Source organism: Pteropus vampyrus, unplaced genomic scaffold (assembly GCF_000151845.1).
Source record: "Pteropus vampyrus isolate Shadow unplaced genomic scaffold, Pvam_2.0 Scaffold221, whole genome shotgun sequence".
Classification (NCBI taxonomy): Eukaryota; Metazoa; Chordata; class Mammalia; order Chiroptera; family Pteropodidae; genus Pteropus; species Pteropus vampyrus.
In genome coordinates this window covers 1,685,187-1,743,651 of record NW_011889002.1, presented here as the reverse complement: position 1 = coordinate 1,743,651, position 58,465 = coordinate 1,685,187, and the positions used below count along the sequence as shown (strand labels likewise).

Here is a 58,465-nt window from a genome sequence, read left to right as displayed (position 1 = left end):
GAACCCTGAACCACAAATGTGTCAGTGGGGTATGAGCAAGATTGTGTGAGGAAATGAGTTCCATTTCCAATTTCTAGGTTTTTAGGGTTATAGCTTTGTTTAAAGAGAGATATCATCCATTCAATAAACATTTCTCTAAGAAATTAGTGAGATTATGAAAAAAATGCCATTTTTTTCTAACTATACTATATGCCACATATTCTAGGACCTCATGTGTTAGAGCCATAGTAATATTAGCAAAAACACCGTGTGCTTATTATATGCCAGACACTGTTTGAAATGCTTTACATAGATGAACTCATTTAATCTTCATACCAACCCTATCAGCAAAGACTATTATCTCTTGCTTTTAAATGTGGAAAAAATTAAGGGAGAAAGAGGTTATCTAACTGGTATAAGGTCACAAAGTTAGTACATAGCAGAGATGACCTAACTCCTTTAGTGTCTTCTCAATATGGTGACCAGAAGAACTCCTGTTACAAGTCCGATTGTGTTATTCCTCAGTTCAAAACCCTCCAATGGCTCCCTTATCTCCTGCAATGGCCTGCAAAGACCTATACACCTACCTCACAGCCCTTGTTCTGTATTCCTTTCTCCCTTTGCTCCAGTCTCCTTGCTCCTACCTCTAAGCACTCACATGTGCAGCTTCATCTGCCAGGAACCCTCTCCCTAGATACTACCCCCCGCTCATCACCTTTAAGACTTTATTCAAATATCAACTCAGCCAGACCTTTCTGGATTATCTCATTTAAAACTGCACTCATCTACATTTCCCTCTATAGCTTATTTTTCTCCATGCCACTTACCTCCTAACATGCCATGTAACTTCCTAGTGGTATAGTCACCTCTCACTCTAGCATGCAATTTCTATGAGAGTTAGGATTTTAGAACATTTGTTAGAACAATGCCTGGCACATAATGGGTGCTCAATAAGCATGCTAAATGGATGAGTAGATGCAGAGTGAGAAATGAGAGGCTGGTCTGCAGAAAGAATGAAGAAAACATGCAGAGTCAGAAGCAAGAGTGAGAGATTGCCATGGCTGCACCCTACCCCTTTCTGGGTTCTGGTTATCTGCCTGCCCTGACTTCTGTCAGACACCTGTGTCCTTCTCATAAATCTACCCGCTCTAGATACCCAGAGTTGCTTTTTGTTTCTTGCAGCTGAGTCTTTTTAAACTGATAACAAGATAACACCCTATTTCTTCTGCCAGAAATGCCTTTTTATCCTTTGTTCCAAAACTCAAATCTTTTACAAAAGTCATCAGTAAATGTGCCCCAGGCCATTGCATGCAATAAATTACTTACCAGGCCATTGCATGCAATAAATTACTTACCAGAACTTTTGTCCTTTAGGCAAGAATCGTGTTTTTCCTTCCAGCTTCCAGAATCTGAAATAATTCCTGGCATACAGTGAACACTCAATATATGGCTACTATATCAACAAATGGAGGGGGAATATATACGTGGCATATGGGGCATTCTAAATATTGAGGAGTGAATTTGTGATGAGAATCTGTTCATACATAAGTATCAAAGTAGATAATTCAACACCCAAGATGATTGAGGCCGTATGCAAACTACACATTCCTAAGAGGAAAAAGGAAACAAAATCAAAATCCTGGGTATCGCAGACCTTCTGTTCCTTTCGATCCTTGTTTAACACATGCTCTATTTTCTACTTATCTTAACTCATTATGAATTCTGCCTATGTTTAACAAACTGTTTACTACCTAGTTATCTATACTTTCATATTAAAAGCTTTCCTGGATTACACATTAATCTTTAATAGAATCAAATATTCTCAAAAGCAAATGCCTATTCCAACTGTTCTTTTTTCAATGCCACATTAAAAACAAAACAAAACAAAAAACAACAAACCCTGCTGTCTTTGCCATAGCCCAAGTTAGATGGTGCAATCTTGAGCCTCTTAATTAGACCAACAAAAACTCTTTTTTCAGGAGCCAAACAGAATTCCTAGTAAAGGAGAAGCGAGAAACAAATACGTTTAGTGATTGGGATTTGCATTCTTCTCTCAACACCTTCTACACAGGGAGGGCAACCTGGTCTGCCCTCCATGCCACTACTGTAAAGGGAGGTGCAGGTTTAGTTTGACCAACCATGAGCCACACAGCTAAAAGCATAAAAGGAGAAGGAAATGGCAATGGGGCTATCATGGGGAAAAAGTGTCAAAAGGCAAAACAGCTTATAAATAAGTGTCATTAAAACATGTGATGGGGAAAAGAAACTTGCAAATGATGTCTGATAAGAGTTTAAAATCCAGAATATATAAAGAACTCCTACAATTCAGTAACAAAAAGACAAACCACTAAGGTAAAATATGAGCAAAGGACTTAAACAGACATTTCTCCAAAGATGATACACATATGGCCAATAAGCACATAAAAAGATGCTTAACATCATTGGTCATTAGGAAAATGCAAATCAAAAGCACTATGACATACTACTTCACACCTACTAGGTTGACTATAATAACAAGAAGAAAACAAGTGCTGGTAAGGAAGGATGTGGAGAAATTGAAATCCTTGTGTCTTACTGATATAGGAATGCAAAATGGTGCAGCCACTGTGGAAGAGTTTGGCAGTTCCTTAAAGATACAATTACCATGTGACCCAGCAATTCCACACCTATATATGTACCCCAAAAAAGTGAAAACAGTGACTCAGAGGCTTGTATGCCAACGTTCACTGCAGCATTATTCACAGTAGACAAAAGGTGAAAACAATCCATGTGTCCATCAACAGATGGATAAACAACATGTACACTATGTACACAATTCTATTTAGCCATAAAAAGGGATGAAATTCTGACACATGCTACCACATGGATGAATCTTGAAGACATTAAGCTAAGTGAAATGAGCCAAATATAAAAGGACATGATTATAGTTCCATTTATATGAAATGTTTGGAATAGGCAAATCCATAGAAACAGAAAGCAGAAGTTACCAAGGGTTGGGGAGAGAGGGGAACAGCGAATTATTGCTTAATAGGTAGAGAGTTTCTGTTTGGGTGGTGAGTTTTGTACATATCGATGACGGTTATACAACACTGATAATGCCACTAAATTGTACAATTAAAAATGATTTAAATGACAAATTTTATGGTATATCTACTTAACCATAATATAAAAAATTGTCAAGTTCATGAAAAACAAGGGAAGATTGAAAAAATGTCAGATTGAAGGAAAGAGACTAAAGAAACATGACAACTAAATGCAATGTAGTGTCCTGGATTGGATCCGGGAACAGGAAAAGGATGTTAATGTAATAACTGTTGAAATCTGAATACACTGTAGTTTACAGTATTGTAGCAACGTTAATATCTTAGTTTTTATAAATGTATCATGGTGAAGATGTTAACACTAGACGGGGCTGGGTGAGGGGTCTATGGAGACTGTGTGAACTTTGCAACTTGTCTGCAAACCTAAAATTATTCCCCCCTCCAAAAAAAAAAATTTGAAACTGTCAAATTTTTTAAAGGTCAGCCATTGGCAAGATAAGTGAAATTTCAAAGCTTAAGATGACTATATAAATATAAATTAAGAAGCAAGTAAACACAGGCTATTTAACTAGAATATGAATGTATGCTCTATAAGAATAGAAATTTAATAACAGGGGTTCATGGATCAACAACCTAAAAAGAGATTATGCTACACTGACACTGCCATCTACTAGTTTCATTAACAACTTGTCAAACTGAATGACTCAAATTTATAGATGGTGGTAGGAAGTGCAAATGGAACAGGCTAATATACTGGGATAGCTGGCAACAAACAAGACAAAATTTCACAGAATACATGTCAAGTTCTGAGGAAAGAAAGGATAAAGGCCTCAGAGTTATGGAGGTAGTTTGGTGATAGAGTCAGGAGTAAAACACAGGTCTCCCAACATGAGGGGTCCTGGTGGTGATAGAAATGTTCTGTATCTTGATTTTATCATTTTCTATATCCCAGATATAATAATTTACTATAGCTTCCAAGATGGTACCATTGGGGGGAACTGGATAAAGGGTACATGAAATTTCCATGTATTATTTCTTATAACTGCATGTGAATCTACAATTATCTCAAAACAGAAAGTTGAGTTAAAAAAAGACCCAATTACTACTTATTTTCAAGAAGTCCTTGCCAACGTGAACAGGCAAGTAAATAAAAGGTATACAAGCTGGGAAAGAAGACATAAAACTGTCTTTGGTCACATATGACAGGACCACCTATACATAAAATCTGAATGAATCAATAAAAAACCTAGAACTAAGTGATTACAGCAAGACTGCAGGATACAAGATTAATATGCAGAAGTCAACTGCTTTCCTATGTATCGACAATGAGCAAGTGAAATTTAAAGTTCTAAACACAACATCATTACATTAGCACACGTGAAAATGAAATAATTAGGTATAAATCTAACAAAATTTGTCAAGACCTGTATGAAGAAAACCACAAAACTCATGAATGAAAGCAAAGAACTAAATAAATGGAGAGCTAGTCCACATTCATGAATAGGAAGACTCAAATATTGTCAAGATATCAGTTCTTCCTAAGTTGATCTATAGATTCAATGCAATCCCAATCAAAATCCCATCAAGTTACTTTATGGATATTGACAATCTGATTGCAAAGTTTATATGCAGAGGCAAAAGACCCAGAAGAGCCAACACAACATTGAACAAAGTTGGAGAACTGATGCTTCCTGACTTTAAGACTTACTATAAAGCTACAGTAATCAAGACAGTGTGGTATTGGCCAAAGAACAAACACTTCAATAGAGAACATAAATAGAATACCATATGGTTAACAGATCATTGACAAAAGCGCAGAGCCAACATAATGTAGCAAAGATAGTCTTTGATAAATGGTACAAGAAATGTATTTATACACAGACCTTACACCTTCCATAAAAATTAACTAAAAATGGATTATAGATCTCAATTTAAAATGCAAAACTATAAAACTCCTAGAACGTAACAGGAGAAAACCTAGATGGCCTTGCGTATGATGAAGTCTTTTTCAGATACATCAAAGATATAACCCATGAAAGAAATAATTGATAAGCTGGACTCCATTAAAGTTAAAAATTTCTGCTCTACAAGTTAACATCAAGAGAATGAGAGGACAAGCCAAAGACAGAAAATATTTGCAAGGTACATTTAATAAAAGCTTATTATCCTAAATATGCAAAGAACTTTTTAAGACTACTTTTGTTACATTAGCTAAATGGATAAAAAAAATTAGAATGTCATTTCCTGCCTTGAAGTTATATCATCCACAACTTGGAAACAAAATTATTGAACAAAGTTTGGCAATCTCTCTAATAATCTTCTTATGTATAAAGCTCTATTTATATGTCTATAATTTTAAGTTTGTCCAGACGCCCTGGTATGAAAATTTTTTTATACCTTTTGTTACCCAAGTGAACAAAATCTGCATTAAAATTACTAGAACCATTTGAAGAAGCTAAAGTAAGGCAGTTTTTTTTCATTCTTCCCCTATTTAGGGAAAAAAGTTGAAAAACAACTCATCTACTTCTGGTAAAGAATGTGTTCAAGATTTTATATTATTTTAAACTACATTATTTTGAGAAAGATCTTTGCTTTACACAACAGTAAAAATTACATATTACACATTAACATATGTCACCATGATACATAATGAAATGTTGCCTACCCAAAATAGTTTTACCACTGTTTATAAAACAACAACAAAAAAACCTGAAAGTGATTTAGTGACTTTTTTTAAAAGGTGTACATTTAAAGAAGAAATTCCTAGCTTTTACTCAGGGGAAAAAAATTAGGTACATTTGAAAAGAATGATTTCATCTAAAAAGTTTTTCTTAGGAGAAATCTGGGAATCACTATATTATTCATATTTTATTCTTTTTTCTTTTCTTTTTTCCCAACATTTCTGTTTTCCTCTTCTTGGTCAACACCTGGCTACTTCCTTTTGTTGGCTTATTACTGACACCAGTTAAACCACACTTCTTTGTGTTAGGTTTTGACTGCTTTTCTTCTTCCTGCACAACATGGCCAGAATCCTTTTTGTTGCTTTTGGACTGTTCTTTACTTACTGAAACACAAGAGAGAGTGCAGTTAAAGAGTGTTTTTTCTCTTTGAAATAAACGTAGGCTGACAATAAAGTAAAGTTATCTGGATCTCCTTCACTTCGACAATTCAAGCAATATGATTATCAGTTTTTTTAAATGATCGATTTCATTTACCAGGAAAAAGCTCTGCAGCTGGAGGAAGGCTTTCTTTCCTGTCTGTCACTTTGTCCAGCCACACTCCAAGGCATGTCAGCCTGGCATTAGTGTTTACTTCACAGAGTAAAGATGGGGGTACTTTCTAAAACAAGAAAGAAAAATTCATAAAAACATTAGGGGAATTTTAAATAATTACTTTTCTTTTTCCGTAACCAAGTCCTTAATTTTAAACACTGTATTTTCTTGAGAATAAAATATGCTTCCAAAATAAAAATTTTAGAAGAAATTACTGATTTATGATTGGTTTGACTACATCTTTAACAGAGCTAATTCCTAAGTACTCAGCAAATTAAAATTCACTAAGGAAAGGGACCATGTCTTGTTCATTTCTAGGTTTTAACAAAGAGCTTTGCACAAAGTAGGCACTTAACAAATCATATTCACAGAATGTATTTATGAGAGAACTAAGAATAATAAACCAAGATCGTCTATGAGAGGGAGACATGGAAGAGAACTTAATTTTTCCAATTACCTAGTTTTAAACTATTGTTAGTTCTATAATCAATCAGGAGTTTCTGCTTTTTTTTTTTTTAAAATAATGGCAGTATTTTTATCTAAAAAAATTTTACAGGACGTAGTTCCATAGTATAGCAGTTAGCGCATCTGCTTTACACACAGAAAGTTCTGGGTTTGCAGCCCAGTGGAGCCACAGTCCATGGTCTATGGCCATGCCACCCTGAACAAGCCCCATGTCTGATCTTGGAAGCTAAGCAGGGTCGGGCCTGGTTAGTATGTGGATGGGAGACGACCTAGGAAGACCAGGCACTTGTAGGCATAAATAAAAACAAAAAATTTTACATAGAACCTCAATATACAAAAGAAAAAGAAGTAGCAATTCTTTGATTGAAAAAGCAGTAATGCTGAGATCTTGCCAGCTCTGACTTACTAATGCAAACCCTGAGGGAACTCTGTGGAACTCTAACTTTAAAACCAGGAATATCAATCAGGACTGGAAAATATTTAAAATGTTTATTTAAGGGGAGGGAAATAAAATGGCATAGATGACAGAGGCTCTGTTTATCCCTCTGGCAACCAAATCAAAGTTGTGATGGAAACAAGAAGCAAACAACAAGAAACAATCACCTGGGATGTAGATGAACAAGCCATACAACTAGGGAGAAATCCAAGAAAGTACCCTGCAATGGCAGAAGATAGGATGAGGCGAGGACACGAGGCTGCCTGGTCCCCAGCGACTGAGTGAAACAGAGGCTATGGCAGCAGCAGCAGCAGATGCCTCTTAAAGGGGCCGTGTTCAGGATCAGACTTTAGCAGTGACGGACCCGCTCGCTCTGAGCACCAGTGGCGGTTTGGCTGTGCAAAGGGTACCAGGGACTTACAGGGAGACATTCTCGGAGTGAGGGCCAAGGTGAGACTCGCTCTGTAGTTACAGAAGTGCCAGAGGTATCCATTGTTCCTCTGTTGAGCCCTCCCCGCTCCCAGTGCACAGACACAGCACTGCCATAGCCGTGATGTCATCAAACTGGATAACAGTGGTCACTCTGTCCAGAGGATTCCCTGAAACTCCGCCTCCCCCAACTCGGGCCCCACCCAAGCTACACCCAGGTGTATCTTCAGAGAGTCAGGTGTTCCTTGCTGAACAGCACCTAGACTCACACTGGAGGAAACTGGCCTCGGTTTCTGGTGTGGTCCTTTGAGGCAACTAGATGCACAGCATCTGTGGACTGCTGGCTAAATCTTAACTGGTGGTTCGGAGGGGCACAGGCTTGAGGGAAATGTGGCCGGCAGCTGAACCCCTCCCAGGACTGTACCACTGGACACCCACTACACAAATCCACACTAATAAGACTGGAAGACTTTGAAGCTTTGCTTAATACATAGAAAGAGATACAGAAAGGCAGCCAAAATGGGAAGACAAAGAAGCAGAAACCACATGAGAGAACAGAACAGAGATCCAAAAATAATGGAGTCAAGCAATCTAACAAATGCAGAGTTCAAAAGACTGCTTATAAAGATGTTCAATGGACTTTTGGGAAGTGTAGATAAATTGAGCAAAGAGATAAAAAACATAAAAATGGAAATGAAAATTATAAAGGGGAAGCAGTCAGAAATGAAGAACACATTATCTGAGATGAAAACTATATTAAATGGAATAAACAAAGTGAATAAAGAAAAGGATCAAATGACCTATATAGAGGACAGGAAAGCCAAGGACACTGAATCAGAATGGCAAGAAAAAAGAAGCAAAGACTGTAAAAATAATTTGAGGAGCACATGGGACACTATTAAAGGTCAAAATATCTGTCTTATCAGCACACCGGAAGGAAAACAAGATGTTGAAGAGCTATTTGAAGAAATAATAATGGAAAACTTCCCTAACCTGGTGAAGGAAATAGACAGAGAACTCCAGAAAGCTCAGAGAATCCCCAAAACCAGGGATCCAAAGAGACTCACACCAAGATACATCATAATTAAAATGCCAAAGGTTAAATACAAAGAGAGAATCTTAAAAGCAGCAAGAGAAAAGCAGTTACCTACAAGGGAGCACCCATAAGACTGGCAGCTGATTTCTCAAAAGAAACTATGCAGGACAGAAGGGCTTGGAACAAAATACTCCATAGAATGAAGACCCAGGATCTACAACCAAGAATAATTTATCCAGAAAAGCTATCATTTAGAGTTGAAGGACAGATAAAGAGCTTCCCAGACAAAAATAAGCTAAAGGAATTTGTCACCACCAAGCCAGAATTACAGGAAATGTTAGAAGGATTTCTTTAAGAAGAAAAAACATGTATAAAAACAGGAATAAAAAATGGTAACATTCCTATCAATAAGTACCTCAAATGGAAAAAATTAAGTGCTCCAACTAAAAGAGAGTTGATGAATGGATAAGAAAACGAGACCCCGACATGCTGCCTACAAGACACTCACTTCGGATTTAAAAAAACACACAGACTAAAAGGAAGGGGATGGAAAAAGATATTGCCTTGATGGACGTAGAAGGTATTTAAGTCAGACAGAGAAAGATAAATAACATATGATTTACTTATGAAGAACCTAAAGAACAAACTAATCTAAAACAGATTCACAAATATAGGGGACAAATTGGTGACAGACACAGGAGAGGGGAGGCTAGGAGAATGGGTGAAGGGTTAAAGAAGTACAAATTAGTAGTTGATGGATGGTCATGGGGATGGGGAGCACAGCATAGGGCATGCAGTTAGCATTAATATGTTGGCTAGGTAGAGGATCAGGGGAGAGAGGGAGCAATTGGGATCGTTTTATGAACTATATAGATGTCTAACCAATGTACTGTATACTTGAAACTAATTAAAATTTTTAAAAAAGCTTATTCAAAAGTTGTCTGACTTTTAAAATTCCACTTCATTTAACTCAAAGCAATACTGATAGTAAGACTTACATTAAAGTATACTTGTATTATATTAAGACACTGACCTTATCTTGTATAAGCTTCCACATTTTGATGAAACCGTCACTCGATGCTGTAACGATAACATGATTTTCTGGAATTTCAAAACTGAATATGTCTTTTACCCTAGGATAAAAATATTAACATCATAAAAGGTCCTTTCTTCAAATAGTATGATACTGTTATAAAGGTTCTATGTACAGTCTTTTGATTTTTCAATGTTTCAAGTGCTTCCAAACTGTTCAATGAATGGTACTAAAATATAAATGTGCTACGCATCCTGTGAGTCATTTTTCAGGGCTGAAATTCTAAGACAAAATTGACTGTTAACTATACATTAAGAAAAAATTTAAAAGGTGATTATAACTATAAATAATGAGATTATCACAAAGGAAAGAAAGATATTTAAAACAAAGCCCCTCACCTTAAGAAACTACAAGTTCAGTAGATAGAAAACAAGAGATGAATCAAGGCTTACTCCTATATATCCATGCCTCTCATCTTCAGTGCCACCAATCCTAGTCTAAACTACTACCATTTTTCTTCTGAATTATGAAGTGGCCTAATTGGCCTCTCTGCTTCCATTTTTGCCCCTTAACAAGTTTTTAAAATGTAAATTAAATTATGTTACTCCCAGTCTTAGAAACCTACAAAGCTAGGATCTGCATTAATATAACATGGGAAAGGAAATGGCTAGGAATATTTATGAAGCAAGACTGAGCATAAATTGATAACTGCTGAAGCTGGGTGGTAGGTCTATAGTAGTTGCTTCCTTACACTGGTCTATCTGTCTTTATATTTTTCCCATAATAAGAAACACAATAAAATCTACAAAGGCATTTAATATAAAATCTAAACTCCACAACAACCACCTACAGGGCTGTGCACCATTTGGCTCACTTTGATCTAGTAATACAGTCTTTAATCTGTTCCTAAATACACTCAGCTCTTTCCTCCCTTAGGGCCAGTGTGCTTGCAGTTCTCTTCTCTTTTTAGAAATAGTGCCTTTTTTATCCCTAAGGTCCCACTCCCCCTTCTCTAATCATCTTAACTAGGACCTGTATATTGATTGCAGTACTATTTACAAAGAGAGATTTCTTAAAACTCATTATTTAGAAACTGAAAACTAAGACTTAAGATGTAGAATATATAAATGAAAAACATTAAAGTATATAACTCTGTACATTATCTTCTTTTTCAAAATTATAGTAGAAAAAGCAGGAGCAAAGTCAGGTAGAACTGGGTTTGGATCCCAGTTCCATCACTGAACAGTGGGGTAATCTTGGCCAAGTCACTTATCCATTTACTGAGAGACTCAGTGTCTACCCCTAGAAATACAGTAAGCAGTAAGAGGAAACAGAGACTGGCATAAAACGGAAGTCAACAATGTCATTTATTTCTCCTGCAAGAAAAATAAATGGGGTATAAAGGGGGAAGAAGTAGACAAGGGGAATAAAGTAAAAAGTTAAGAGTGGTTGGGGCAAAACTCAAGATTGTTTTAATTTTTTTTTTCCTGTTCAAATATGGTTGATTTCAGGCCCCGTCTAACAAAATTATTGGGAAATTATCTTGTGCAAATGATTAATCCTGATGACAACTTCATTTTTACATTACTAAGGCCAAGAAGACATTTCTACCATCCTCCCAACTCCAGATATCATATATATGCAGATATGTCTACCTCTGCAGTTGTTCATAAAAGATATATACCCTGCTTTATGAAACTATTGTATATAAAATGTTTTTGAGACCCTACAAATACACAGAGATTGGTTAAAAAATAAAAAAAAAAAAAGACCTGTTTTCATGAGCTTTAAATTCACAGAGGCACGTTAGTGAATCAGTGTCAAAAAACCTTACGACTTCTTCATCTCCAGCCACTGCAAGGACAGACTCCTAGGAGAAAAAGAACATCAGAATGTCATCAACAGTTCCAACCAGCATGCAGACACTAAACTTCTATCACTGATTTCTGATCACTTACTGAAAGAAATGTAACAGAAGATATTCTGCTTTCATTTGTGATGGTGCCACTAACTGATGCTGTATCAAGCTGATAGACGTCTATTTTATTCAGTATGACAACTATGTATTTCTCTCCTCTTGGGGACCACTGTACTATGTGAGCATCTGTAAATTAAAAGAACAAAGCCTTTTAATTTCATAAATAAAAAATTAAATGATCAGAATAATAATGAAAATAGCAAACATTTATTTTAAAAAACGGCATATTTTCACATTCATTATCCTACTGAATACTCACAACAAACTTATGATACATATTTTGTGAGTTAAATTTTAGACAATAAACTGGGTTCTAAGAATCCTTAAAGGTCACAGAGCTGGTAGGTAGCAGAGCCACAAGAATCCCAATCTAAAACAGAAAATGTAACCTAAAGCTCTCAGAGTTAACTACCATCATGCAGGTAAACAAATGTGTACATGCATGTACGTGTGTGTGTGTGTGTTCATATTCCATCAAGATGTTATAAAATGCATTCCAAATAAAAATAACTCACTTTGTTTTATATTTTTAATGAATGCCGATCTTCCTTCCACAAGATTCCACGTTCTGCAAAATAAGAAGCTCACTTGTGGCATGATCATTAACTTTTACTAGGTGTAAAGGTAAGCATAATGAAGGTTTACTCAATGACAATTTACTAAATACCTGGCTATTTAGAACTGCCATCTTCCTTAAATGACATCTGAAATATTTATTATTAAGCAAGATTAACTTGTTAAAGAGGTACTCCCACAACCCCTTCAACATATTTAATACAATTTCAAAAGGTTTTACCCCCTAAAACATTTTTTATGACAACACTCCTCTTTACAGCTTACAGTGACTGAAATGTAATGTGCATGTTTGAACACTGAGCTTGTCATTTTTTTCCTACTATTATGAAAAGGTTCACTAGCTTTCAACATTTGTTTACATCATGATATTTTTAATTTGTGATATATTTATTTATTTAAATGGCTGACAGCTCTGAGACAATATAGAAACAGTATCTGATTATTGTAGCAAACAATACCCTGGCAAGGGACTCCTGTTGTACTTGGAGAACAAAGACCATGACTCAGTAAAGATGCTCTTGGGCATTAATGACTTACCTTAGTGTCTTATCTGTACCCACAGACAGAGCCAACTTGCCAGATGGGTGAATAGAAAGGAAGGTCACATGTCCTCTAAAAGGAAACCAACAGTTAGCACCCAACTTGACTGGCACTTAGAGACTGCCCACGGGAAAGGGCAGGACTTACTTGTGAGCTTTAATCGACTTCAGGCACTCCCATTTCTTTGCATCCCAGACACAAATGAGTCCGTCTTCTGCCCCACTGATTAAATGCCTGTTGCCATGGAATTCCAGGCAAGTTATTGTGCCTGTGGAAAAACAAAATAGGCAAAATTAACATTCATCTTGAATGCAAATTCTCTTTCTGGTTTGAAGGCTGTGTTGCAGTAAGTAAACATCCAATGTAAGTGTTCCTGAAATAAACCTTAAAGTCCATTGTAAGAAGTCAGTTAGCTACACAATCACCCACAATATAATTATCATTACAGAGCTGTTTTTGAATAGACTTTTACACGGTTCTCATTTACTGTCGTAAGAATTTAAATGGTTATGCTCTTCCACTAAGCCTTCCGCAATCTCCTTCCCATAATTAACAACATTTCCTACATCTTTTCAATTTCTTCACAAAATACTCCACTCCCATATGCCCAAAATGAAGCCTGGATCTCCCATGAAATTCCCCTAAAGCTTGAGACAGGGAGATATGTTCATTGTCCTCAAATACTAAATGGCTGAAAAGAAGTGAGGTGATGGAAGAACCCAGCATTCTTCTAGCTCCCCAAAGCAGCCTATGCCATTATACATTTATTCTCAAAATTCTTATTTTCTAAAGCTTGTGTCAACAGCTTAACTGCCCTATAGCTCAGGGGTCAGCCAAACACTGCAGGCCAAATCTGACCAGTGGCCTGCTTCTATATTGTTTCACTGTAGCACATAGGTGAGGGATTGTAACAGGGACCATTTGTCCACAAAGCCTAAATATTTGTTATTGGGTCATTTACAGAATAAGAAAGTAAACCCCTGGGTCATTATTGTTTATCTGCACACCTCCTGGTCAATCCTTTACATTGCCCTTTGTACTGAAAAAGCCAAAGATCTTTAATAAATAATTTGCCTCCTCAGTACCTTGGACTGTCACACTCACAACCAGGACACTTTATCACCTAGAGCTGCTCCACATCAGAACTCTTGAATTCGAAGAATCTATTATCTAACTGCAACCTCACACCTTTCCAGCTTTCATGCCTTCCTTCACTCACATTCCAACTGCTTTCTTATTTCAGAGATCTGCAGACCCTTAAACCTCATTTTCTCTAGGCTAAAAACCTAAACTATTCTTTTACCGAAACCCTCAATTTCCCCCCAAATCAATCCTTCTATTGTACACGCCAAATAACTTTCCTCTCTACAGAAACGTCTGTAGCTTATTACAAACTGATGTTACTCAATCCATAGCCTCCAACTTCAATTGGGCAGGCTCTCATCAGTCATTTTGCTTGTTCTTAGTCAGCATCATTCTCATACCCGAACTGCCAGCACTTTTCTCAGCCTGCATCTCTCCCTCCCATTGAATCACTAACATCCTCCACTCAAGGATCACCAGGATCTTGCCCCATCTACTTCTCCAGCCACCCCAACCTTCGTTCTAACCTTCTCATAATACTGACCTACTTACAGTTCCCCGGGCATAAAAGTTAAAAATATGGGCTATAGACCGAGGTTCAAGTTCTAGATACACTGTTTTGTGACTCTGGGTAAGTCATATAATATCTTTGAAGCAAGGTTTTTCTCTTCTATGAACTGAAGATATAATTTTTGGCACACTACTGGGTACATGATACTCCCTTAGTAAAGTTAGCTATTAGTATGATGATGCTACTTGTGCTCCTCATGCTGCTTGCTCTGCCTGGAATATCCCTTCTCCCTCTTTGCAAACTTCACCTGGATAACTACTCATACTTCTAAGGTAATTCAGATGTCATTTTAAGGACGTTTTCAGTGAAAATTCATTTCCTCCCCCACTTCCACAGAGTGACTTAAGTGCTTGCCTTCTGTCTCCCAACACAGACTGTGAACAACTTAAGGACAAAGAACCACATTTTTTTTCTTTTCGTTTCTGTATTTCCTAGCACAGAATCTACTTAATGAATTGGGTAACTGAAGTTCACAAATTGTAAAATAATAACGCCTCAACAGTTTTATGTTAAAAGATATCATTTTCTTACCATTGTGATGCACTAGAGCCCCATGGTCTATCTTTTTTTTCATGTCATAAATGTGAATTGTTTCATCTTTGCTCCCAGTGACTACAAAACGACTATTTACAGCCAATGCTGACAAGGAGGCAGTGTGGGCATGGTGAGTGAAGTCAGCCACAGGAGTCCATTTCTGCTGAGGAGTAAAATATACAATCAATATCACAATCATATCATATAGCTCTCTAGAAACAGATAAGGGGTTCCACAATCCTTGAAAACTACCAATGGAACCTACAAATGGAGAAAAAAACTACACAATATGTAAAGTAAAACAAAGAACTGAGAATTGAATAAGGAAGGTAAAGCAAAGAGATGGGACTGCAATGTTTTGTATCATGACTTCAATTATGGATACTGGACAACAGGAACTTTAAGGTCCCACCCAAATTCTTAACTCTTAATTATATTTACTTATATGTCAGACTTGCATACTGTTCATTCAAATGTTCAAACTGAATTTGAATTTATTTACTGAAATACTGAATGACTACTATGTGCCTGGCATCACTTTAAGCAGTTGATATACAGCAGTGAATACAAGAAACAAAAGTCCTTATTCTAATGCAGCTGCCATTGCTGCAGAAAAAAAAAAAGACAATAAATTAATATGTCACACAGAGATAAGTATAATGACAAGTCCCATAAGCAAAAATAAATAGGATTAAGAGGGTTCCCAGTAGTACCAATATAAGCCCTAAAGAATGACCAATGATAAGATCTCAAGAACTCTACACTTAACTGATATGTAACTTTTGGATTGGATAAGTATGATTGGCTAAGTGCCAAGAATACATGCACATGCATATCTCAAATTGAAGGAGCTGCATCAGGAAGTGTTAGTAAAATGAACCAAGGAAGAAAAAAAAACACCAAAACTTAAGTGTCTAAACACACTTAAGATGTGTTACTGCAAACTAATTCCTAAATAACTACAGCAACAGACAGTTCCACCATCAATAAAAACCGAGGGAGCCTCTTTCAAGTAAAGGCACAATATTCCTGAAGGGCTGCTATGGCCATAAATCAAATAACCTTCGCTTGTTCATATTACAGAAGGAATGTTGGTTATCTGGGCTATTGTCTGTCTAGGATCAGAAGCAGTATTGGGTAATGGTTAAGAATTTCAAGTGTCAAGAGACACCTGGGGATTTGAATCCCAAGTCTGCCAAATATTAACTGTGAGTGGCCTTAAGCATGTCACTTAACCTACCTCAACTTCAGGTTCCTCATCTTTGAAAGGGGATAATTGTATCTGCCTCACAAGATTGTTGAGGACTACATGTGTTTGAAACATGGTAAGCAACGTTATTACAAAGAGAACGCAATCAGTAGCACCATTCTTAAATATTCTAAACATCATCTTTCAGCCAAAGACAGATTACTAGAATAGAAAGCAAAATAAACAAAAACAATTAGTCAAGTCATATGCTTCCAATTTTCTAGTTAATTCAAGACCGACACCTTGACTTCTCCATACAGAAGCGCTCAATGAAATAGGTTTTTAAAATACCTAGGATTGCTTAGGGGGAAGAATAATCCTGGACTAAAAGATCTTATTCTTTTCTAGTCCTGGTTATAGCCTAACTACCTGTTTGACTAATTTACTTTTTATTCACACGTCTAGTAATATACTTATATTTTGTTGTAATTTCTCTCCATGCATCTGTCTCCCAATCCTCTCCCCCTTATGTTGAGAAGATGTCCAGTGCAGAAATCATACCTTTAGCTTCTTTGCACCTTCGCTGCATGCAAATAATAATAATGAATTGGTGTCACTTTATCAATGAAGGATTTATCCTGACCTAACTCTAACATTTTTTAGAACTCCAGGACAGAAACTCAGTGAAAGAACGAACTGTTCTTTTCTTAAATCCGGAACACCTAAACTGGCTGTCAACTTATGGGCGCGACCCTTAAATCCATACGCAACGAATTTGCAGAAATACCAGCTTCCTTCGTGCACTGTGGTCAAAAATGTCTGCTATAACAGACATTACCTCGTTTTGTGAAATGCCTACTCCATGATTTAAAAAGCTACCTTAGGTTTCCTGAGTTTGACTCGTCAATTAATCTCTAAAGGATAAGACGATGTGTTGACCACCGGTGATGTGTTTACCTGGGTCATGTGAGTTGACCTGCCCTTCCCCCGACCACAGCTCCGGTGGTCCCTTGGCAGGTCGGCTCTTACCTCGTGGTCGCCGTCTGCCTTGGGCTCCGGGTGTACACTGAACCCAAAAAGGACCTGCTCGTAGCAACCAGCAACCAGCTCCATTCAGCAGCGCACGTGCTGTTTAGCGTGCGGCATCCGGCATAGGGGGCGCGGAGACGAAAGCGGATGTAAGACGGAGAGGGCCCTTCCGCTGTCGGCGCACAAATGACGTCACGATGGGAAGCTGCCTTTGAGGCGCCTGCATCAGTGGAAACAGATTCGGCGCTCGAAGATCGCGCGACATTTCTAAGCAGAGAATAAAAAAGGATGCCACATGAGGAGGTTTTCATTGTTATGAGAAAAAAAATGGAGCTAAGCAGGCATATTCTAGGAAGCTGTGAGCTGCGCGCGTCTGAGGGGAGTGGGCGGGACATTCTTGGCGGAAGCCCCTCATTTCCGTGACGTCTAAGGAAGGGGCGAGGCAGTTTTGGTCTGGGTTTAGGCTCTTGGCGGTGTGGTTCTGTTAGTGTAGGCTAGTGTTTGTTGTGGGCTGTGATATGCGTTGTAGGAGTTAGGTTTCGTTCAGGGGCTGGAAGCAGTGGCGTGATCCTTTCTCTCTCATTGTCTGGTAGCAGGGCAAACAGGGAGTGGGATTTAGGGTTTGCAGTTACCAGAGCAGGCGGCGAAGTCCAGGCCCTGAAAGTTCACTTCCGCGTTCCCGCGAGCCCAGGCCAGGTAATTCGGCCCTGCACACCTTTACTTCGTGTCTGGTTCACTTGTCTAACTCTGGGGTCCATTTAGCAGCGTTGTGACACATCTTGTGGAGGGAGGAGGACCCTTTGCTTGAAGGGAATAAAGACAGACTACTTGAAGAAAGGAAGGCGTAGTCATTCTTGGTGAGCATTTCAGAGGAAAATCTCATTTACACCTGTCCCTCGATTTACGCGGATTGTCCATTCCACACGTCTTTTTTCTTTTTTTAACGTGGAAGAAAACTGCATAAAAACAGTCCATGAGTACGAAAAAAAGTACTAAATAGGCCGATATAAGTAACAAAAATATTTAACATCACAAAACTGCTAATGAAAATTCAGAAAAACCAAAATAAATTTTATTCGCTGTCGGTGTCTCTACTGTAATCTAAAACAATCAACCTCTTTAATTGGCACAAAGTCGTTATTGTTATTGCTCAAAATATTTGAAAGTACTACTTCGGTTTCATTATGTTTTTGGATGATCATTTCCATCCCCATTTATTTCTAAGTTTTCATAAATTCTTGAGTATTCACTACAACATTTTAAAAAATCTTTTCAGAATTTTAAGGCTCATTAGATGTTTGGATCAATACGGAATTGCAGTTTCCAGTTTTGTGGCCAATTGCAGAGCTTTGTAAATATTTTCTGCAGTGAAAAACTAGTTCAAGGTCACTGCTGTGTTCATCGGCAGGACGGGCTTCGGATATTAAATGAATTAATTCATAATCAGTTAATTGGTGATCAACCAGTAATTCGTTAATATCATCTCCATTCAAATTATCAGAACCTTCTTGAAATTTAATAAGTTAATAATACCAATTAATTTAATAATGCTAGAAATTTATTTAATAAATTAATAATGCCAGTTAATTTTCAGTGGTTGGAACCATATCCCTTGGTACAACCACTTCTGGCCGTATTGCTTTCTAGCAAGCGTTTAAAGTTTATGGCTTTATATCACTCAAAGCTAATATTCTTGATACAACTTAAAATTGTGTATTCCAGGCTTCTGTAACTGTTAGTCATTATCTTCAAGTTTATTAAAAATATTAAAACTCCGTTTAACATAATTAATCTTATAGGAGGAAATAATGCCTTGATCTAAAGGTTGGATCAAGGAAGTTGTATTTGGTGGCAAATACTGTATACAACTTTTATATTTGGATGTTCTAAATTGTGTAGATGACCAGGTGCATTATCTAAAAGTAAAAATATTTTAAAAGGAGACATTTTTCCTTCCTATAATTTTCAGCTTCTACAGCAAAACATTTGTAAAACCAATACCAAAAAACATCAGTAGTCACCCTTGCTTTATTTGCCATCTAATGAATGGGAAGTTAATGCATTAATAATTGTGTGTTGGTAAGTATTAGTTCTTTGTACGTTGCTGAGTAAGCTATTGTTTTTTAGAAAGTGTAATCGCCAATAATGGAAATGAAGAAAGAACCGTGTGAAAGGAGGTTGTGTAAATGGAATCCGTATATAAAAAGTCCACATAAACGGAATATTTACTGCATATAAAAAAACTCATGTAAAAAAATACCGCGTAAATTGAGGGACTGGTGTATTTAAGTTTACCACCTTCCCAGTTTAAGTGCAGAGTCAAACGTTAATAAAAGCTAGATGGCCTGAATTTACATTTGAGATTTTCATTAAGTTTGGAGATTCAGGAATGTGTTAGAAATGACATCTTCGTACAAACTTAAAAGTAGAACAGATATTGGAATGTATAATTTGCCACAGCAAATGCCACAGCAGGTCGATTTGACAAGCAGGAATTAGATGCATACATCAATGTCGATTCTTCAAACTCCATTTAGTGTCAATTCTGTAGCACTTAGATCCTTTTGTTTCCAAGAACATTTGTTCTCTGATGCTCTGAATTGTCAGTATGTCTTTAAGGTTTGTTTTAATAGATGATAGGTCTTGTAGAAATGATTTCACTTTGGATAGTCATTCACTGTTTTATAGTAATTACTTTGCTTTGTGCTAGTTATCTTCATTATGTTACAAAGAGTCATAAGTTATTTTACTATTTAAATTATTTCCTATTTACTGCTTCTTAACTATTACCACCAGAAAACCACTAAGGTCAAAAGAGTGTAAATTGCTCAAGTGGGTGTCCCCTGGGAATGGAACAAAGAATGAGTAAGCAGGACATTTCTTTGGCATCTCATATTTTATTTTTAAAAAAATATGACTATTTGTATTTTACTCCATGACATTTCTTTTTATTTTAATGCGAAATATTTTCTTATCCAAAAAGAAAAAAAAATTGAATAAAACCGTGTTTCAAAATCATGTGATTTATATATTCTGTTGCTTTTGGAATGCCCCTGGTGCCCTGCCTGTCACCCTAGAGGAATCTCAACTGCTATTTGTGAAGAATTGTACTCATATTTTTTAAATTAATTTTAACATGTAACTATAACAGGATAATTGCTATATTCAACTTCTGTTACCATATTGTCACACTTTTACCTGCTAAATATTTGTCACATTTTAGAAAAGAAAAATATTTTGAAAAATATTTTGCTGCAATCAGGAATCTTTTAGGATACAGTTGGTTCTAGAATGAGAATCATAGTGTAAGTACCATAAACATAATTCGAAGTGGTTTAGTCCTTTTTTTTTTTTTTTTTTTTTTTTACTGTTGAGAATTAGTGGAACCAATTATAGAGCTCAGATGACCTTAGAGAGCATCTAGTTCAGGTGTTCCTAACCTGTGGGAGTTCATGGATAAGTTCTGGGGACTTTGAACCCCTTGAAATTTTGTGCAAAACTGTATATGTACAGTTTTAGAGGAGAGCATTGAGAAAATTTCATTACATTTCAAAAAGATTAGGGCTACATTAAGGTTAAAATACACTAATGGAGTCTAAAGTTACAAATATTGAAACAGGTCCAGAGAAAGAACTCTCAAAACCACATAACTAAGCAACGGTAGATCCAGTGCTGCTGCTGCTTTTTTTATTTCCTTGGGCTTGAACATTCTTTTCAACAGAAGAACAATGGCTTTCATTGTCTAAAGAAAAACAATACAAAATTATACCTGTTCAACTGGATTCAAACTGAGCATACTTCCTGAAAAACCTCCTGTTCTGTTTCCAAACACAGGATGTAAAAAGCTATTTAATCTCATGTGAAAACTTCAGTTGCCAAGAAACAACCAGCTATTCAGTTTCTTAACACTAAACAGTATTTTTAGTTTTGCTCCTAAATTACTAATTGAAAGCTTTTTATGGTTGAGCCATGTGTTGATTGATTTATCCTTTCAACAAATATTGGAGTGTGTGGCTTTGTTTGATTTGCTAAAGAACAAACACCCAATTTTTCTTTTTTTAGGGAATGGGGTGGTGGTGAAGTGGATATACAGGGGTAAAAGCAAGATACAGTGGAGAAAAGTCAGTCCTGTTCGAAATACCATGTGAGTCTAATATTCCTGCCCAATTACCCTCCTTTCTTAATGTAACAGGTAGAAAGTCAAACTTTAAGACTACAGAGGTTGCATATGCTTTCCCAGAGGATTTGGATCTCCTTTGCACATAGAGCTAAGGGAAGCAGAGAGTGGGCTACTTCCCCTGGACACTGGCCACTGGCCTGTCCGGATATAAATTTGTTTAATCTGCTTCATGGGAATAGTTTACATGAAATATGAGAAGTTTTCATTTGAAGCTTTTAGAGAGCAAAATAATATTTAAGAACCCTTCCTTGTTGCTGTCACCTACAAAGCCCTGAATGTCCATCCTCATCTCTGGAGCCTTGCTAACAGTCCTCTGTGCCCCAGCTTCTGCTATCTTCCTATTCCACTGGTTTCTCCCTTCCTCAGCCTCCTTACCACCTTATTTTCAATGTTCAGCTCCTACACTCCTTTCCAACTACAGCTTCATCTCTCACCCATTCATAGTCAAAATTCTGATTTTCTTTTTACAAAAAAAAAAGTTCTAAAATAAGGGGAAAACCCCTGAAATTAAAGTTTTACAAAAAGAGAATCCTTAACTGATGTTTTATTTGATGTCTAAACTGCTATAGTAGTTAAGAATTATGTTTAACATCATAGAACTTAAAATGACAGTGGCTTAAACAAGACATTTATTTCTTATAAGAAATCCAAAAGTAGACCAGTCAAGTGCTGATACAGGGAATTCAGCCACCAGGGACCCAGATGCATTCTGTATTTCAGTTCTTGTATTTGTAGTACATGACTTACTCCTTGATGTCACCCCACAGGCCAAGATAGGTGCAGTTATTGTGGCTCCAGCCATCATATCTGTAATCTTAGCACTAGGCTTAGGGAAAAGATGGAGGACAAAAAGGCCTTCCAGCTAAGCAAACACCCTTTGCACAGCCTTCCTCAATCTCCTTGTAATAGTTCTGCTTACATCTTATTAGCCATACATTAGCTACCTGGCCACATCTCCCTGTAAGGGGGGAAGCTAGGAAGTGATGTCTTTTAGCAAGGCCTATTGCTGCCCCCAAATAAAATCAAGGTTCTGTTATTAAGGAAGAAAAGGAAGCTGAATACTGGATGGCCCCTAGCAATGTTTGCTAGAGCTGCTAATCAATGACATCTCCCTTGAAGACAGGGAAATCCATTAGAGTATAAGCTTCATTATATCACCAGTATTACCCTCACGTATATAGTAGGAGCTCACTAATAATGGGTGAATGATTTAAATTTCTTGTGACTATTATTTTTCACATTACAGGTACATATAAAATACATCAAGCACTTGAATAGTGAAATAGTTACTTATGAACAAGCTTCAGGAAAATAGCCAAACCCTAAATTCTCTTAAATTTTGATACTTTATGTAGCCTTGCTACTTAAAGTGCACGAGAGCTGGCTAGAAAGGCATTATCCAAGGACCTACTCCAAATCTATTGAACCTATATTTTAACATGCCCAGGTAATGTGAATGTGCGTTAAAGTTCGGGAACCTTTATTGTGCTTTAAAAAAAAAATACTGAACCACTGAAATTTTTTTTTTTTCTGTTCTCCCATTAAGAAAGTGAGAAAGCGAGCAAGCGAGTGAGAGATGTACCACTTCTTCCTACCAGCTAGCTGGTTAGGATGATTTCAACCTGTAGGAGATAGGTTTTTTAAAAATCCACTAAGAGGCTGGTTCTAATCATTACTATTTATAGATAGCTAAACTGAGGGTGGAAACATCAAATTGTGGTATTTGAAGTGACTCTCTTAATATTATTATTGGAGGTTAGGGTGGATACTTCTTTGTCCTTCTCAGCTGCCCAACACACACTCCCTCTCCATCCCCACTGGGTACTGGAAAGTTTCATCAGGCCTGACCACTGGGAGGGGGCTGGCAACTCAAAGCCAGCAATAGAATTTGCAGAATTTCCGAACCCAGGTGACCTCAATGCACTCCTGCCTCCACCCACCCTTTAACTCCATTGTCAGAAAGTGGAGAAGTTAATTGCCTAGCAGGCATTGCCACTAAATGTAGTTTCTCTCTGAGGCAGTTGTGAGTTATTTGTCAGGTTGAAAGGTTTTAGGCTGGGAGCTGGGATTTTTGATGCCAGAATAATAACTCTTGATTCCTTGTCTCATTTTATCAAGTTTCTGGATAAATGGCTGGACAAGAGAGTTTTGCAGGTTTTGACACATCTCAACAAAATAATTATTACTGGTACTGGCAAAGGTGAGCTGTTTTTCCTACTCTGAATTAAAATGAAGGCACTGTTCTATCACATAATTTTTGGCAATTTACAGACTACTGCTTTGAAAATAGAAATTCTTAAACAGTTAAAGCAGAAATGATCCTTACTTGTAACTTCCGGGAAAGAAGAAAGAGTCCTAGGGTTTTGAATGATTCTGCCTCAGTTGGTGATGTCATTCCTATTGTCTCCCCTGGCTGTTAGAGTGAAGCAGGAGTTCCAGCCCTGCCAGGGTTACCCCTTTGGCATCTGGTATGAGCAACAACACGGCTGTTGTCCTCTTTCTGGCTACAGCTGTGGTTATACAGTGGATGGAAGTGAACACAACCTTTCTGCACGTGGGACCTCTGGACACACAGCTGAAACTTCGGTTACACCTGAGGTATCCCTCCCTAAAAAATGAATCCTGTGTCGTTCATGTTTCCATCACGGAAACATCTTTTTCCTGTCTTCACACCTCTACATCCTGTCATTCACATTCCCACAGCCATGGCTTTTGCTCCATGTTTTAATACCAGAGAGTAAAAGCTGATGACCTAAGAAATTTTGACTTACAAACAATTTAAGTCCTTTTTGTCTTCCAAAAATAGGCTGATGAAGTATGTGTCTAAATTCTTGCTATTAAATTTTAGGTTATCATCTTCCAATAATTTTACCAGATTTTATTCTTAAACACAAATTAGGACAGGAGGTAGTTTTTGTATTGTTTTGTTAATAGCAGTGAACATTAACACATTTTAAAAAGATATTTTAATATTTCGATTACTGAAGTAATCTATTTTTGAAACCACACAGAGTTGTACTGGTGTGAGGGAAAGCCTCCACCATTCCCCGCTCTTCTATTTCTTTCCCACTTAGGAGAAAATACTGTTCAAGTATTGTCTTCTAGATTTTTGCCTTGTACTCTAGCTAAATCAGTGTATTTGGGCTTTTTTCCGGTTTGCGAAGTTGGTGGTTCCTTGGGCAGGAATGGACTCTGCAGTGTATACTGGTTTGCTCCTTAATTGTGTCTGCTTACTGGTTGCATCAGGAGAGCTTTCTATAAAAGTTGCTCATGCTATTGTGCTATGATTTTTGTTCATCCCTTATTTACTGACATTTTAAATGTTCTCTGTGCTTTAACAAACTTCCTTTTACCTATCTTCAAGCATTTGAGTGTTTTTTGGCTAAGAAAAAATTTCTGGAAGTGAAAGATCTGGATTAAAAGATATAACACTTAAAATTTTAAACAGTGACTTACCAAAAAAGCCTGCTTGAGTTTATGCTTTCCACTGCTGTTGTAAGTGTGCTTGCTTCTCTGTGCTTTTGTGAGTGCAATTAGCCAATATGGACAGGTGAGGAAGGAATTTGTCTATTATTAATGGCAAACACCTGTGCAAGGGTTTATTGGTATCTGTGTGCTGTGTGCTTAGTTGATGTCTTCTGCCTACCTTTTTTATGTTGAGTTATGCCCCTTTTTCTTGACCATGTAAAATAATCATGTATTAGGGAAATTATCACTTTGCGTTCCAGCTGTTACAGATTTTTCTCCCCAGTTTATTTCCTAATGTGTACAGTGACACTCTGTGTGATAGCCTTGTCTTTAACACAAGAAACACAAGAGTCGAGTTTAACATCTAAACCTTCAGTTTTTAAAACTTGCATTTGCTTGGTATTTTTTTGCCCAGACTTTCATTTTGTTCTTTGAGTCTGTTTCAGGTGTGCCTCTTAATATCTTGTTAGATTTCTTGGATTTTCTTTTTTTAAAACCCAATTTGAGTTTTATCCTTTTAGCAGATCCTTAATACTACATCATCTTTTTAAAGAAAATGTTTCGCTATATAGTTCTTTTTCTTTTTCTTTTTCCCCTTCCTTTTGGTGGGGCCGGGGAGGAGGCGGGGGAGATGGTTCTAGTGGTTATTTTTATGTCTTTAAATGGAGAAGTATAGGTTTGAGTGTATTATCAACTCCAGAAATGAAAGTATTTTTTTATCTCTCTGTTCACAAAAAAACTAAGAAATCAACACCCTTTTATCTCTTTATCTCCCCTTGCCACTCCTTCCCTCCTTTTTCTTCTCATTTTTGTTGACACATTCTGTTTTTTTTTTCATCTCTCTCTCTAGTCAAATTATTACTATAACATGCACTTTTTCATTCAAGAATTATAAATATATTCTCTTCAATGGTTTTGGTTACCACTCTTGTGCCACCTGCTTGCTCTCCTGGTGGGAGCTTCCAGTAATGACAAAATTCAAGATGGTAAGGCTCTGTGGTGTGTCTTTTTCACTCACACATCCTCTCTGGAGTCTTCCCTAATAAATCGTGTCCTCTCTGAGATGTCATAGCTTATTGCTCACTTCCTCCACAGTAGCACACACATGTCCATAGCCCTTATCTCCCCAAGCGAAGGGGTTAGCCTCTTAAGAGCCCTTTCCATTTTGACATTGTGTCTTGCTTAATATCAGAGGCAGTGGATGTCTTCAAAATGATTTTCAGGTCTTTGGGGTCCATCAGCACAACTTTCCCAAACTGCCTCTAACAGAGGAAAACCGTTTGTAGATGTGCCCTTCTTTAAGGACTACTGGCAGCATGCACTGCCCAGGTGAACCTCAGACCAGGGAGAATCTTGTCTCCAGACAACTTCTGCTCCCCACAACCTAGTGAGTTAGGATTCACATTTACCAGTGCACGCATTGAAAAGGAGGAAATGTGAGGTTACTTGGACATTGTATTATAAGCACAGATTCTGGCTGTTTTGGCCATTTCTAAATAGAAAAAAAACAAAACACTGATTGTGTGATTAAATTTATGGTAACCTTATCATTTATTTTCCAGATGGTAAGGGTCTGTGGTGTGTCTTTTTCACTCACACATCCTTTCTGGAGTCTTCCCTAATAAATCGTGTCCTCTCTGAGATGTCATAGCTTATTGCTCACTTCCTCCACAGTAGCACACACATGTCCACATGTCCACACCTGTCCAGATCAGGACCTGTTTCAGAGTGAAAGGGAGGCATACTTTCAGATAGATTGAAAAGAAGAGATAATAAATCTTTGGCTTTCAATATAATCTTGTTCTTATTGGTAGGGAGGCTGACATAAGGTCGTTGGAGCCAGGAGCTAACTCAGCCCTTCTGGAATGGGGTGGTTCCTTGGAACAGCTGTACATCCATAACAAAGACAGGTTCCCAGCAGGTGCCTATAAAGAAGAGTCATAAAAACTTACACTGCCCCAGTAGAGCCAGCAGAAAGTGAATTAACCATCCAAGATATATTTTGGAAGAGCTTCTGGAATTTAGTTCTCTTGTTATGTAAGAAGATGGTTGATTGGATTGCTTTTCTGTAGCCTCTGCATTTCCTCAAGCAGCTACTGTCTTGGTCCCTAGCTGAGCCATGGAGTTGGGGAATGTCATTAGAAGGGCTCTAAAGGAATGTGCTCATGGAAACTTTGCAGATTGTCACCTAGAAGGAAGAGCAGAGCTCCAGGGCATCTAGTACAAGGACTATGGAGTCTGGATGCCAAGGCCCCTGGATCTGGTTCCTAGCCCAGGACCTAGGATCCCAGTTAATTCTCAGAAACTTCAGAGAGGCCAGTGGCCTTTGTCAGGCTTGCTCTTCTTTTCTTACTTTTCTTCTGTTGACTCAGTTCACTTATTTAATAATTATAATATTAAACCATTTAAAGATTCTTCTAATAAAAATTCAGAGTAAATTTGATCTAAAGGGAGTTTAGTGTTTTAGATATTATTTTTGAGAGCTAGATTTTTCCAAGAAAGCACGTGTTGATAATAAATCTTTAAGTAAAATAATTTTTCCTAAAATACTGATTTTCATTACAGGAAACCACAGCTCTGGCTGCAAACCAAGATGAAGACCCACTAGAAGGTAACATAAATCTTGCGTTGCAGTAGTTGAAAAACGAAACTTACTCGATTTCCAGTTTCCTCATTTACTTAACAGGCTAGAAACTGAGAGATCATACTGGAAAATACCAGTGTAGGTTGCCTAAGCCATTCTCTTTAGCAATTTGTCTAGTTTTTGGAAATTGCTTTAGCTAAGCCTCCTCTCTGGGTCGAGATCCATTTCCTCCTTAATTTGGGATTACTTATGCTTTACTTTTGATTTCTTAAAAGCATGAGGCAGTTACTGTGGATTTGGCTTCCTAGTTTCCTTAGGGTTATTAGTTCCTGGGGGACCTAACAGGCTCCCTCTACAGTGTCTGGTGGTGCTTCCTATAGTTTTTGGTCTGTTTTGAAAACAACAAAGTGTGTCTGCCCAGAAAAGAATCCTGTTTCTGAATGTGTCTTATTTGAGGAAGGAAAGAAAACGTTTGGATGAAGAAATAGAAGAAAAATACAGAGAACACTTTTGCCTTTTTCTTATCACATGTCCATCTGGTCTCTTTCCCTATCTTTACCCCATCCCTACAAGACAAACCCACCCACTGCTTTGTGGTTTTATCAAAGATGAGTGCATCAATCTTAATAGTCAAAGTCTTCATGTTAGTTGGTGTTTGGTGTTTAAATAGAAATGCTATGGGGCAGTTCTACGTTTTAGTACTTTGATTGAAATATGAATAAAAGATATTCATTCTAGCTCTGAGGGGGATTTCATTTGGGTTAAGCGTGAGCGTATTCTCTCTGCTTTCATCAGTTCTGCAGACAGTCTATAAAAATAACAAGAGGAAGACATATAATAAGAATGTGCTTTATAGATCTAGACTGCCCGGGTTCAGATCTCTTACTAGCTCTGTAATTCCAAACAAATTATCTCCAGTGCATTGGTGTCCCCACTTGTAAAATGGGAGGTTAAAACCTACATTATAGGAAGTGTGAGGACAATAGCTCCTTAGTGCTTTTAAGTGTTTTAACAGGGTCTGGCACATAATAATCACTCAAATGTTAGCTATTTACAGATCTGGAGCAGCTCTGTACAGTAGAAATATAATGTGAAACACAAATTCACCCACATAGGTAGTTTTCAATTTTCTATTAGCCAAATTAAAAAAAATTAATTGTAATACTTTAAATTTAACCTAAAATATCAAAAAATATTATTTCAACATGTGATCAACATAAAAATTTAATTGTAGATAAGACTAAAGGGGGTAGAATATATGGTAATGGAAGATTTGACTTTGGGTGGTGAACACACAATGCAATATACAAATGATGTATCACTGAATTACATTTAACCATATAATTTTATTAACCAGTGTCACTCTAATAAATTTAATTTTTTAAAAATTTAATGAGATAAATTATTTTAATACTAAGTTATCAAAATGTATATTTATATCACATCTGAACTAGGATTAGCCACATTTCAAGTGCTCGATAGCCACACATGGCTACTGGCTACTGTATTGGACAGCATGGGTCTAGAGAGTCCAAAAGTTTAGGGAAGATGTAATTAATTTGTGTTTTATAGGCTTCTATTACCCCTATGGTCAACATCACTGGAAGGGCCTACATCATTAATCTGGAGTTCCTAGCTGACCATACTGTATTCGTTTTCTCAGCCACAAATTACAGGAGAAAGAGTGCTCATGAGCATGTGGTCTTGACATCTCTCTCCCCACCAGGAACACACAGTCAGGAGCCTTCTAGTAAAACAACAGTCCATGAGGGTGAAGGAAAGGACCCTGGGGCATGACTTTAGGAAAGAAAATTTCAGAAAGTTCAGAAAAAAATAGAAACATCTAATTTTATAAACTGCCTCAAAAGAAAGATGGTTCAAAAGAGAAGGGACACTCTAAAGCAAGGGTCCCCAATTCTAGGAACCATGCCATACAGCAGAAGGTGAGTGGCAGGCGAGGGCCAGGGAGCAAAGCTTCACCTGTATTTGCAGCCGCTTCCCAGTACTAGCATCACTGCCTCAGCTCCACCTCAGATCGCCAGGCATTAGATTCTCATAGGAGCATTGGTCCCTGGTGCCAAAAATGTCAGGGACTGCTGGTCTAAAGAACAAGAATTAGACAACACAATCTGGTTCCAGTGAAGGAAAATGAGAAGTAGCTCATGAGACATGATGTGCAGGGGCTATTTGATGATCTTGGTTCTAAAATGATAAAATCAGAAGGAGATTGTATTAGTTCAGGCTGCTGTAACTACTACAAATTGGGTAGCTTGAACCACAGAAATTTATTTATTGTCGTTCCGGACACTTGGGAAGTCCAAGATCAGGTGCCAGCTGATTTGGTTTCTGGTGAGAGCTTTCTTCCAGGCTTGCAGATAACCACCTTTTCATATCTTCATGTGATGTGGGGAGAGACATCTCAAGCTCTGGTGTCCTTTTAATAAGAGCACTAATCACATCGGACTACAGTCCCACCCTCGTGATCTCATCTCACTCTAATTGTCTCCCAAAGGCTCCATCTCTAAATACCATCACATTGGAAGTTAGAGGTGCAACATATGAATTGGGAGTGGGGAGCACAGTCTATAACAGGCATATAAATACAAATAAATAGCATGAACACTTGTGTTAGAAAGCAAATTATGGCCCTGAATGAACTAAAGCTTGCAAAACTTATAAAGGAAAACAGACAGGGCTTCTTCAGATACATTCAGTACAAGGAGAAAAATAAACACTACATTTGAAAAGTCAGTTACCTTGGAGACCTTGGCAACCTGGCAACTTGAAATAAATATCTAGGTCTGATGCTTTCATGATAACAACACCACTTCCTCATCACAGGATTCCACGTTTTAGATAAGGAAGTCCAGGTTCCCCCTTTGTTTCTGAATTAGTTGCTATATATAATTTATTCACTTATATTAGTCTGTTAACTAAGCAGATAAAGTGGCCTGCTTATGTTTTCAAACCCTATCAGAGACTTGGTTCTGGTTCTCTGTTTGGCACCACATCCTCCCAGGTGCTCATGTCAGAAACTCAGGAATCATCCTTAACCCTCCCTTTCTCTTTACCCCAAATTGACTTCATCTCCAAATATTGTCCATTCATCTCCAAAAGTGCTCTTGATTCTGCCCATTTTATCCTTCTCATTCATCATCCAGATACTCATTGAGTCTGGTAGTACTACTTCTTTTTTAGCTGCAGTTTCTATTTTCAAGTCTTATTGAAAGGAAAGACACAAATTAAAATTTGTAACATTGCAATATTTTCTGCTAATGTTTTTTTTTTTTTAATTGTGAGACATTTCTAATATATGTCCTGTAAAACTATATATTTTTTTCATGTGCATTATTGGCTTTGGCAGATCCAAATCTTCATTTGAATATCGAGGAATTAAACAAAGAGTTTATGGTGAAAAGTGAAGAACTCTACGACTCTCTCATGAATTGCCACTGGCAGCCTCTGGATACAGTTCACTCTAAAATCCCAGACGAGACCCTTCAGAAGCCAGATGTTCATTGAGCTACCCAATTATCATTTTAATTGTATCCTGTTTTTGTTTTTTTTTTTAATATATTTTCCCAGGAGTGTACTACTGGGTTCTGTATGGAAATATAAAATTTCCAAGACTTAAATATGATTGATATGATAGAACATAATGTAAATAAACTTTACCAGCACATCCATTTCCAGAAGTGTGTTAATAATGCCAGAGGAGATCGTGGTAGAACAAGTTGTACTGTAAGACATTCGAAAATAGGTTATGAGGTGGTCTGGCCTGAACTGACTGTGGCCTTAGCTACTCTGATATAATTTGCTACTTTCCTCTAATGTTAAACTCTCAGAGAGACAAATCTTATCTACAGAGATGCATGGTTTCTCACCTGCATCTTGTATATATAGGAAATGTAGATTAGAACTAGATGTTTGATCTCCATTTTCTGACCCTCAGGCCTCTCACAGGAGAGCTAGATAGTAGAATACAATGGAAGCTCATTTGTCTCAATTGAACAGAAAAATTCCTAAGCGTGGAAGTTTTCATGTCAGCCTTCTAAGAGAGGAATTGGGCCCCCATAAAAGCCAGTTCTGAAACTTCAATGAGTGTATTGACTGTGCTCATTATAAAATGTGTGTGTGTGTTTGTGTGTGTGTGTGTGTGTGTTTTGTCCTGAAGATAAATACTGTTTATTGCTTTGCCATAGATAAATACTTAAGTGAGACCCCTAGGACTTACCTAGGTGACTTGAAGGCCTGAAAACTTGTTGCTAAGAAGAGTTGATCAGACTCTTCTGCTCTGAGAATCCTTAAGACATTAATCCTTGTCCCACCTAGGCGTAAAGAGCTGAATCCAATATGGAGAGCCAGGTGGGCTACAGCCCCTGTAAAGGAGCTTCCTCAGCCTCATAGCATAGGGACAGGGTTTCTCAGCCTTGGCACTGTTGACATTTTGGGCTGGACACTTCTTTGTCATGGGGCTGTCTGTGCATTGTCCTGACTCCTGACACTACATGCCAGTAGTGTTCCACACTCCAGTTGTGACAACAAGAATTTCTCTAGAGGTTGCTACATGTCCCCTGGGTACAAAATTACCCCCATTTGAGAACCACTGGAGTAGGGCAATAGTTCTCAAACTTTAGGGTGCATCAGAATTGCCTGGAAGGCTTGTTAGAACAGATTCCTGGGCACTACCCCAGAGTTTGATTCCTTAGGTCTGGGTGGGACCTGCTGAATTTCAATTCTAAAAAGTTCCTAGGAAACGCCAATGCTGCTAGTGCAGATGCCATACTTTGAGAACCACTGACATTGGGGAATTCCCAACTGGCTCCGTTTAGTTCTAACTAGGAAAGAGGGTGAGATTCTCCTTTCATGTTCTCTATCCCAACACAAGGTGCGCAACTCCCCACTTTCCTACAGAGCACTCACCTATTTAGGTATCCACTCTTCTCATAAAGCTATGTGTTTTAGGGACCAGCACCACATCTGGCCCCAGGGAATGGCTCTTGCATGATATGATCTACATGTAGTGGTCCCATTCCTCTTGCTAGTGATTAGTTTTTATAGAAACATGACAAAATTCTGGCTAATGAAATGTGAGAAGTTTTCCTAACTTTAAAAAGGAGAAACAAAGGAAAGGTGACTGCCTTGTCTTTCTCTGGACATTAGGTTTAGCTATGATGTCTGGCATTGTTGCAGCCATATTGTGACCATTAGGGAAACAACTCGAAGGCAGTGCCAATCCACTGGAATGACAATGAAGGAAGATGCAAAGAACCAGGATTCATGACAATGGCACTGAGCTGTTGAATTAGCCAACCGGAATCTCTCTACATCTGAACTTATTATGTACGATAATATATTTTCTTAATCTTTAATCCACTCTAAATTTTTGTTATTGTAGCAAAAGCACTGTAACAGATACAGTTAGAATGTGCAAAGAGCTTGGTGTTCTTGAATCAAAAGGATACCAGTCAGGGCTTTTCTAAAATATGTAGCATTCCTGAGATAAAAAGAAAAGTTCTATGTGAGTTGAGGAAAAAAAAAAAAAAATTACCAGTGAGCATAGAACTAGCTCTGAAGAGAAAGAAAAAAGGAAAATGCTGATAAAGCCAACGATAACTGCTTTTGCACCAAGTAAAACTTTTTTTCCCATATGCTTTTCAGAGCTTCATGGTTTCACTTTTGTGTGAGAGCTTCAAGATGACTAGAGAGTTCTAGAAGGAACTAGAGCTGCAGGTGTTGTCTGTGTTATAAATAATGGTGAAATATGTTTCAATATGAGTAATGGGAGACCAGGCAAAATGGCACAGATTATAGAGGCTTTGTTCATCTCTCTTGTGACCACATCAAATTTGTGATGGAAACACGGAGCAACCAGCAAGCAGAGTTGCCTGGGGTCTGGATTAACAGAAGCCCTACAACTAGGGAGAGAAATAAACCACCCTGCAACAATAGGAGGTAGGAGTGGGCAAAGACACAGGCTGCCTGATCCTGAGCAGCTGAGTGGAACAGAGGCTCTGGCACCTTCAGCCGGAAGCTTTGGATATTCCTCTTTAAGGAGCTGTGACCACAACCAGACTTTACCAGTGATAGCCTTGCTCAGTCTGAGCACCAGCACCGGGTTGGCTGCTCAGGGGGCAGAGTGGAATGCTGAATTGTTGGTTTGGGTGAGAGACGAGGCTTTCTCAAGCAGAATAGCAAGAAAAAATATAATAACAATAATAACTTAAGGAGTCTACGGGACAAAATTAAATGTAAAAACACATGTGTCATAGGGATACCTGAAGGAGAAGAGTGAGAATAGGAAGTTGAAAAGTTATTTAAAGAAGTAATGTTGGAATTCTGGGAAAACATGGTGGAGTGAGAGATATCTTCAGATCTCTCCTCTTGAAACAACAATAAGCTGAACATCTAAAACTAAACAAAAAACACCCAAACTGCACACCAGCAGGTTTGAGCATGGGATCTGCACATAAGAGCTACCACAGGTCAGAAGCCCAGGTGTCGGGCAGTGGACTAGGACAAATAAAGAAGCTACCTCTCACAGCTGCTGGAGCTCCTTGCAGGAGGAGGAGGAGGGGTGAAGGTGCAGCGACTTCCCTGGTCAGCCCTGCTTTTAAGTGCCGGGACTTTTCTATACAGCTGGCAGGACAGCTCAGTCATCAGGGCAGAAAGCAGAGAAGCGGTACAGGACTGCAGAGAACAGTTGATTTCTACTGGCCGCGATTGCAAAACTGAGGCTGAGCCTCAGCCCCCCAACTCCCAACCCAGAGGGCCCCTCACCCAATACCCTCCGAGACTGATCACCACATAGCCCCAGGGGAATCTGAGCAAACACTACCAAAACTGTTGCTAACACTGACAGAGATTGAAACTGAGAGGAGCAAGTGTGATTAAAATCTACAATAAAAGATGTTAGTCTCTATAAATCAGGGATCCAAGAGGCGCAGATGCCACCTACTTGAAACCAAAAGAAAAGTGCCTTCTTTGCAGCAGGCTAAAGAGAGACCTTTATATAGTAAAGGAATTGTTGGTTTCTGGAAAAACAACAGAATACACTATCATTAATGCCTAGGCAGAGAAATAGTCCATTAAACACCATGAACAACCAAGGCAACAAGGCATCTCAGAAAGAAAGAGAAAAATCTCCAGTAATGGGCATTACTGAAGGCGAAGAAGAGGAAACAGGAACTAGAAAGCATTTTCAGACAAATAGTGGACTAGAATTTCCCAAATCTAAGGAATGAGCTGGACTTGGAATTCAAGAAGTCAACAGAACACCCAATTATCTCAACCCAAAAAGGCCTTCACCAAGACACGTTATATTAAAATTATCAAAAACCAATGACAAAGACAGAATTCTCAGGGCAGCCAGGGAGAAGAAAACAGTAACGTATAAAGGAAAACCCATTAGATTATCATTGGACTTCTCAGCGCAGACCTTATAAGCCAGAAAAAAATGGAATCAAATATTTAAACTATTAAGTGAAAGGAACTACCAGCCTAGAATAATGTATCCAGCTAAGCTCTCCTTTAGATATGAAGGAGAAATTAAGATCTTTTCAGACATACAAAAATTGAGGGAATTCTCCACTACGAGGCCTGCACTACAGGAAATTCTGAAAGGGATCAGCTCACCTAAAACAAAATAACAACAACAAAATACATGATTAGGAGTAAGGTGACTAGCAGGCAAATAGAAGCAGAGGAGTGCAACCCTTACTAAGAATATGGCATTGTAAGCTTAAATAATAAGAAGAGAATTGCTATAGCAAGATAGTAATGAATGTTCAGCATACATAGAAACAAATTGAGATAACAATGACTGAAAAGGGGAGTATTCAAAGATCCAAATTCGCAAAGGGGAAAGGAGATAAGGCACACACAGAGGAAATGGACGACTGTATGTATATATCTTTTTCAGATTTGTAATGGTAATCACATGCCATAGAGTCAGAACTGAAGTATATAACATAAAATAAGAATCAGAGGCAAAACCCACAAAAGCCAACCAAAATAAAGCAAACAGAAACACAAGAATAAGGAAGCAATGGAAACACCGAGCTACCAGAAAGCAAAAGATAAAATGGCTATAAGAAGACCTCATATTTCAATAATCCCCCTAAAGGTAAATGGACTGAACTCACCAATAAAAAGGCACAGAGTTGCAGAATGGATTAAAAACAAAACCCAACCATATGCTGCCTCCAGGAGACACATCTCAGCTCAAAAGACAAATATAGACTCAAAGTGAAAGGGTAGAAAATGATATTTTCAAAGAAATGGCATTCAGAGAAAAGCGGGAGTAGCAGTACTAATATCGGACGAAATAGACTTAAAAATAAAAAACGTTAAGAAAAATATTGAAGGACACTTCATAATGATAAAGGGAATCATGCACCAAGAAGACACACTTATTAATATCTATGCTCCCAATGAGGGAGCCCCGAAATATGTAAAGTCAATTACTAACAGAACTAAAGGGAGAAACAGACCAAAACACTGTCATAGTAGGGGACCTAAATACCCCACTGTCAGATATGGACAGATCATCCAAACAAAATCAATAAGGAAATAACATCCTTAAACAACACATTAGACCAACTTGACATAATTGACATTTACAGAGCCTTCCATCCCAAAACATCCTTCTCTAGTGCACATGGAACATTCTCAAGAATTCACCACATATTGAGACACAGAAATAACCTCAACAAATATAAGAGGGTTGAAATCATACCAACCATATTCTCTGATCATAATGCTTTGAAACTAGAGATCAACTGCAGATAGAAATCAGGAAGAACCACAAATACATGGAGATTAAACAACATGCTACTGAAGAATAACTGGATCAGAGAAGAAATAGAAAGAGAGATCAAGAGATACATAGAAATGAATAATAATGACAGTACAACATACCAAAACTTTTGGGATATGGCAAAAGCGGTCATAAGAGGAAAGTTCATATCATCACAGGTCTATCTCCAAAAACAAGAACAAGACAACCTAAGGCGTCATCTTAAAAAGCTAGGAAAGGAAGAACAAATGAGGCCTAAAGTCAGCAGAAGGAAAGACACAATCAAAATTAGAGCAGAAATAGATGAAATTGAAAACAAACAAAACAAAAAACAATAGAAGAAATAAATATGACAAAGAGCTGGTTTTGAGAAAGTTAATAAAATTGAAAAAAGAGGACACAAACAAAATCAGGGATGAAAAGGGGAAATTATGACTGACATCACAGAAATACAAAGGATCATACAAGAATACTATGAAAAAGTATATAACACCAAATTTAATAACCTAGAAGAAATGGACCACTACTTAGAAAAATACAATCTTCCTAGACTTAATCAAGAAGATCTGGAAAATCTAAATAGACCGATCAGCAGTATGGAAATTGAAACAATCATCAAAAACCTACGAAAAAGTAAAAGTCCAGGACCAGATGGCTTCACCAGTGAATTCTACCATACATTCAAAGAAGATTTAATACCTATTCTCCTCAAACTCTTCCAAAAAATTCAAGAGGAGGCAATACTTCCCAACTCATTTTATGAGGCCAGTATTACTCTGATACCAAAACCTGGTAAAGATAACACACACAAAAAAACTACAGACCAATATCTCTCATGAACACAGATGCAAAAATCCTAAATAAGATACTAGCGAACCGAATACAACAACATATTAAAAAGATTATATACCACGATCAAGTGGGCTTCATCCCAGGGGCACAGGGATAGTTCAACATATGCGAATCAATTAATGTGATACACCACATAAACAAATTAAAAAATAAGAATCGTATGATCGTATTAATAGATGCAGAAAAAGCCTTCGACAAGATACAGCATCCATTTATGATCAAAACACTTAACTAAATCGGTAAAGAAGGAAAGTACCATCTATGACAAACCTTCAGCCAACATTATACTTAATGGTGAAAAACTAAAAACCTTCCTTCTAAGATCAGGAATAAGGCAAGGCTGTCCACTATCGTCACTGTTACTCAATATAACATTGGATATCCTAGCGAGTGCAATGAGGCAAGAGAAAGATATAAAAGGCATCCAAATAGGAAATGAAGAAGTCAGACTGTCACTATTTGCGGATGACATGATTCTCTATATAGAAAACCCTAAAGACTCCAGAAGAACACTACTAGAAACAATAAGCAAATACAGTAAAGTCTCTGGATAAAAAGTCAATGTTCAAAAAATCCATAGCATTCTTATATTCTAATAATGAAACGTCAGAACAAGAAGTGGAAAAAATAATTCCTTTTGCAATTGCAACATAAAGAATAAAGTACCTAGGAATAAATTTAATGAAACATGTGATGGACCTATATAATGAAAATACAAGAAATTGAAGGAGATACAAAGAAATGGAAAGAAATTCCACATTCTTGGATTGGAAGAACCAATATGGTTAAAATGACCATATTACCAAAAGCATTATACAGATTTAATGCAATCCCCATCAAAATCCCATCGGCATTTTTTAAAGAAATGGAACAAAAAATCATCAGAGTTGTATGGAAACACGAAAGACCCCAATTGCCAAAGCCATTCTGAGAAAAAAGAAGGAGGCTGGAGGTATCACTCTGCCCAACTTCAAATTATACTACAAAGCGACAGTAATCAAAACGGCATGGTATTGGCAGAAAAGCAGACACACAGACCAGTGGAACAGAACCTAGAGTCTGGAAGTAAACCCATATTTATATGGGCAAATAATTTTTGACAAAAAAGCCAAAAACATACAGTGGAGAAAAGAAAGCCTCTTCAATAAATGGTGCTGGGAAAATTGGAAGGCCACCTGCAAAGGAATGAAACTAGAATGTTGTCTATCACCGCAAAATGGATTAAAGACCAGAATATAAGATCTGAAACAATAAGATGCATAGAAGAAAACATAGGAACTAAACTCAAGGACCTTAGACTTGAAGAGGATTTTATGAATTTGACCTCAAAGGCAAGGGAAGTAAAACCTAAATTAAATGAATGGGACTACGTCAAACTAAAAAGCTTCTGTTCAGCAAAAGAAATCATCAACAGGATAAAGAGACAACCATCTCAATGGGAAAATATATTTGCAAGCAATGCCTCTGATGAGGGCCTAATATCCAAAATATACAAAGAACTCATACAATTCAATAACAACAAAAAAACAAACAATCTAATAAAAAAAATGGGCAGAGGACCTGAACAGACACTTCTCCCTAGAGGACATACAAATGGCCAACAAATATTTGAAAAATGCTCAACATTGCTAGCTATTAGGGAAATGTAAATCAAAACCACAATGAGATACCATCTCACACCTGTTAGAATAGATATAAACAACAAGACAAGTAATAACAAATGTTGGAGAGGATGTAGAGAAAAAGGAACCCTCATACACTGCCGGTGGGACTGCAAATTGATACAGCCACTATGGAAAACAGTATGGAGGTTCCTCAAAAAACTAAGAATTGATCTACCATATGATCCAGCAATCTCACTACTGGGTATTTACCCCAAGGACTTGAAAACCCATATCCAAAAAGATATTTGTACACTGATGTTCATAGCAGCATTATTCACAGTGGCCAGGACATGGAAGCAACCAAAGTGTCCTATGATAGATGATTGGCTAAAGAAACTGTGGCACATATATACAATGGAATGTTACTCAGCCTTAAGAAGAGATGAAATACTGCCATTTGCGACAACATGGATGGACCTTGAGATAATCATGCTAAGCAAAATTAGCTAGACTGAAAAAGTAGAAAATCACATGACATCACTTATATGCGGGATATAAACCTAAAGGCAATAAATGAACAGGATAAACAAAGACTCAGGGACATGGACAATGGACTAGTGGTTACCAGAGAGTTGAGGGTGGGGGAGGAAGAGAAAGGTAGACAGGTTAAGGGGTGTCAATTATTGGGAGTTTGGTGTAGGGTGAAGTGGGTAAAGGGGATCAAATATATGGTAGCTGAAGGAAACTGACTTTGAGTGGTAATCACACAATAGAATATATAGATATCAAATTATAATTTACACCTAAAATTATATAATTGTATTAACCAATGTTACCTCAATAAACTTAATTTAAAAAAAGGAAAAGAAAGAATTTTGGAAAACTTCCCTCACCTGGTGAAGGGAATAGATATACAACCTCAGGAAGCTCATAGATTCCCAGGAAAGATGAACCCAAAGAGGCCCACACCAAGACACATCATAATTAAAATGCCAAAGATTAAATACAAAGAGAGAATCTTAAAAGCAGCAAGAGAAAAGTAACTAGTTACCTACAAGGGAGCTCCCATAAGACTGGCAGCTTATTTCTGAAAAGAAACTTTGTGGGACAGAAGGGCTTGGCACAAAATATTCAAAGTTATGAAAACCCAGGATCTACAACTAAGACTTATCCATCAAAGCTATCACTTAGAGTCGAAGGGCAGAAAAAGAGCTTTCCAGACAAAAATAAGTTAAAGGAATTCATCACCACCAGCCAGTATTATAGGAAATGTTAGAGGGACTTCTTTAAGAAGCAAAACTATGTATAAAATCATGGATAAAAAGTGGTAATAACTACATATCTATCAGCAATACTTCAAATGGAAAAGAATTAAGTGCTCTAACCAAAGGATAGAATGGCTGACTGGATAAGAAAACAAGACCCCTCATATGCTACCTTCAAGAGACTCACTTCCTATAAAAAGACGCACACAGAACGGGATAGAAAAAGATATTGTCTTGATGGACATATATGGTGTTGCACTGAATGAAGTAAGTCAGATGGAGAAAGACAAATAGTGGGTGATTTTACATACACATGGAATCTAAAGAACAAAATAAACAACAACAACAAAAATGGAAACAAACTCATAGATACATAGAATATTTTGAGGGCTACTAGACAGGAGGGAAGTTGGGGGGATGGTGGAAAAGGACAAAGGGATTAAGAAGTACAAATGGATAGCTACAAAATAATCATGGAGATATAAATAGTAGCATAAGGAAAATAGTCAACAATTTGGAAAAAATATGTAAGAGGAAGAGAGGTACTAGATTTAGTGGAGTGATCGCGAGCTCTGATCACGAGTTCTAATCATGCTGTACAACTGAAACTAATATATTATTGTATGCCAACTATAATTGGAAAAAAACCTCATTGAATTGTGCAATGTAAAAAATTCAAAAAATATTAATAATGAAAATACAGACATTTACACATATTTTTTGTTAGGAAATAAAAGGAGATAGATCACTGTGTCTAGAGCTGCTCTAATGCAGTAGCCTTATGTAGCTATTGAAATTTAAATTTTAATTAGTGAAAATTATAAATTTGTTTCCTCTGTTGCGGTAGCCAAATTTCAAATGTTCAATAGCCGCATATGGCTATTATTAGGCAGTGCAGATTACAGAACATTTCTGTCACTGCACAAAGTTTTATTGTGTAACACTGGTCTAGTAGATAAGGGGAAGAGGGATCTGACGTGGAATTAGAGTAGTGTTTTTCAATCGTTTTTCATTACAGCGCCCTTCAGGAGCCCTTTTAGACATTTTTTTCCTAATCATTCCATGCCCTCCTCCCATGAAATTTTAATTCCATAAATATTATATATACTTTATACATTGAAAAGAGTAAGGTTTTTTTCATTTCCCTCCTCCACTCTCAAGAACCAATTTTCACCTCTTTGCGGGGTGACATTGTGATGTTGTTCCCTGTCGAGAATGCATGGGTTACTGTATTAGTCATGAGTAAATTCAGATAGAGATTTTAGGTCACCATAAAAAATTTCAATTTTATTAAAATTGTATTGGGAAGCAACTAAAGGATTTCAAGGAGGGGCCTCACAAGTTCTGTTTTATGTCTTTAGAATATCACTCAGGTTGCTTCTTGGAGCATATCTAGGAGGGAGATAGGAGTAGAGGTGGCCAATTGATTTTTCAATAAAGTTGCCATGACAATTTAAGGGTGAAAGAATAATCTTTTCAACAAATAATACTAGAATAATTGAATGTTTACATGGAAAAGAATGAATTCAGACCCCTACTTCATATCACTGAAAAAAATTAAGTTACTTTCTGATGCAATTTCTTATCTTTGAAGTCAAAGATAAAATCCTAAAGAATTCTATATAGAGGAAGAGAGAGAATAGATTACTTATAAAAGAAAATGTTCTTGGTAACAGATTCCTCATTAGTGACACTTGATACTAAAAGTGAACAAAGCAAAGTTCCAAAAGAAATTATTTTAAATCCATAATTATCCAATTAACCTATCACTCAAGAATGAAATCAGTTGAAAGAACTCAAATAGTTTATACCACTTTCAGAACATTTATAAATAATTACACTAGGATATACTCCAACCCAATAAAATATTAATCTAAGAAAGAGAGAAATGGAATATAAGGGAAAAAATAGCAAACAAAAATAAGTTAAATGTTGTCTAAGTAGTTGTTGATGACATTCTTTGAGACTCATGATAACTGTGAATAAAATTTCCTTAAAAATAGAGGTAGAGATATTCTCCCTCCTGCCCTAATTTCTACCTATGCCAGAAAAGGTCTCTGTCTTAGAAAAGATATATATATTTTTAGATATAATTAACCATTAATACCACTGGAAAACAATAAAGAGTGATATCAAAAGGTTCTTCAGAAGACAGAGAGCAGATGCAACAGGTTTTAAGAGAGTAAATCAAAGTTTAAAACTTACAGAAAGGATACGTTCTGGTTAGAATAGAAAAGATCTTGAGATTGCATCAAGCTCAGACACAGAAGAAAGTTTAGAAAAAAGATGGAGCCCTAGGGCAAATGTCAGAGTAATTGTTTGGAAAACGAAATTATGAGAAACCTGGTAAGTCAGTCCTCTCTTTCCTCCTCCACTTATATTGAGCAACAGGAAGGAGAGACATTTGTCCCAGGTTGGGGCAGTGAGTATAGAAGCAGAGCAGGGCTCAGCAACCATGGTCCACGGGCCCAATCAGCCTGTGACCTATTTTGTATTGCCTGCAAGGTAACTATGGTTTTTACATTTTACATGTACATTTTTACATTTAAAGTATTAGAAAAGCAAAGAATATATGACGGAGACCATACATGGCCTACAAAGCCTAAAATGTTTACTATCAGGGCCTTTATAGAAAGTTTGCTGGTCCTTGATATAAATAGCTGGGAAAGAAAAGTTGTGCAATATCTGAATGGCTGGTCATAGGAGGAATGAGAGCAGAGATATATTTGAAAGGGCACAATGTCCTCTAGCCGAAAGCATAGTCTGCCCTTTTCCCAAAATCACAGGCTGTGATGAATATAAGCAATGTCCACAGACAGGAGAAGAAATCTTAAAAATAAAGAAGCAGAAGTACCAACAAATAATAACAATTGAAGAAAACTAAAACTTGAAAGAGAAACCCCAAATTCAATAAACAGAAGCACTAACACCTAAGAAAACAGTTAATAAACAAAGACAACTAAAACAGAACGATAGAGACATCTCGTTTGGGGTCCTTATATTTGCACATTTGTACTAGAATCAGCTTGTAAAGTTCTGTTAAGAATCCTGTTGTGATTTTTGTTGGAACTGCATTGAATTTATAAATTAATTTGGGGGAATTGCTCTCCTTAAAATATGCAGTCTTTTGATCCATTTTGAAATGGTATAGCACTCCATTTAAAAAATTTGTAAAATTGGTAAATTTATCTGTTAAGGTCTTATACATCATTTGTTAGATTTATGCTTAGTGGCTTTTTTTTTTATCATTGCTATAAATATACTTTACTGGCATATATGAATACCATTCACTTATATATAACTATCTTACTTTATTTCAGCAACCTGCTAACTTCATTTATTGATTCTAGTAGCTTTCCTGTGGACTCTCAGCTTATTTTCTATCTGGACAAACACTGTCTGAAAATAATGACAAGTTAATTGATTTTTCCAATTTTTATACCTTTTTTCTTTTTGTTGTATTATTCAGCTGGCTACAATTCCCTTTAAAATAAGAGTGATAGTGGTCATCCTTATTAAAGAAAATACTTTCGTGAGTCCATATTCCATTAATGTGTTGCAGTAGGTTTTCAATAGGTTGTTATAAATTCACCTTATTTGTGAGTTTTCTCAGTTGCCTCATCTCCTTTGCTTCTTTGGAACCAAACCAGGTTTATTGACATTCTTATTGCCAGTCCAGGTACCCTGATATCATTGGTATAGAAAAAGGGAGAATTTTTACTTTTCACCTTGGATAAATATACTTTGCTCTTTCTGAGATTTGAAGAAATATAAATGCCCTCTCTGCTTCTTCTCACATGCACCACTGTTCTATTTTTACTGCTTCAGAAGCCCTTCCACTTTCCTTGTGGTTTAGTTTCAATTTCTAGTTTTATTGAAGTTAGAGTTTCTAGTTCTCATCCTTGTGGCTTTGGACATTATCCTCAAAATGAGGTTGTGTTTTATTGATATCTTCCAATAAAAATCACAGTGGGATCCTTATCAAAACTTTATAAGCCAATCCTTATACTAATTTGCAGGTGTAAAGACTAAAAATAGTCAACAAAATTTTGAGCATAATAACAAAAATTATTGTATTACTATTAGAAAATTAGAGCAATGGAAAAAATTAGAGAGCTTAGGAAATGACCCAAGGGATTTAGACTGGGAAGAAAATAGCACTAGAAATCAACACCATGCAATATATGGTTTCAGACACATTGGCTACACAAATAGATAAAGATAATGTTAGATTTGTTCATTATACCTCCCCAGTAATATCCAGATATCTTAAAGTGGTAACTGTGAAAAATCAAAAACAGCAGAACTGTTAATAGAATATCTTTATGGTCTTAGGGTAAGTAAGGATTTCTGAAAGAAGGCTTAAAATGTACAGACCAGTATAATATCAGTATGGCTGGAGTAAGGGAAGAGAGGAGGTTAAGAGGCAAAGGTGAGGAAGGAGGGACAGGGTTTGGGCATATCTTGTTGTAACTTCCAGGCCTTAACCTGAGTGAAAGACTTTTTGGCAAAGTGGCAAAAGTGCTTGAAGTAGGAAAGTTTACTTACCAGATTAGTGTTTTCAAATATTACCTTGGCTGCAAAATGGATTACAGGGAGACAGGAGGAGATATTGTGAGACCATTTAGAAAGTGGTTGCAGTAGAGCAAATGATGAAGGTGTTTGGATTAGAATGATTGCAGAATGAATGGTGAGAAAAGGATGACATCAAGAAAAAGTAGGATATATAGGACCTTGTGCTTGATTGGATTTTTAGAGTGAAGAGGAATCAGAGTCATCTTGTATGTGTTCATTTTAAGGTACCATGGAGACATCCAAGAGGAGATGTTGAGCAAAAAGTTGGATGTATATGTTTGGATCTTCAAAAATATATTTTGGCTACAGATTTAAATTTGGGAATCCTTGTATATAGATGGTGATTAAAGCCACAAGTATGGAGGAGATCACTGATAACAGAGTACAAACTGTTAGCCTGGGCCAGCCATGTGTTTTTGTACAGCCCACCAGCTAAGAATCATTTTTATATGTTTAATGATTGGGGAAAAAATTAAAAAGAAGAATAATATTTTCTGACAAGTGAAGATTATATGAAATTCAAATTACATGTCTGTAAATAAAGTTTTATTGAAACATGGCCACAACCACTCGTTTGGTAGCTTTCAAGGTATGGTGATAGAGTTTAGTAGTGATGGAGACCCAGGGATTGTATCGCCTGCAACACCTAAATTATTTGCTCTATGGTCCTTTACAGAAACTTTGCTGACCCATGGCTTAGACACTGTTGATAGAATTAGAATTGAGAGGTCTCAGGCCACCTTCTGATAAATGTGAACTGACAAAATAAGACATTGCCAGTGGGTAGGATGAACAGGGAGTATGATAGCACTTGACTCAAGGGTGACCACTTGATTAATCATTGATGTCCTTACGAGATCCATTAGAAAGAAAGAGTGAAGAGAGGGGGAATGGCAGAATTGGGATGAGGTAAGTTGAGGAGAGAGTGGCATGAGAGGAATTGGAGGTGGTGACTGTTGACAGCTCTTCCAAGAACTTTGGCTAGATGTGGAGAGAGGGGCCACCATGCTTAGAAGAACACAGAGGCTAAAGCAAGATCTTATTTATTTTTTATTTTCTTTATTTTTATTTTTCTTAATGCAAAATGAAATAAGCCATTAAAATGTGATAGTTTGAAGATTTAGAAGTGAAAGAATCATCACTGGTGCAAGTTTCCTGAGAAAGACGTTTCCTTGAACATGTATAACTTTACTTGTCTTAAGATGTAAACATCCAGATTTTTTTCTCTCAGCCTACAATTTTTTTTAACCAACCCCCACCTCACCCTTGTTTCTCTGGCCCAACCTCCCATTTGTCCTTCAGATTTCTTTTTGTCATTGCCTTGATAAGGCCTTTTTTGAGTCACATTACCTACATTAGACCACAGCTGTCAGAATGAATGATGATATTCAGAACATAGATAAGGGAAACGATCTTGGATGGAAAACATTCTTCTCCATTGTTGCAGGAAAAAAAAGAGAATGTATATAAATTCAGATAGGAAGCTGAAGGAATTTCCATCTGATTGACTTTATTTGCTCTGTCAATTTGGAGGCAAGGCTATCTGCAGAAAGTGAGGTTGTCTGGGAAGCCTGGAGGCTTGAGAAGTGGAGAAAGTTTGAAATCATCATTGCAGGTATTGGAAATGTGCTGACTGCTAAAACATAATAAATCATAATAAAAGCCTGAGTGGTATTGAGATCTCACAGAAATAGGCTAGAAACATACAATGATAGCATTATACCTGGTTATATATACAATTTCTACAATAATACTCAGCAGCCTAAGTATAGGAATAAAGATGATGGATATCTGAGTCCATTCCAGGATTGGGGGTTTCTAGACCAGTGTAACCAAAAGAAAAAGAGTTTAAAAAAACTTAGAATGTTGGCAAAAGAGAGATTGAAATGAATTATTAGGCAAGGAAAATGAAAGTAGAAAGAGATGGGTAGAGAAGGGGAAATTAGAAAGAGAAAAAAAAAAGGTGTAAAACAAATGTGGTAGGAGTGGTTAGAAAAGCTGTAAGGTGATGAAAAGTAGTTGGATTGAATTATTGTTCTTCTAACCACTGATAGAGTGGACAGATTTGAGGGACAGTTGTAAAACTTTCCCTTAACATGATAGCATCCTTACAATCAAAAAGAAATGTTAGATTGTCTTAGAAATGGAAAATTTTACTATGCTGTCATTTTACTATGCTGAACTGGGTCAGAAATAATTGCTGCATGCTGAAAGAGTTTAGAAAAGGCCTTCTTAAGGTGTTTCACTTTGACATGTGAGTTATTTTAAGCTGAAGGCAGTTGTGGGGGTTCAGAATGAGTCACCTCAAGATATGCCTCTGTGGTATGTGGATTTTTTGAGCTAAAGTCAACCAAGATCCTGTGAGCTCAAGATAAACTTCTGCCCCCCAACCACCACCAATTACCTAGAAGAGTTTGAATTAGGGCCTTGCCCTTAATAACAGATTATGAGAGGTAACCTATCTCTGTGGTAGGGCAAACTACTGATTACTGAACACATGTTCTCCCTGCAATTACTTTACAAAGTTTCATAGTGCCTTACCTCATTCCTACCTCAGAATGTCATATATACCACATTTTCCCTATATGTCTCTGAAACTCTCCTATATATGGAATGTCTGACTCTCTCATATATGTGGGGTCCCCTATGTACAAGTGTAATGAAATTTGGTTATTTTTTCTTGTTAATCTCTCTCATGTCTATTTGATTATGAAACCAACCGAAAGAACCTAGAGGCTAGAGAAAAGTTTCTTCCTTGCCCATACAGTCAAGACCCTGAAGGCTCAAGAGGAACTTTTACTTCTCTCTGAAAGAATTTAAATTAGTGGCCTTGCCCATAATAAGAGATATTACCCGAAATGACTTTGTATGACCTATTTATAGGGCAAGGCAAACATCTAATTACTAAACATCTGCACTTCTTATCATCCTGTGAATGACCTTCTCCCTTCTGATGTCCCAAGGCAACTAACCTTATCCTTAGCTCAGAATACTATATATTGCTTAATTTCCCTTTCTGAATGTATGTGGGATTTCTGACTCTCATGTATGTGGGGTTCCTGTATGTATATACTTAAATTTGGTTATTTTCTCTTGTTAATCTGTCTCAAGCCAATTTAATTATTAGACCAGTTGGAAGAACCTAGAAAGGTGGAATAAAATTTCTTCTTCCCCCACAATACTAAATTATCTAGTTTGATTCTTTATTCCACTGCTTGTTATCTGTGTGACACTATCTCCATCTATAAAAGGAAAATCATAATTGGCACTATTGCATGAGATTGTTCCAATGCCAAAATGAGATGGTCCTTAAAAAGAACATAGCACAGTGCCTGACACATACTAAGAATTCAGTAAATGTTAATTATTGATGTTTCCCTGGTATTATTACATGGATCCAAGGCATTATCTCTAGTCTCTTTAATCTAGTAACAATTTTGGGCCCCGCAAGTGATTCTTCTGTATATATCCAAAAATTCGATCTTGAGTAACTCTAGTTTCTCTCTGAATATGACCATGAACTTTTTGGAGTCATACAGACTTTGTAGTTAATTATAGTGTAAAAGCCAGACATTAAACTTTTCGATTATAGTGTTAAGTGCCTGACGTTAAGCTTTTGATTGCTGAGGCATCCATTTCAGAAGACATTCACCTTGATGAACATATTTCCAGCCAAGTGACACAGCTACTAGCAAAACAACCAAATAAGGAATCAGATCACCTTCACCCATGAAGTTCCCTTTTTTAGAAAGTCCTGGGTAAACTAGATAACTGACCTCTTGAGTGACCCTGCTTCTCTCTTCCTTTACCCCAATTTTGCACTTACATTTTAAATTAGTTGATAAAGAATGAACCCATGAAACTCTAGACACTCCACTTTTGGACCTGATAAAGACAGAGTCTCAGGACAGCATTCTCTTTCTACCTGTGACCTCTCTTCGTGCCTTCGGGCATGCCACATACCTTCCAGGACCTGTGAGTAATAAATCTTGTTCCTCAAAGTTCCCTGATGGTTTTTTTTGCTGAAGTGCCTGCTGCAATCACCGTAAGAACCATAAGGGTCAGTCCAGCCACAACATTGATGTCTGTGAGTAACCCAGTTGGGTGAGTACTCTCATGCTTTCCTAGCTGATAGCATCAGTACCAATAGGCTGGGACTGACACAATGGTAACACTTGCTACAAACATGGCCCCAAAGCCTCCTGAGCATCATTGCTCTAGTCTGTGAAATATTGGATTGTAAATTTTTCTTATGATGTCTCACATCAGATTAAAGTTATTAGCACAAAACTGGATTTAATATTTTAAACATTTAAATATAATTTAATAAAGAGCTAGAAAAGAAACTACTTATTCATAGTTTATTCAAAATTTTAGTATTAACTATAAGGAAAACATTTGTTATAATATTTGATTTAACCAAATATAAGGAATTTAGACATTGAATAAAACTTAGTCTCTTCTAAAAGGATTCCACCCGGATATGAAGAGAAATAGATATTAAATATGTCTATTTAATATCCAATCATAAAGAAATAACAAAAGTGATATGAGAATAAGGGGATGGAGTGGTTATTCTGCCTGAGAGAGTCAGAGAAATGAACCTGTGTCCTTAGATATTTATGTGTATTTAAAGCCTATTCAAATATGTTGATAATGGATGGAAGTTTCTTTGGCTAAGACAATATGGTACGAATAGAGAGGAAAGATCTGATATAAGAATTAATTGTTCCTTGTTTAAAAACTAATTTGAATATGGGAATCAATGGAAAGGGAATAATTCAGAATATCTCAGAACATTCTGTCGAGTAAAGATACATAAAGGAAGAAGGGCAGTTTGAGAGTGCGTGAGTGGATTTTTCTGGGGATATTTCCAGGGACAGTTAAAAGAAGTGGATCTGTCTGATGTCACTTATGCATTTTAGTATCCCTGAAAGGGAGACAACCAGACATATCCGGAGTCCATGCAAGAGAATCCTCTTGCCTTCCTGGCCAACTGAAACTTAGTCAAACTTTTAAGTCTAATTTTCAGTCTACAAGAAATGTGTGGGATAGAGACATAAGTTAAAAACAAAACTAAAAGCAATCAGCCAAATCTAGAATGTGGGATTTTCTACATGACAGAAGAGCTGTTCTAGAAGAGAAGAAACTTAAAAGAGATTTAAGTAACATAATAAACAAATTCAACTTGTTTGCATCCTTATTTCAACAACCTAACCAACCGCATCAATTTTTTAGATAATTAGAAAACTGAATTTGAATTGAGTATTTAATTATATTAAAGGACTATTGCTAATTTTGTTACACGTGGTAACACATGTTGAGTGAGAAAACTTTGTATTCTTTTCGGATGCATACTGATGTTTCTAGGAGTAAAAAGACATAATGGTTCAGGATTTGCTTTAAAATATTGAAGTTAAAGGGAATGTGGAGGACAATAATTGACTCAAGTATAACATTTTAGGGATGATTATTAAAGCCGATTATAGGATTATGGGAGTTCATCATACTCTATTTTTAAAGCATGTTTGGAAGTTTTTATATTAAAATGTTAAAAATAATTATACCAGAAAAATATCTGGATGTGGATCTGAGGAGAAAGTTAGGGCTAGTGATAGAAGTACAAATTTGAATGCTGTCTAAGGACAGGGTTCTTGGTGTACACGATATGCTTGTACCGCTTAAGGTATACAGCTGTGGGTTTATAGCACCAATCAAGGGCTACCCTGAAGGAGAGTGATGAAGGAAAATCTTCCAATAGGCAAAACTTTGAGTACACTTTGAGTTCTGGAGGGACAGACGGCAAAAGTATGGATCTATATTCATTGTGTAAACAGTTGTATAGTTGAGCTGGATGTTAGGGACTTGGAAGAAATAGGATTGGAAGATTGGTGACAGGGAAGTCTGGGAAAGAGGTATGTGGATGGACCTCTCAGAATAGGCATAGGCTATGAAGATTATTTGTGTCCCATGTAGAAGCTCACCGAAAAGCATATACTACACAGGAGGCTTTTAATTAACAGGTGAAGCAAATGATATATTCTGTGTCTTTCAGCCAGCCACTTTCCCCAGCCAGTGCTTCCTTAATGGGAACAAAGTGGCTGTGATAGAAGCTACACATGGGCTCAACAATAAAGACTTTCCATCGCCAACGCTGACTTGGCCTGTGTTACTGCTGAATGCCTAATCTGCTAACAGTAAAGCATAACACTGAGCCCTGAAATGGTGCTATTCCCTAAGGGACCAGTCAGCCATCTGGTGCTAGACCTCCTTCAGCATTGAAGGAGTAGAGATTTGATCTCACTGGAATAGAGACATATTTTGATTGTAGAATATGGATTTGTCTTCTCTGCTCATAATGCTTGTGCCAGCACCACAATCCATGGCCTCACAGAATAGCTTATCTATCATTATGTCATACAAAGATAGAGGAATTCATTTTGATCCTTCTGATGGAGGAACTCATTCATAACAAAGGAAGTTCAGCAATTAGCTCATTGTTCCTAGAAATAACTGGTCTCGCCACATAACTCATCAAGTAGAAGTGGCTGGCCTACTTGAAATTTGTCGTGCCTTTCTGAATACTCAGTTTCAGCTGCAGATGGGAGACGAAACCTTAAAAGAATGGAGTTCTCTAGTACAGGATGCCATATATACTCCAGAAGGAATTAAAAGTCTAAATAGATATTACTATGGAAAAAACAGAAAGCTACCCTCTTCACTAACAAACAAGTACAGAGTCACCAAATACATACCTAGAACATTTCTTATTAAAGCTAGGAACGTGATAGGAATTCCTATTATCAATACTATTATTTTATATTGTCCTGGAGGTGGTTGTTAACAATTTAGATAAGATAAAGAAATTAACCTTATAATTGGAAATTTGGTAAATTTATCATTTACTTGCAGATTATAATCAAATACATGAAAAATCCAAGAGAATCAACTAAAACTGTTAAAATAAATGGGAAAATTTAGTAACTTGGCTAGGTTCAAAATATGATATACAACATTTAACAGACTTCATAAGTAAAATAAATAACTGAAGATACGCTCTCATTTATAGTAACTAAGAATATAGTAAAATATCTGGGATTAAAGTTTAAAATCCTTTTACTTTAGAAAATTTCAAACACATAGAATATACAAAAAAGTTAACTCACATGAAACCATCAACCAAGGTCAACAATTATAAAAAAAGAGCCAGTCATGATTCACTTCCCCACTTACTCTGATTATTTTGAAACAAATGTGTGATGTCATATTATTTAATCCTTTTTTATATTAAAATAATTGGGGTGACATTGATTAATAAAATCAAATAGGTTTCAAGTGTACAATTCAATAATATATGTCTATTGCATTGTGTGTTCACTACTCGAAGTTCTTAAATATTTTAGGATGTATCTTTAAAAGATAAGAACATAGATTCTATGAAATATAGGATCTAACCTAGGAGTTAGGGGGGAATTCCTAGGCTAAGAGTTTGACGACAGGCTTAAGGGGAGAAATATCTAGATTGAGAGAGAAAAGGAGATGGTAAAGAATTTAATACTTGAAAAATAATAATTTTTATTTGACAGATTAGTTTAAGCATTTTGAAAATATTAGTGATACATATACATAAAAATAAGTAACTGAAAAAAAAAACCTGAGGCAATTAACCTTAGGAAAAATAAATGTTTAAGAGAAGTAAATGTAATTATAGTAGAGTACTTCTCAGCTGTAATTATAGTTCATAGTTATAATATATAAAAATTGAGTATTCATTTAAAATTGTGGTATTAAAAAGATGAGTGACGGAAAGTTTGCAGGTAAAAGATGGAAACCTAATTCTCAACAATTATAACAGGATATTGTTATTTAATATTAAAATTTGATATATCAATAAATGGTAGTATAGATGTTATTTATGTAGAAATAAACAATGGGAGAAACAGCTAAAATGTGTTAACAGTTGCCTTTGGTAATTGGGACTGTATGTGGGGAGAGACATGGTCCTCAATTCTTCATTATAATAAGCCTTTTAATAATATTTGATTTTGAAATCACAATGATACATTGCCTTGATTAAAAAATAAAAAATTAATAATGAAAGAAAGGAAACCACATTTACCTGTAATCTTAAATGCAATCCAGAAAAGTTTATCAGGACTATAGATATCTTGGAACTAGATACTAGAGTAACTCAGTGGCTATTTTCTTTAAAAAGAGCAAACTGGACAAATTCCCTTGTAAATGTAAAGGAAGCTAAAACAAAGTGGATTTTGAGTTGATTTGGCAATGGGCTCTTCTTTTTATGTCTTTTTAGGACAAAAATGTGTGTTCTGGTTCTCTGTTCTCTATGGGTGCATGTGATCCTTTCAGCAGATTTCAAAGTGGACACTAAGTGAGAAGTAATGTTTTTCCCATTCAATGTTTTCAAATACTGCACTATCTCCATATTTGTTTTTAGGGAGAAATCATGACCACATATGTTAATGACATATCTCTAATGAATGTCTAAAGCTATATTTCTCATGCAGATCAAGCCAGCTTGGAGTCTGGATATTCCCCCATGAGTAATTTATGCAGATTTTGAGGATATAAAATTATTTGGGATACAGTTCAATAATTGTCCCATGGTTGGTGTTAGATGGGTACTAGATTTATCACTTTGTGAGGTATACAAATGTCTAATGTTGTACACCTGAGACTAATAATATTGTATGCCAACTGTAATTGAAAAATAAAATTTTAAAAATTGCCCCATGGCAATTTTAAACTCATTTGTGGTCTTCTTATCTATGTGAATACTGTAGACATTTTGAGGCATGGAAGTAGCTTGGAAGAGCCATTCAAACATATCTAGATCTTGATTGATGGTCATTACATATATCTAAGGGAAAGCAGCTTCCTCTCTAGACAAAGGAATTGTAATATAGTGGCTGTGCATCACACAGTAAGGAGAAGGATCTATTCCAAACATTGCAGATAATGCACTTAGCAACATGTGCACTGTCTTTCCATTTAGGGTTGCATGACATGCTTGTGGTAGGGGAAGAGCTTGATCTTCATCATCTACATCCTCCCTTTGATCATGATTTAGTTGATATACTTGTATGGTATATTGCATAGTGTATTGTGACCATGATTATACTTTGAGCAGTAATGATACAAAGATAACATCTCCAAAATTTTTGTTTTTGACATCTTAGGGTAGGTGTAGAGGGATGGAATTTTTCTTCCAGGGTTAAAAAAAAATCAGCTCCTAAATCATTTCGCTTCTTTAGAAGTCTCTAAATTTGGCCCCTCTATCAGTTGCACTCACGTTTCTATTTCCAGTTTGCCTATTTCTCTCCTGTGTTTTGATTCCAGGTCATTCCTTGATTGAGTATCTTTTTGTGGTATTTCTAACTTCTTACTCTGTGCATTTTCTGATCTCTTCTGGTCAACGCATCTTGATACAGGCTGAGTTACCAAGTTATCGTACACCTTACCTGTCTATCTTATCTGCCTCTAACTGGAAGAGATAGAGTAGAAGGTTAATTTTCATTTCCTGTTTCTATTGATGAATCAGCTAATTTGTCATAATTGTGTCCAATTGCATACCTTTCTGTATCCTTCTCTCCATTTTGGCTAACTTCTCCTGAGTATGCCCATCTGGATGTAGTCTAGCAATTTTTCATCTACTTTATCACTTCCAACTCTTTAAGTGAGAAGATCCTTCCAGGTTTCTGTCCTTTCAAGTTAGAGTATGCCATTAGGCAAGGCCAGGTCTTAAGGGTTTTTATCTAAAGTGCTCAGCATGATACCCAGCACATTTGGGTGTTCAGCAGATTCTTCTAATAAAAAACTGAATGGGTCAACTCATTCTCCTTGTTTATTTAGCTTTGAAGGGTCCCTGACAACTTTGGATGGCTAAATCTCCCCATAACCTGCTGTGGATTTTGGAGTATTGAGGACTAAGTTTTAACATTATGATGTATTACTAACATATATTAATAATTTTGAATAGTCATACATTTTCAAGTGATTGCATTTACAGGTGGATTTATATATCCTTATTTATTACTCATTAGCAAATTTTCTAGATAATCAAAGCACATTTCCAACTCTCTCTTTTGTTAAGTTTTTCTAAAAAGTAGTATGTTTGTTTGGTTTAGTTGGTTAGTTTTTTCGGTAACTTTTCATTTTGATATAATTTCATATTTACAGAAAAATTGAAATAATAGTACAAAGAACTCCTTTATACCATTTACTCAGATCCACCAATTCTTTGCATACATCCCATAGTGTGTGTGTGTGTGTGTGTGTGTGTGTGTGTGTGTGTGTGTGTGTGTAAAATTTTTGAACCATTTGAGAGTATTTTGAATCATTTGGAGACATCATGGTACCTTATACTCTAAAAACTTTCGTCCTTCCTAAGTATAAAGAAAATTTTTTTATATAATCATGAAATTTAACATTGACACAACAATGTTACCTAATCCATAGTCTATAGACTACTTTTTCCTGTTGTTCCTGTAAAGTCCTTTTTGGCTTTTCTTTATACCTCCAGTTAAAGATCTAGACCAGGATCACATATGCATTGATTTTCATTTCTCATTAATCTCTAATCTAGAACAATTCTCCAGTCTTTCTTGATTTTGGTATCTTTGAAGAGTACAGAGTAGTTATTTTGTACTCTTTTGATCACTTTTGGTTTGTTTGATGTTTTCTCATAACTACAAATTCAGTATATTCCGTTTGGTTGGAATATTACAAAAGTGATGTTATGTTCTTCTCAGTGCCTCCCATCAGTCAATTTGAGCCAGTTTGAGTCAACATCATGAGTCAATTTGTCTCAGCGTTAGTGATGTAACTTTGATCACTTGATTACAAAGATGTCTCTAGGTTTTGTTCACTGTACAGTTAAATTGTATGTTTATAATAAATAATCTGTGGGGAAATATTTTGAAACTACATAAATATTCTGTTTCTCATCAAACTTTCACCCACTAGTTTTAGCAACCTTAATGATTTCTTGACTCCATCATTCCTTCTGCACTTATCAGTTTTGACTTTTACCGAAAGAGAAGAAAAACTTCTCCTCCATACACGTATGACTTATACTTTGACTTCCCAAGCTCTAGAATCAGCTTTTTCTCCAAGGATCCCTTCACTGGCTGAATTTTTAACAAAATCCAGGAACGCATTGGTAAACGTGAGTCTTAACATCCAGCTACAACCTTTGTGATCAGCAGCAGCTGGCAAACTGTGGTTTCAGAATGTCTCTTCTGCAGAGAGGCTTTGCCTGGCAGCCTAATCTAAAGAAGCTCCTCCGTCTCCACAATTATTGACCTGTATCACCTCACCCCATTCTATTTTCTTCACAACACTTAATCACTATCTAAAATTATCTTGTTTGTTGATACTTTTTTTTTTGGTAATTTTTCTATCCCTTCAACTAGAATATTAAAGATCTACCAGTCTTAATGTATAACTTATACACCCAGAACCTGAACCTGGCACAGTTTATTTGTTAAATATATAAATGAATGAATGGAATCTTTCCACTCACAAAACCTATGAAAACACAACATTTCTTTACCCCATTTTTTGTTTTGGAAGTTTATTAAATGACATCTGCCCAGATTCCCACCATTCCTTAGAAAAGTTTCTTGATCACATATCCAGATAGGAAAATTTCCTCATATGGTAATGACTGCAACATCAGTGTTTTAGTAAATTTTTACATTTTCAAATGTTTCTCTACAAGCCTAGAGTGTATTTAAATCACTCTGTTGCTTTTTGTAACTGTTACCCCAAAAGAATCTCAAGCTATTACTGTGGTTACTCTTTAAACCATTCTTTTTCCCCTGGGTCATCTCTGATACAGCAGTGCAATTGGAAAATCTAATTCAAGTTCTTCCTGTTGAGCCATCTGTGAAAGTCACCATGCTAATGCTAATCATGGAGTTATCATGCCTCACCTGCTCAGAGGTATGTGGAAGGGGATCACCAAAGGTGTAAAGCTCCAGAGTTTAAATGTGTAGACGTGGCAGAATTCGGTGCTTTTCCTCCTAGCTCTTCACGACCCATTAAATCTACTTAGTAAAATCCTGAGAAAACTAGAATCTTCCAACCAGTGATCTGTAAAATTCAGGACACATTTTAAATGCCACACACCTGCTTTTACTCCACAATATGGCTATGAATCTGCTCTTCTCTCTTATCCCTTTCTTTTATCTCATTTCCACAGAGTAAAATGGAGAATTTACAGAATTTTCCTTTCCATAGTATACTTTTAATCAGGAAGTATCACTTGATACCAGCCCCTTGCTGTCATTTGGTCTACTGTGATGGCGTACATGTCATTGGGACTTATTCACCTTACTCATATGGTCTGTCATGTGCAAAGGTAAAAGTCGGCTGATTCCGACTCTCCACACACAGCCAGCACAAAATTAAAAAACAAACAAAACTGTTTTTGATAATTGAACTTTGATTATGTAAGATGTTAACATTAGGAGAAGCTGGCGAAAGATCTACAAGAACTCTCTGTAATGTTTTTGTAACTTTTCCCTAAGTCTAAAATTACATCAAAATAGAACTCTTTTAGAAAGCCCTCTAGAACTGTACATTTTTGGCTGTGTACAGCTGGTGGCCTGAATTTCACTAATAATATACTTTAGCTGAAATAAATGGCCTGAAGTTCATAAATAATTCACATCATCTTGCACTAACTTTTTCAGCCTAATATCCTCATGTCCTGATTGCATTATACCTGAAATTCACTTCTACATTTTGACACTTGCTGCTTGCTCTCAATTTTTGAATTTTATCTTCTTTTCTTAAGAACTGTTTAGTTTTATATTATTCAGTCCACTCGTCTAACACAGTCCCCAGGATGCTTCCCAAGATGTAGGTCAGGCTTCCTGGGCCCACAACAGGACTACTAGAGGTTTATTTTCCAGACAGCCATCATAGATGCCCACCACTTTCAAAGCTTGCAAGTGTTCCTCATAGACAAGTGAGTGTGGTCAGCTCCACCCTTTAACTTCCTCTTCTCAGAGACATTGTTAGTCTTCTTCCTAAGGTCAAAATTTGGCCCTGGGAGAGAGCTGACTTCTACTGTTTTTCCCATTGGCTTGATCACTTAATCCCTAAGCCATCCTGACCAGAAGAGGGAGCAATTACATTAGAAAACTTCCAGCTCGGGCATTAGTCTTCCCAAACTCCCAAATGTTTGCATAGTCTGTTCAAATGCATCTCTACTCCAGTTTCCCACTTGACATGGACGCTATAGTACATTCTTACTGTTTAAGAAGATTAGAAATGAGACATTTTCCTTTCACCTTCTGAAGTAACAGTTATAAAGAAAAAATTTACAAACTAAATCATCCATTATTCCATCAAGCAACAACAAAAAAGATAACAAATTTTTAAAAAAAAAGGATCATATATTTTGATTTATGTTCATTTTCTGGTATTTTGATTCTTACCTCAGTAAAAGGTAAGACACCTACATTAAACTTCTAACACCATGCAGAAGAGTTAAACACGCCCTGTAGTGTCGAGGACTCAAAGATAACTGCTATCACTGCTACTATTTAAAATTATAGTGTAGTCTATGGCCATGCCACCCAGAATGTACTCTATCTCATCTGATCTTGGAAGCTAAGCAGGGTCGGGCCTGGTTAGTACTTGGATGAGAGTCCACCTTCGAATACCAGGTGCTATAGGTGTTTAAAAAATAAATAAATAAAATAAATAAAATAAAATTGTAGTGCAAATTTATGCCCATGTAAGAAGACAAGAAAAAGAAACAAGACAGGTGATTTAATATTGAGAAGGAAAAGGCAAAACTGTTATAGATAAGTACCAGAAAATATGAGATGTAACACATTGAGAAACTATTAGAAATCATGAAAAAGTTTAATAAAATCCACATACGGGATCAAAATTAATTGTTTTCCTTTACA

The 58,465-nt window shown here is 36.7% G+C and overlaps 2 protein-coding genes and 1 pseudogene across 8 annotated transcripts; 2 read left to right on the top strand and 1 right to left on the bottom strand.

Annotated features, from left to right (window-relative positions):
- Positions 1–4,846: 4,846 nt before the first annotated feature.
- On the bottom strand, positions 4,847–17,355 carry PAK1IP1 (PAK1 interacting protein 1). 2 transcript variants are annotated; one of them, XM_011373234.2, is made up of 10 exons: positions 17,192–17,355; positions 14,971–15,133; positions 12,933–13,053; positions 12,783–12,857; positions 12,185–12,237; positions 11,650–11,795; positions 11,464–11,561; positions 9,692–9,791; positions 6,236–6,359; positions 4,847–6,084 (listed from the first exon to the last, which is right to left on the bottom strand). In XM_011373234.2, the coding sequence occupies exons 1-10, from the start codon at positions 17,273–17,275 to the stop codon at positions 5,882–5,884; spliced, it is 1,167 nt and encodes a 388-aa protein (XP_011371536.1). In that variant the 5' UTR covers positions 17,276–17,355; the 3' UTR covers positions 4,847–5,881. The 2 variants fall into 2 exon arrangements, with proteins under 2 accessions (XP_011371536.1, XP_011371534.1); XM_011373232.2 differs by having other exon boundaries at positions 14,971–15,136; positions 17,192–17,354.
- Positions 17,356–17,593: 238 nt separating this feature from the next.
- CUNH6orf52 (chromosome unknown C6orf52 homolog) lies at positions 17,594–31,109 on the top strand. 6 transcript variants are annotated; one of them, XM_023538407.1, is made up of 6 exons: positions 17,595–17,887; positions 21,254–21,334; positions 23,490–23,571; positions 23,882–23,969; positions 27,405–27,450; positions 30,788–31,109. In XM_023538407.1, exons 3-6 carry the CDS (start codon positions 23,501–23,503, stop codon positions 30,943–30,945), a joined length of 363 nt encoding a protein of 120 aa, XP_023394175.1. In that variant the 5' UTR covers positions 17,595–17,887; positions 21,254–21,334; positions 23,490–23,500; the 3' UTR covers positions 30,946–31,109. The 6 variants fall into 6 exon arrangements, with proteins under 6 accessions (XP_011371532.1, XP_023394175.1, XP_011371530.1 ...); XM_011373228.2 differs by having other exon boundaries at positions 17,597–17,887; positions 21,254–21,335; positions 23,792–23,969; XM_023538405.1 differs by lacking the exon at positions 17,595–17,887 and adding an exon at positions 17,894–18,048 and having other exon boundaries at positions 23,792–23,969.
- Positions 31,110–58,109: 27,000 nt separating this feature from the next.
- Positions 58,110–58,228, top strand: LOC111747412 (annotated as a pseudogene).
- The last annotated feature ends 237 nt before the right edge of the window (positions 58,229–58,465 follow it).

What these genes read in the sequence shown, in the direction of transcription:
- PAK1IP1 (XM_011373232.2), bottom strand. Translation starts at nt 17,275, where the DNA reads ATGGAGCTGGTTGCTGGTTGCTACGAGCAGGTCCTTTTTGGGTTCAGT. An exon ending in GGAAGCTTATACAAGATAAG is followed by an intron (nt 6,360 to 9,691) that starts GTCAGTGTCTTA and finishes TTCTTGTTTTAG; the next exon opens with AAAGTACCCCCATCTTTACT. An exon ending in AGCTGCAGAGCTTTTTCCTG is followed by an intron (nt 6,085 to 6,235) that starts GTAAATGAAATC and finishes CTTGTGTTTCAG; the next exon opens with TAAGTAAAGAACAGTCCAAA.
- CUNH6orf52 (XM_011373230.2), top strand. Translation starts at nt 23,501, where the DNA reads ATGGCTGGACAAGAGAGTTTTGCAGGTTTTGACACATCTCAACAAAAT. An exon ending in AAACTTCGGTTACACCTGAG is followed by an intron (nt 23,970 to 27,404) that starts GTATCCCTCCCT and finishes TTTTCATTACAG; the next exon opens with GAAACCACAGCTCTGGCTGC. An exon ending in AGATGAAGACCCACTAGAAG is followed by an intron (nt 27,451 to 30,787) that starts GTAACATAAATC and finishes TGGCTTTGGCAG; the next exon opens with ATCCAAATCTTCATTTGAAT.